Source organism: Equus przewalskii, chromosome 19, assembly GCF_037783145.1.
Source record: "Equus przewalskii isolate Varuska chromosome 19, EquPr2, whole genome shotgun sequence".
NCBI classification, from domain to species: Eukaryota; Metazoa; Chordata; class Mammalia; order Perissodactyla; family Equidae; genus Equus; species Equus przewalskii.
In genome coordinates, this window is record NC_091849.1 from 10,875,367 (window position 1) to 10,945,502 (window position 70,136).

General features: G+C 40.7%; 4 protein-coding genes across 31 annotated transcripts in view; 2 read left to right on the forward strand and 2 right to left on the reverse strand.

Moving 5' to 3' along the window:
- Window positions 1-3,099: 3,099 nt before the first annotated feature.
- C19H6orf52 (chromosome 19 C6orf52 homolog) lies at window positions 3,100-23,905 on the reverse strand. Of its 14 annotated transcripts, XR_011529588.1 has the most exons (9): window positions 23,802-23,905; window positions 22,839-23,084; window positions 21,882-22,028; window positions 20,171-20,270; window positions 19,335-19,541; window positions 16,720-16,816; window positions 14,806-14,855; window positions 6,430-6,475; window positions 3,312-3,408 (listed from the first exon to the last, which is right to left on the reverse strand). XR_011529588.1 is itself a non-coding variant. In XM_008533272.2 (4 exons), the coding sequence occupies exons 1-4, from the start codon at window positions 10,941-10,943 to the stop codon at window positions 3,251-3,253; spliced, it is 474 nt and encodes a 157-aa protein (XP_008531494.2). In that variant the 5' UTR covers window positions 10,944-11,080; the 3' UTR covers window positions 3,100-3,250. The 14 variants fall into 14 exon arrangements, 1 of the variants encoding a protein (XP_008531494.2); XR_011529580.1 differs by lacking the exons at window positions 3,312-3,408; window positions 6,430-6,475 and adding an exon at window positions 10,501-10,640; XR_011529581.1 differs by lacking the exons at window positions 3,312-3,408; window positions 6,430-6,475 and adding an exon at window positions 10,501-10,640 and having other exon boundaries at window positions 23,818-23,899.
- A 12-nt stretch (window positions 23,906-23,917) lies between these two features.
- PAK1IP1 (PAK1 interacting protein 1) lies at window positions 23,918-35,432 on the forward strand. Of its 5 annotated transcripts, none has more exons than XM_070584042.1 (11): window positions 23,943-24,324; window positions 25,049-25,178; window positions 26,467-26,629; window positions 30,094-30,214; window positions 30,290-30,364; window positions 30,881-30,933; window positions 31,337-31,482; window positions 31,577-31,674; window positions 33,573-33,672; window positions 34,675-34,798; window positions 34,933-35,432. In XM_070584042.1, the coding sequence occupies exons 3-11, from the start codon at window positions 26,587-26,589 to the stop codon at window positions 35,139-35,141; spliced, it is 969 nt and encodes a 322-aa protein (XP_070440143.1). In that variant the 5' UTR covers window positions 23,943-24,324; window positions 25,049-25,178; window positions 26,467-26,586; the 3' UTR covers window positions 35,142-35,432. The 5 variants fall into 5 exon arrangements, with proteins under 5 accessions (XP_008531497.1, XP_070440143.1, XP_008531495.1 ...); XM_070584044.1 differs by having other exon boundaries at window positions 24,200-24,324; window positions 26,464-26,629; XM_008533275.2 differs by lacking the exon at window positions 25,049-25,178 and having other exon boundaries at window positions 23,918-24,324.
- Window positions 35,433-48,040: 12,608 nt separating this feature from the next.
- Window positions 48,041-56,271, forward strand: TMEM14C (transmembrane protein 14C). Of its 4 annotated transcripts, none has more exons than XM_008533263.2 (6): window positions 48,041-48,342; window positions 49,362-49,431; window positions 49,746-49,822; window positions 50,607-50,708; window positions 53,685-53,772; window positions 54,701-56,271. In XM_008533263.2, the coding sequence occupies exons 2-6, from the start codon at window positions 49,409-49,411 to the stop codon at window positions 54,756-54,758; spliced, it is 348 nt and encodes a 115-aa protein (XP_008531485.1). In that variant the 5' UTR covers window positions 48,041-48,342; window positions 49,362-49,408; the 3' UTR covers window positions 54,759-56,271. The 4 variants fall into 4 exon arrangements, with proteins under 4 accessions (XP_008531485.1, XP_008531484.1, XP_008531486.1 ...); XM_008533262.2 differs by having other exon boundaries at window positions 48,082-48,332; XM_008533264.2 differs by having other exon boundaries at window positions 48,209-48,326.
- Window positions 56,272-63,263: 6,992 nt separating this feature from the next.
- The window catches only part of MAK (male germ cell associated kinase), a 64,613-nt gene continuing 57,740 nt past the window's right edge, over window positions 63,264-70,136 (reverse strand). For 3 of the 8 annotated variants that reach the window (XM_070584047.1, XM_070584049.1, XM_070584048.1), the window contains exons 13-15: window positions 68,728-68,847; window positions 64,651-64,801; window positions 63,264-64,482 (exon numbers count right to left, since the gene is read on the reverse strand). In XM_070584047.1, coding sequence (XP_070440148.1) covers window positions 64,380-64,482; window positions 64,651-64,801; window positions 68,728-68,847 — 374 coding nt within the window. In that variant the 3' untranslated portion in view covers window positions 63,264-64,379. Of the gene's footprint in view, window positions 64,483-64,505; window positions 64,802-68,727; window positions 68,848-70,136 lie in introns of those variants that run through there. The other 5 variants (XR_011529593.1, XR_011529594.1, XM_070584050.1 and 2 more) reach the window with 3 other exon arrangements.

Sequence of the window (70,136 nt, forward strand, 5' to 3'; positions counted from 1 at the left end):
CCGGTCACTGCCATGAGAGGAAGCCTCTCTGCTCACACTAGACTGTTTATCCCCATCATTGCTAATCTGTAAATTCTGAAAGAATCATCATTCTGTAACAGAGATATCAGGCCATTCTTGCTTTCTCTGCTCCACAATCCAGCATTTGCTACCTTTCAAGCTACCCTCATCCCACTTGGTAACGGAGAATGTAAAGACAATCTTCATGCTTAAGCTGAATGTTTATCATTTCATAAAACTAACAGTGATAAGCAGAATATCAGAAGGTACGGGCTATTCCAGAAACAGAGCAGGAGGCTTTGAAACATATGAATTTATGCTAATGCTTTCATTTTATCCTCAATGAGTTCTTATTTTATCTTACTCTAAATCCAGACCTTAATTAGATTTCATCAAGGTCTGTATGTCATGTCACATATTGTCCCACCAAACTGAGTTTCAATTATAATGCCACCCAAAACTTTAAAGCATGATCACTCACTTGCTAACTTCTGGCTATTCATTCCCATCAAGCCAGATTACGTGATATCATATTCCTTACACATTTATATACACCTGTACACTGTAGTTTATTGAATTGAAAATATCATTGATTATAAGACCCATAATTTTTTGTATCACTAAGAAATACAAACGTTGTTAATTAAACTATGACAGTGCTTTCTTATTGCTCAAAATTTTTACTTAGAACTTTTTAAAGGGGTTCTTCTAGAATAAGGTTGGCAAACTATAGCCCAAGGGCGACATCTGGTCTGCCACCTGTTCTTGTAGACAAAGTTTGATTGGAACACAGCCAGGCTCATTTGGTTACCTATAGGCTATGGCTGCTTTGCACTACAATGGCAGAGTTGACCAGCTGGGACAAAGACAGTGTGGCCGGCAAAGCCAAAAATATTTATTATCTGACAGACCTCTGTTCTAGCTTTATTTGGATATGTATTTTTAAATCATATTTTCCTTTTTATTTACACAAGATTGATGTAATGAAATAAATTATTTCTTTACAACAAATATGCAAGAAAACATGGATTTGTGGTCATTTCTCTAACAACAAATATTTACTTCGATAAATTCAAATTTTTGTCCTGCTGATTTGTATCTGTGCCCTTTTCATTTCACTGCCAAATAATAGTGTAATGTTTTTGAACGTATGTCAAATAGGATCAACACAATGAGCTGGGTTCCACGGGGTGGCTCCTCTGCTGTTCTCACCTGAGATCACTTGAAATGTGACCAGCACAATAGAGGAAATGAATTTTTAATTTTTATTAATTAAAATTTCAATTTCAATAGCCACATGTGGCAGGGGGCTACTGTATTAGATTGCACAGCTTTAGACACACTGACTGGTCTCTTTTTGATTCAAGGACACAAAGCTCTTTGCACATGCTAGTTGCTTCTGTTATGATGCTTTTGCTACAAATAATAAAAATTCAGGATGGATTAAAGAATAAGAAAATACACTATCATGCATTACAGTCCAGATGTCGAGAGACTCCAGGGTTGGCTAATTCAACAGCCCAATGCCATTAGCATGGTTCTTTCCATCTTCTTTCACTGTCATTCCCAGTAGATCAGCACTGCCTTCAGGCTGTTGCCCTAATGGTCACAATACGGCAGCAACAGTGCCAGGCAACATCTCTAAATTTAATGGTGAGAGAAAGGGAAGGAAGCTTTCTCTGTTTCTCCTTTTAAAAGTGAGGAAAACTTCTCCTCTCATCTTGTTAATTTGAATTTTATCATATGTCTTTATCTAAACCATTCACTAGCAAGGGGAATGGGACCACTACATGCGGCTCAGATCACACAAGAGCCATTCCCTGGAGCCAGACATGGTGCTGGTCCCCAAAACAAAGAGCTGTAGGAGGAGGGTGGATACCTGAACAGGTCAGGGCTCTGCAGGAAAGTTAGCACTTGCATACTTTGTGTTGGGGTGGGGAACATGAAAGGAGAACCTCACCCTCTGTTTTAGGTACCAATTGGGAATTTCCTGATGCCAGGGGTTCTCAGAGTGTGGTATCTGCACCACCAGCATCTGCCTTACCTAGGAACTTTCAGAATTAAAAATCTTCAGGTCCCAGACCTACTGATTCTGTGTTTTAACAAGCCTTCCAGGCAATTCTGATGCACCCTGAAGTTTGACAGCCATTGCCCTATTCCAGTGGTTCTCAATCGGAGGCAATTTTACCCCCATAGGACATCTGGCACTTTCTGGAGATATTTTGGTTGTTGCTACTGGCATGCAGTGGTAGAGGTCAGAACAATGCACAGACAGTTCCCACAACACAGAAGTGTCTGGCCCAAAGTGTCCACAGTGCCAAGGTAGAGACGCCCTGTCCTACGCTAGAGGCAGAGCAAGCTCCTTCACAGAGACTGCAGTCCACCTGGCTCTCCATGTTGGATTCAGCTCTTTCAGCCTAGTTGGGACAAGGATTAGCATCTCTTAAGTACCCTCAGAGCAGAAGAGTGTCTAATCAACTCTAAGCAACAAGTCTTCAGGCCTCAAATCACTCAGCTCAGGCCCACGGGTCTCATTTAAGTATCCTCCAGGCAAAGCAATAAACACGACAGTTGTTCATCTTTAGGACAGAAAGAAAAAAAAAAGGACATCTTTTATAAGGGCACAGTCAATAGAATGCATTGAAGTTTCTGAACTGGTTTCTATGGGGACCCAATTTCTCCATCTTAGAAGGCTGATACGCTGTTGTGACCAAGCAAACTTTTTCTTAGTAATGCTTAGTAATCTTTCTGTTCAGTTGAGACGAGTGAGTCTCCACTGTATTCTATGTCTAGCTCTCTCACAAGATTCGCTGATGGTCAAGAAATGGAGATCAAACAACTAGTTCTAATCTACATTTTCTATACAAGATGCAGACAAGAAACCTTGCATTATCTGTGGATAGGATTTCTCTCCATGAGAGTTTAACATTAGCAAATCCTATCAGAGTAGCTAAGGCCACATCACTTCAGGTCGGGCCCATCTGACATTAAACTTATTTTCAAATGTCTTACAGTGCACCTTGTTCTGCCATGATGGTTATGTGACCCCTTCTGACACTTAGTTAATATAACACACTTCCAGAAATGGATGTGCTGGCAAAGTTTATTTACATTACCTTCTATCACATCAATCACATTTAAGTCCTAGAAATTTGTATTTACATACAGAATCCAGTATATTCCTGGGAGAATTTTTTTTTTGCAAAAACAGAAACAAAACAGGATACAATTAATATGATAGTTGGGTAGCTTAACCAACATCTTGCTTCTTTGAGGACTCATCTGGGATTTTAGAGTGAACTGTATCTGAAGGCTGCCAGTGGCAATTCATGAGAGAGTCGTAGAGTTCTTCACTTTTCATCATAAACTCTTTGTTTAATTCCTCAATATTCAAATGAAGATTTGGATCTGTAGAAGCCAATAATGCATATAAAAAAATAGTTTTACAAGACACAGTTTAGAAATGGCTTACAATTAGAGTTTTTAAAAAAATATTAGCAGGAAATATTGCAGACATTTAATGTTAAAATTTTTAAATTGTGTGTTTCCTTTCAATAAAACTTGAAAATAGAGCGGCCGGCCCGGTGGCATAGTGGTTAAGTTCATGCCCTCTACTTTGGCAGTCCAGGGTTTGCTGGTTCAGATCCTGGGTGTGGACCTACGCACCGTTCATCAAGCCATGCTGTGGCAGATGTCACACAAAAAATAGAGGAAGATGAGCACAGATGTTAGCTCAGGGCCAATCTTCCTCAACAAAAGGGGGAAGATTGGCGGTAGATGTTAGCTCAGGGCCAATCTTCCTCAAAAAAAAACCCAAACCTTGAAAATCGAAATTGAAGCTTAAAAAAGAAGTAGTGTTACCAGACTCGATGAGCGTTTAGATGGTGGAAGAGCTGGAGAAAATGGACGGAATCGAGAAACGTTTTGGAGATAAATGGACAGTATTTGGAGATGGATTCAATTGGAGGTAAAAGAGAAAGGGAGGGTCAAGGATGAGTCCTGAGTTTCTGGCATGAACACCTGGGTGGCTACGGTGCCAGACAGTGAGCCAGGACCCAGTCCCTGTGACAGGGCTTTGAAAAACTAAGCATGCTGCTTTATCTGCTTAGTCAGATTGATAAGTGAACCACTGTCTATAGCAACTAATTCAGAAACAGAGGGGTCCTGGCCTTCCTTCTCTGAAACCTGGAATCCTGTGATGAGGAGGTGGTGTTATGTTATCATGAAAGAATCAGACAGATTTTCATTCCAAGGTGCCAGGTTTCCAAGGTCATTGACTTTTTAAATGTAGTCCATTTTTTTCTCTCCTTGTACTGAGTATAACTACAGAAGCCCTTTCTGTTTTCCTTTGTAACTTCTGCAAGCCTTAGCTCACTCAGGACCACAATTTGCTTCCTGATATTCACATGGGTTCACGCTATTCATCTGTATTTGTGTGCCTGTAGTGGACTAAATGTTTGTGTCTTCTCAAAATTCATATGTTGAAAGTCTAACAACACCCAATGAGATGGTATTTGGAGATAGGGCCTTTGGGAGATAATTAGGATTAGAGGAGGTCATGAGAGTGGGACCCTAGTCCCATGGGATTAGTGTCCTTATTAAAAAGGACACTAGAGCTTGCATGCTCTCTATCCCCATCCTGTGAGGATATAATGAGAAGGCGGCCATCAGCAAATCAGGAAGAAAGCCCTCACGAGAAACCAAATCAGCTGGTAGCTTGATCTTGGACTTCCAGCCTCCAGAACTACAAGAAATAAATTTCTGTTGTTCAAGCCACTGAGTCAGTGGTATTTTGCTATGGCAGCCCAAGCTGACTGACACAATGTCTTTCTGTATTTATCATTTTAGAATCAAGATCATCAAATAGGCCTCACATATCATATAAGTCTCATAAGCTGCGTATCTTCTTCACCAGAGTCATTTGTGGCTATGTTGTCTGAATCCTGTTCTTTAGAGCTTCCCATCCCTTTTGAACCATCTTTCCTTTGAGAGCTTGTGATCAGAAAATTTAACGTTTCTATGTTTTTCCTGAAATTTTCGAAATTTGCTTTCGTAAAGTCATGCCCCATGGTTCTTTCCTTCACTGTTATGGGCAGTTGTTTGCAGAACGGCTCCTGACTCTGCGTGTTCCTGGTGGTGTCAGGACCACACACTTATGAGCACTCTCTCTCTCATAACTGTCTTGCCGGGGCAGGGGACCCCACCTTGGGCAGTAACAATTACACGTTGAAATAATATTTTGTTATTTTGTTATCATGTGCCAGATGCTATTAAAATATTTAAAAGCACTTTAGAGATACTGTCCTCATACTTCCTACAAGGTAGGTTTTAGCATCCCATTTTACAGATGCAGATGCCAATTCACTGAAGATTAATTTGTCTGAAATTACAGAGCGAGTGAGTGAGATATGAACCCTGGCAATCAGCATCCAGAAAGCACACTCTAAGTATACGTCTTCCTCTGTTATTTTTAGAGACTATCTGCAGAACTTAAGAAACCAGGGGAAATAGACTCACACTTTAACCAGAATGAAATCCCCCTGAGAGCTGGAACAAGCATCTTTTATTCATATTTCAATCAAAGTACTAAAGTCTAGAATGTCCCATAGCATTTAAATAAGATTGCTTTTAAACATCAATTTCATTTCATTTAAGCACTGAGCACCTGTTAACATGCAGACTTTGTATTAATCACCGAGACTACAAAGACAGATGCTCCTTTCTCTGATAAAATCACAGAGGCAGTGGGTGGGTTTGTCTGGTACGGGTGGGGATGGGGGTGGGGGAAGAGACCAGATGGACATGTGATAAGACAGACATGTGATAAGAAACAGGCAAAGGTGTTCTCTGCATTTCTCTTCTATTTCTCTTTCCTATAACTTAAACAAAAGAAGCCAAACATTTTCTTCCCTTTCTCAAATAAGACGTATTCAGAAACAGGGTTCTTCTCTGAGCAGATACACTTTGTTCCTTTCAAAACAGATCAAGAACTACAGGCAGCCCCACCTGACACTACAGAGGAGGCCTGTTAGGTCCCCCAGGAACCAATAACCCTGAGGGAAGCTAGGAAGCCAAGGCCACAGCGATCGCCTCATGCTTTTCCCCTTAAAAATAAAAATTAAAGCATAATTAATCCCCAAGTCTAAATTTATGGAGGAAATGGATCTTAAAAACAACTTATCATCTTCTTATTGCGTGGAAATGTCCCCATTTCCCAGTCCATAAAAACCCAGAGAGTCGGCTGAGCTCAAGCTGTTCCCACAGAAGCAATTTCCAAAAACTGGACTAACTGCTGAAGAGAATGGCTTAGGCAACCTACATTGGAATTTTCCAGTAGGCTCTCTCAGTGTTTAACCAGTTGAGTGAATGAGGAACCTATAAATGGGGTTAGTTTTGTTTTCAGCCACTGCAACACCAGGTTTAAGTTACCTGCTATTGGGTCTTCATCTCGGTTTTCAGCCAGAGATGTGGTTTCCTACAATGAAAACCAGTATGTTAAGAAAAAATAATTTCATTTAAAGGTTTACTAACAACATGCTTTCTTGGAAAAATCTAGCTCTCAAAAATAATTTCTAAAACACTAAACTCCCCTTAGATCAAATTTGTTTTTAATTTTGATCAGAAGAATCTTTAAATGATATAATACTACAATTATGAAAGGGGTGAACTTAGTCAACAGAGGAAGGGTCATGAAGGAGGAGCAAGCCCTACAAAGGCCGCTGGCCCCTCTGAAGTTTCTGGGAACTAACTGGCATCTTAGGGCCTGGGCTAGGAACCCGACACCTGGGACCCTAGCATCCAGACTCTATAGTCCCTGTACTAGATGCCCAACTCTCTACCTGGAGCTCTACCCTTCCTTCCGGATGACACTCTGCAGTCTCCATGAGCACATCCCCCTCTTGGCCGTCTAATCACATCTCCAACCCCATGACTCAGCTAAGACCAGGATAGCAGGAGCTTACGGAAATGTAGAGGCTACAGAAAAGCAAACTAATCAATCCTCTTCTTACATAATGAAAGAAGTAAATTCCAAAAGCAGTCCCAAAATAAATCTCGGTATTGTTAATCCAGACTCTGTTGACTTTACTGGGGCAGCATAAGTTTTTATGACTTCTCTCAATAGGTACCTGCTGGGAACCTATCTTTCGTAAGGATGTACAGCTGTTCCAAGGAACACCCCACCCAGAAAGGGCCAAGGTAGCTCCTAGCACTAATGAACTCAAGTAAGCCTCCCTTGCTAAAAAGAACGAGATTATATTGAAAGCCAAAGATCCACTACCTATTCTGCCCAATCTATCTGAAAGTATGCCTCCCTTTCACACTGAAATAGGTCTTGGTTTGGAAAATAAACTAAATGGTTACCATAAATTTAATTACACCATTGGCAGATTTTTTTCTATTTACAAATGACTAAGACAGCCAGAATCTGTGCTTAAATGAGGCCTTTTTTATAATACAGAGTCCAAGTAACCTCACACGTCCTCCTTTCCAATGTGTGCTCTGGTAAACATAGATCCTAAATTTACCAGGGTGCGAGGAGCAGAAGCTATCTAGAGACAGAGCATTCGCGCCGGTCTGAGATTCTGCACAGGGTATGCTGCCAGCTGTCCTTAAAGAAGGGCACATCTATAGACAATCTTCCTCTGCTAGAGTTAGTTTGTGAAAGTTGTGGTGATGGGCCCCAAAGACCTCAGAATCCTTTTTAAGACCTCCCCTTCCTCTCACCTTAAGCAAGACACAATGTCAAAATGGAGAGGGCTCTCAGGGGGCTAAGTCCCTTGATGGGGAGTTAAGGGCTGTGGCCACGGGTATACCACACTGGGGGAAGCAGCCAATAAAACTATGACATTTCATGGAGGACCCACTTTATTAGGGAAGACTAAAGGGAGGAAGTATAAGGGAAAGAGACCCACTGCAGATCCTTACCATCTCCAATATTGCTGCTCAGCTTTGTGGGGACCTGGAATTGGCCACCCCAAGATATGTCTCTTTGACATGAGGATTATTTGAGGCTGATTGCTTTTGATAAACTGGGACAGGGAAGGAGGCTCTGAGGAATGGAACTCGCCCTTTGTTAGGACACATTTACATTTGTAAGGTAAATCTCTATCTGTAAAAGGTGCCTTCCTCTCTGTACCAGGAAGAAGAAAGGAGATGACCTTCTCTCTCTAAAAACTCTTAATCAATACCAAAGGCAAGGACACAAAATCTGCATTTTATTGTGCTTCTCTGGTAACCTCCTGTAACTGACTTCCCTCCCCCTCCCAACGTTGGCATCTCCTTAAAGATTAAGCATCTTTCTTTAGGCTGGGAACCGACTGCGATTGCGGTGCTCATCTGTGAGCCCCCCCAGCCCGAGGCAACACACCTGTCACCCTGCGGCGCTCACTGGGACAGCAGACCTATCTGTTGTTTCCATCCAGTTCTGTGCTGACAGAGCAGCCTCGTGACTATTGTAAAAGGGACATTTCAATCACATGTGAAACACCCTGTTTGGGGGTATATAACCACTATGTGCACCCCACTTCTTCGGTGCCCTTTCTTCCTTCGAGAAGAAAGGCCCCGGGCCATGGTTCCTCATAAAGCTTTGTTTAATTTTCTCTTGCTATTCTGTCTCATGTGAATTTAATTCGTTCTCCGGCCAGACGAACCCACATTTGGGAAGAGGAAATATCTTCCTCCCCTACAGCTTCATAACCGGGAAGGCCCACCACTGCAGCAGGCAGGTGGCACCAGTGTGGCAACCACAGCAGCAAAGAGAATATATTTATAGTTCTTGAATGAAAAACTGCATGTTATAGTAATAATTTGACTAGACAGTGGGATAAAAAAAAACCAGAATATGCCAACAAAAATGAGAAGAAAGGGGGGAAGGGGTGGCAGGCAGGGAAAAAAGGCTGTTAATTTCTTAGTTTTCTCATGAGTGGAGAGAAAAGATACTTTTATTTCCGAAGTTGACAATATACTCAAACCAATACTTCTCTATTTAAAGATACAGAAGTGACTACTAGAAAATAGACTATCTTCCAGAAAAGCAAAAAAAGGAAAGGGTGAAAGAAAAACATATGCTACAATGTCAGGTAATATAGCAAAAGATTTTTTTTAAGTGATGCAGTATCAAAGATCTAAGAGAGGAAAACCCAGACTGGGTTTAAAAAGAAAAAGAAGAGCCAAGAAATCGGACAAGATATTTTATGTAAGAGGCTCACCTAACATAGACTTGAAAAATTGAAAAAGTTTGGGCAAAAAACTAGCAAGCAAATACAAGTTTTCAAAATTGAGGGTTTAGATATCAAATCCAATGCTGATATTAAGGCCATCACACAGAGTGTCACTGTGCACATCAGGAAACAAACCAGGGAGAAAAATCTGTAACGTTTTGACTGCAAAGTGCTAATTTCCCTAATATGTAAACATCTTACACAGTCAAATAAAAGGGATACAACACAACAGGAAAAAGGTAGACAAAGGACAAAGTCACACAACAGATACCAATAAATATTTGAAAAGGTATTTGCCCTCAGTAATAGATAAATGCCTTTCTCACCTGTCAGATTGGCTAATCACACCAAAAAAATGTAGAGAAGCAAGCCATAACATCAATAGAAAGCGTAAACTCAAGAAGACTTTTTGGTGACTAATTTGCTGTTTAAAATTGTAAATGTTATATCCTTTAATCCAGAACTTCCACTTCCAGAAAATTTTACTCAAATACTCGAGGATAGGTAACAGCAAGTTTGTTAAAGCAACGAACATTTAAAATGTCAGTTGATGAGGGATGAGCTAAAATCACAGCACATCCAAATGGGCAACTTCTAAAGAAAGCTCTCCTGATTCAACCTGCAAGCAGAAGCAAGCCCGGAGCAAACCAGCACGGACTACATGGGCCCTCCTTGCCCAAGGCGCTCCCAACTCCTCAAACAGACGAAGCCCAACCACACTGGTTTAGGGAGAGGACGAGGGAAACCTCTAGAGGACAGAGATCCACCTGAACGGGCTTTCGTCTAAGTGGGGAGGCAACGGGGAAAGGGAGGGGGTGAGCGAGGCTTTCCCTTACTCCAATACACCTTGTGTGGTTTCAGAAATGGGTTACTTTAACAATCAAAATATTAAAACTTCTTTTCAAAGTGAGGTAAAGCTCACTGCTATAGCAAAACAAAAAACTACCTCTTGTCATATTTTAAGTCTTTAAGAATAGAATCTATCGAATGATGATCATCTAAAATTTAGTAGCAAGAATTTAGGCACAGACTTCACCAGCCTATTTTGGAAGACAGTGAGGACTTAAACCATTTGCAAGTCAAACTCTTAGGTCATCCGCTTTTACTCTCTGGTAATAAAATAGCGAAAGCCACGGCTGTGGGGATTTGAATGAGAGGATCTGCAGGTGTGAAAATAGGAGAAAGATGTTTCCATTTGGGCACACGAACCACACAGTAGTCATTTCAGCGAAGAATACCTCTTGGGTGACCAGAGTTTCAGCTGGGTGTCCAGAGGTCGCACACACAGAGAGGCAGCTGTGTCCACTTCCAACCACTGCACAGCCACTGCTGTAGTCAGGAAGGGAGCAACAGCTGTGCTGGTGCTCAGACCAGTGGCCAAAAGGGTAACCTTGGGAGGGCTGGAACTCGGGCTTCACCCTAACAGCAGAGGAGAGACGACGGGAATGACAAAATCACCGACAAGGCAGAATTATTCAAAACCCCAGGACTCTTTCTTCTTTCCCAGAAGTTACAAGTAAGGATGATTTCTGCTTTAACAGTTTAAGAACAGTTATTTTCAAAGCAATCACTTGTAAATTGCCAAAAAAACCGTAACAAATGGAACACAAAGGGCCTTCATTTTCATTCAGAGTAGGAAAAAACAGCTCACCTTTGCCAGTACCAGTAGTAATTATTTTGTTGAGCTATGCCAAAATGTGCAAAACTCTCCTGTCCCGCCATTTATCCAGAGACTTGATAAAATGAGACCCAGAATCCAGTTTTTATTCCTGCATCAAAAGTTCCAGCTTGTGGGCTGAAACCTCTCAACCTGATAAATAACACTCACAACTGAGTCAGAGAGAGTGATTGCATTTAGTGGCAATTCCTGCTAGGCAATTAATTGCTTGACTTCCACGACAATGGGGTTAAGCGGTTGGTGGGGGCAAAGAGTACATTGGGATCACCTGAGGGAACGCCTGCAAACTATTCTGCCAGTTTTGAGCTGCCAGTCTTTCACCCATCAGGTCTGGGGAAGCCAGCTAGAACCCAGGGTGGACAGGGAGAGTATATATTGGGCCACTGTGAAGGACACAGAAGTCTCCACCCCACCCCCTACAATACCATGTAAGAGTTACTTTTAGTAATTAAAACCTTAAGACAAATACCACAATTTGACGTTTCCCTCCTCAGTTCAGTTGTCTGCAAAGAATAACTATTGGAAGCATCACCTAGTAGACTTTGTTTTTTAATATTCCCTGCAGGCTGAAATCATTATCCCAACCAACTGGTGGGAAGAAGTGGTATCTCTCTCACACACACACACACACACACACACACACACTTAATGCGAGTACTGGAAAACAAGAAGTGGTATCACACACACACACCTTAATGCGAGTACTGGAAAACAAGAAGTGGTATCTCTCTCTCTCACACACACACACACACACACACACACGCCCCTTAATGCGAGTACTGGAAAACAATTTACAGAAGTATTTCTTTAGTTCTGTAGTTTCTTGTAGTATTTTTTTAAAAAGCACGATGAAGCAGTGCTTCCCAAACTCCAGTGCACATTGGAATTAGGCAGGCCTGTTGTTTAAAATGTAGGTTCTGATTCAATAGATTTGGACTGGAGCCTGCATTCTGCCTTTCTAGCCAGCTCTCATGTACACAGAGGGAGCAAAGTGAGCAAGGCTACAGGAAGTGTCAAAATTTAGGACAACTTCGGAGTCTAAATAGGAACACTTAGGGTTTGGCCATTTCCCTGCAGCTTGTTAATAACTAACTATTCCACTATTCATTAACTATTCCACAATTCAAGTGCATCATGTATTCTCCATTTACCTGTCAGGTGAGAAATAATCATGATGAATTTATCATCACAAAGTCATATCAATTCCATTGTTCACCCACCATTTACTGAGGTCCTACCACCTACAGGCAGGGTGACGGTGTTGGGGATACGGTGGAGCTTCTACTCCAGTGGATCCCCCCACATCTTCAAGGGAGATGCTATTGATTAGCAGCTGTGGCACACATTGCTGGATGCCACCCCATATCCAGTTCCCTTTTCTTCCTTAATAACAGAATGCTGATTTTATTTAGGGGCAGCAATAGGCCTCACTAAGAGACATTTCCCAGCTCCCCCCTTGTAGGGAGATGTGGCCAGGTGGCCAAAGTCTGGCTAAAAGATGTATATAGAACTATTATAAGGGGATTGAGGAAAGCTGTGTGGGCAAAGAGAGTTTGCTTAGCTAGAGGGAGGTATTTTTGTCCTCTAGCCTTTCCCCAGGCCTAGTGCTGACATTACAGATAGACGGCTAGAGCCAAAATGACTCTGCACCTGTGCTGACCTATGAGGTGACAGCAAGGAGGAAGTCACGCACACAAATACAGGATCTGAAAGAGAGAACAGGTCTAGGTCCCCGAGGACTGTAGACTCCTCACACCAGCACTAGATTGGCCAACCTCTGGAATTCTCTCACTTAAGAAATAAATGTCTTGTTTAAGTCACTGTTGTTTTAAGTTATATGAAGTTAAACACAATTTTTAACTACTACAGCAGCTTAGACATCAAATAAAACCTATCAGTTAAGGACTCTCTTTTTGTAAAAACTTTAATATGGGGATTTTTTTCTTCTCTTTTTTTGTAAAAAGAAAATCAGAATTTTGGCTATGAATGGGTGAGAGATGAAGTTGTAAGTGGGAAGAAATGTAGGAGTTTAACATTGATAATAAGGTGGTGTGGGGGAGGAAGAAATTTTCCTCTGGCCTAGGTTCTTCTGGCTGGCCTAAGAATTAAATTGAGACAAATTAATGGGACAAAGTCAAGTTTAATTGCATATGCATGGGAACCCCACATACATGAGAGGTTGAGACAAAAAGGTAAAATGAGGCATATATGCCATCTTGACCTAAGGAATGGGATAGGGGCCTGAGGCTTCTGAGGAGAGAAGGGTAATTCACAGGAGGATAAGAGCAGATGTTCAGTAATTAGAGGTTTGCCCTGCCATACAAATAGGTCATAAAAAGTTATTTCTGGTAATAACTCTTAATTTGGGCAAAGCCCCAATTTAAATTCTTGAAAGGAGAGGTAAAAGTTTCTTGAGCCTGCAGGGTCTTGATTGCCATTAGGTCAAAATATTTTACATGCCAAAGTGGCACATCCTGGGAAAGCCTGTTCTGAACCTCTTCAGTCCTGCCTTTGAAACTTCATGAGAAGCTTCCCATTCCAGAAGTTGGATTGGTAGATTGCTCCATCGCATTGAACCAGACTCTCAGTTTAGACAACAGGTCAGTCCAACTAAACAATAGTGTCCAATTTCAGGAGGTATTGAGGCAGGTGGGCTCCCAACATTAGGCCTATGGTACAAGCAATCAGGTCTTTAATAAGAGGCATTTCTATGGAAAGAAAAGGAAAACAATGGTTAATGACTGGAGCAGACTATAATCCCAGTTTCTGAGTTCTGAAGGCAGTCAGTCAAAGATATTTCTAGATGTCTGCCTCAAGGCATTTTCAGATAGAGTGAGGGCCAGCAGGGGCAATCCAACAGATTTTCCTAGTTTTCAGTTTGAATGTCTGATGATCTGTCTGAATGGCCCATACAGCAACAGGTATAAAGATTCTCCATAGATAAGCCATTGTGATGATTTCTCTGAAATTTATATCAAGTTGTTCAGCTTCAGTTTGCAGGGCTTCAGGAAAAAGGGTAGTTTTAGCTCTGTGATTCCAAGCCAAAAGGTGGGAGAAAACTGGATATGTTAATTTGGAGGGTTGTAGCCAGGTACTGGAGGAAACTAGAAGAATTCAGGATCCAGTCCAGTTTACAGGTAGTAAATAAAACCTTAAAAGACAATGAACAGCACTAGAATCTAATATCCACAAAGGTGTATTATAGTTTCTATTGAAACATAATTTTTCTCTCTAAAATCACCCCCATTTTTATCAAAGACAATCACAGTGAAACTAATTTGTTTGTAAAATTAAGTCTAGTTTCAAGAAATCTGGCTTGCTATTTTCATAAGTGCAGCAAGAATAGCAATTGATCATATAGGCTCTTTTAAATCTGCTTTGCTGAAACCTTGCACAAGGAATCTCCAGACTGAACTTTCAAGATCTCTCAAGGCCAGGAAACCAAGCCAAGAACTTGGCATTAGACTTGCCTCCCAATACCTACAGATTTGTGTGAATTCCTCTCTTCTTGAGGTCCCCAAGATACCCTGAGATTCCTACACCTGCAAGGAAGTGACCTTTCTTACTCATCTTGTAAGGCTGCTGGGAACCACCTAAGAAGGTACCAGGCTGATATTTTCAAGGCACTTTATTGGCTTCATAAAGTCCATCTTGGTTCCTTAAAGCTATCTGGTCATATCTGAGTCCAAGCACATTCTCTCTCAAATATGACATTCCAGTCAAAGTCTTGATAATATAACTAGTTTCCAGTTGTGTCCTGCTATAAGGAGAACAGATTCTTATCAAACTTGTGCAGATAACTTTTCCATGAAAATAAGAATACTCACTAAATTTATGAATTCTGGAGGGACCAGATAAGGAGAAAAAGAAAAGTGTTTCAATTCTGCTTACAAAGGTATAACTTACCAACTGCTGTAGTCATACTTGTCTTAGGAGGAAAAATAATTCCCTTATATCTGGAAAACAAAGGATTAAAAAAAACAGTAATATTTTAGAGAAAAAGTCATAAAAATTATAATCATATTTATCAGTTCATTCAGTCCTGTGAAATTAATTCTTGTTCAGCTAGAATCCAGCTCTTCCACTAGTCCTCTCAACTTTGTCTGATGATGGAGGGTGATAGAACAGTGATAATTCCAAGAAGTTACAAGGTTTTCACTAAGGCTCATAGATTTACCCAGTGAAGTGGATGCCTTGATTACTGGAGATTGTGAAGTGTATCCCAAGTGGGAAACACATTTTCTAACAGTTTTCTTTGCCAGTGTGAGGGCATCAGCCTTGCAGCAAGCGGGAGGGGGCTGGGGGGAAGGGCGGGTTTAACCCTTTGGAAAACACACATACAATAACAAGAACATACTGATAACTTATACTAAGTGGTAGTTGAATGAAGTCCAGCTGCAGGTGCTCAAAGGACCCAGAGGGAGGAGTTCTGAAGCCTCTGGGGACAAAAATAGTTTTTGCTATAACAGGTGAAGGAATGCAAAACCTGAAAAGTGAGGTTTGCCAGGGAGTCAGGAAGAACTAACCAGCCATCTTGGGTTTCCCATAGCCCTATTTGTTTAATTTACAGCTATTGTTTACCTATCTTAATTTTTCTGATTCAGGAGCAGACTGTTGCCATGTTACAAGAACATTAGGATAGCAAAAGTCTGGCGATGAGGGTCATTTTTTTTTTTTTTTTTTTTTGCAGAAGCAGAATAGACTTCATCCATATATGTCATAACCTTTATGAATTCTACTGTTGCTGCCTTTGCTTGAAAGTCAGCTAAGGTGCTTTCCTGCTATTTAATGTGAGCCTCGATTTTGATGACAGACAGCATTTTATACCAGGATATATTAGGATTTTGGGAAGTTCGCCAAAAATATCAAAGAGGTTTTAAAACACTCACCTAAATGGGATCACAGATTATCAAACTTAATATTTAATTATCTGTTTAACCAAAGTGACAAAAAGATTTCAAAGACAAATATAAAAGGTTACATAGTTGCAAAACTTTAGCTCTTTTAATAAAAAAGATTCAGCTTTTAACATAAAGCACAGAAAACAGTTCTGATAAAACACAAAAAGGTAAGGAAAAACCTTTCATAATCTCTTATCAGGAGCAGACCAATATTCCAAGAATACTTTGTTCTTTTAAGAGATGAAAAGAAAATTAAGTTCCAGTTTTATATAAATACACTATTGATATTATTTTTAAAATTCTTAAAATAAAAATTTAATTTTAGCTAACTTGATCACACAGGGTAAACTTTTTTCTTTTTTTTTAACTAAAAACACACATTTTTATACTAAGATCTTTCTCTTATTATTTTAGTAGTTTTAATTATATATTAATTAGAAATTTTTAACCCTCAGAAACTTTAATTTCCAATAAAAACTAAGAAGTTAGCAACTGTGAACTATTTGCCATACCAGTATTCTTTAGGTCAGCAAATTTATGATTTCATAATTTCTAAAAGCATATGCTTCCTCATAGTATAATCTCCCAGTAAAGCACAAGACATGTTTACTAACAGATCCAAATTTACCTTTTAGTTTCTCTGTAATAACAGATCAAAAGTCAGTAAACTTAGACTTGTTTAGCAATTAACATTTCAGTATTTTATCTTATTTGGAAATGATCTAGACATTCAGTGAATTCTCAAGATTTAACTTAGAAAAACTCTAAAGTTTCAAGTTACTAAAAAGATCTTGGAAGCTATTTTTAAGTGCATATACCATAACACAATTATTTTTAAAAAGTTCACTTAAAACTCTTTTTATTTTACTTACATCTATTTGGTTTAATTGTTCCAAATAATTAGGTTTACGTTACCTACCAGAACTTCATGAGACATTAGACAAAGTCAGCCATCAATTTTTTGCTGCCAAATTTTATAAGAGAGATCGCACGAATTTGTTTCACTTTTAGTAAATCTAGGTAGAACAAAAGTTTTATATTTAATGCTGATAATTCTAAAGATATACCTACTTTAAGTAAACTAATAGACTTAAATTAGCTTTAATACCAAATATTTTCCTAGGTCACATGATCTTGAAATTCATTTGGGTTAATTTCTAATATTCTTGAGAGTATACTCAATTTATATAGCACTTGTTTTTTTTTTAAGCCAAGTGAATAGAGCTCTCATAAATTAAATTTGATAATGCCATTTAGAGGTAGAAAAAATCACATATTTACAACATGCATATATATAGATACACATACATAGAGACCCTATAGCTATCGTTCTAAAATTACTGCCATGAATCAGCTACAATAATACAAAGCTCACTAGTTATGGAAGAATACTTATATTCAAATTGTGTTTCTGGCATATGGAATAAATTAAGTTTATCTGTTGACATGGCTAACGCTTTTTTCTACTAACATTTGTGGAGAAGACATTTCAAATGCTAGATTTGAGGCAAGGGTGTTTCTATAGCTGTTTGCCTCTTTTTTCTTTTTCTTTTTTTCCTTCAGTATTAGGAATTGGGGATGGTCCAGCCCAGAGAGGTAACAAGCCTTCTGAAATAAATAGGGGAGGTTTGGGGGATTGATGAAAGGAAACGGGGGGGGGGGGAATCTGAAGTGCCTCTACAGCTGCATTTCCAGTTTTGCAAGGATTTGTAAGATAAGGACAGCTGCTCTCAATTCCTTAGAAATTGGGTTGTAACTCAAACAACATCATAGGTTGATCTACCCACCCAATTACATCAGCACTAATTTGCTTCTTTCCTTCTGGGTACATAGTTTTATTTTAACTTTGGGAAGAAGGCCTTTAAAAAAAAATCCTATCAGGCTCTGAATATCAGCTTTCAATTTGGCCGTTTTTCACGATAGGGCTACTAACAATAAAAAATCCCTCTAAATATCTTGCCAGTTTTCAGCTGGGGGACATAGTAAGTATTTATCACAGTACTAAACAACTCTATGGACTCAAGAGGCATCCTCAAAGGTTACTACCTTCCCAAGATCCAGAATCACTCCCAAAGACAGCCAAAAGACAGAACCAAAAGCCTGCACATCACAGGCAGACAGAAAGCCCAGCCAAGCCCTTAGGACACAAAACAAGACAAGCATGAAGGCAACAGCTATCCCTGGGAGAGAAAGGGTCAATAACCAGCGGGTCTGGATTTGGAAAGGAAGGGGCAATGTGAAAACTGCATTTTTGTCTCTTGATTAGGAACTATAGAGTGGCCATTGATCTTTCTAATTCTTTTCTACATTTGGTAGGATCTTCTAAAGTGGAGGTAAAAAAAAGCTTTATTATTCAAAAGATCTGTTGTTGTCTCAGATTCCTTGGGTGGACATCTAGGACGTCTGCAAAAGACCTTGCATAGGAAGGGCTGAAGGTGGCAGAGCCTGAGTACAGAGTCCAGCATAGTGAGCACTACTGCCTGTCCCAGGTGCTTCTGCTAAATTCATTTTCTGGCTTTCTGCATTTATATGAATAATCTGCATACTCCTTGAGACTAGACTGGAGTGCTCTCTGTAAATCTTAGAGGAAAAGGGAAACAGACAGATGGGGCCAGATTTTAAGAAGGGGGTTTTACACTGGATTTTGTTTTAGGTCTAAATTTTTATTTTTTCATCTTGTTAGGTAGACCCTAAGTCTAGCTGTTATATATACAGTTTTTTTCTTTTTCTTCTTAAGTGCTAAACAATTGTACTTCAATGTCCTGATTTTTATAATATCTGTAAATGTCTGAAGGCAAATAAGAAGAGGTCTGAGTGGACTTTGTTCTAATTTCTGTTTTTTCATCTTATTAAGGGAGTCTTAATGGCTAGCCGTTATACCAACATGTGAGCTCTCTAAAAATTTTTTCCAGTTTAGAAGTTTTTCCAATGCAAAGGATCCATCAGCTGGCCATTGACAAGTAAGTTCTTAATAGCAACTCAACCCAATAAGCCTTTTTATGGCTTAACTATGGATGCAAGAGGTGTCCCCAAAGGAGACTGGGAAGGATGAAGCCCTCCCAAGATCCAAGAAGTTTACTCCCAAAGATAGTCTTAAGACAGAAGGACCTCTTATGACAAACTCCCTTGAGAGCTGGCACACTTGGACAAAGAGACTCAGAACCCCAATCTATTTGATTGGCTACCAGTGCACCCTGGTAAATGCACCTTCTGGATTGGCAGAGACCAGAGAGAATTTTCTCACTGGTCAAAAAGCCAACCTCTCAGGACATATAACGAGGAAAGAAAACCTCATACTGTGAGCCGGTTCAAACAGGGAAACCCTTCCAGACAGCAAAAGCCGTGAGCTGACTTTGCCTATGGAATTTCCTTCTAAGGACAAATGACACAATAGAAAAGCAGTGACCATCTCTGGGAGGAAATGGATCAAGAATACTCTACCAAATTTACCAGAGTTGCTTAAGTTCAAGAAACCACTTTTACAAATATTTTCTCCTAATGTAAATTTAGGAAAGAGAAAAAAAAGACTATTACCACTGTTACTTCCAAAAGACCCTGCAGCAGGCAGAGATCCAGGAGCCTGCCAGCGCTTGCCAGATGTCCCAAGATCTCTCAGCTACAGCAGCCTCAGAGGCAGCAGAGTCCATCCAGAGAACTTTATCCTGCTGACCACTCCAACTGTGTGGAAGGAAGGAATTTTCCTTTACCTCCTAGGTTCTTCTGGCTGGTCTAAGAATTAAACTGAGACAAATTAATAGGAGAAAATCAAATTTAACTGCATACATACAGGAAGCCCACATACACAAAAGGGTGAGAGACCCCCACATACATGAGAGGTTGAGACAAAAAGGTAAAATGAGGCATATATGCCATCTTGACCTAAGGAATGGGATAGGGGCCTGAGGCTTCTGAGGCGAGAAGGGTAATTCACAGGATGATAAGAAGAGCAGATGTTTAATAATTAGAGGTTTGCCCTGCCATACAAATAGGTCATAAAAATTTACTTCTGGTAATAACTCTTAATTTGGGCAAAGCCCCAATTTAAATTCTTGAAAGGAGAGGTAAAAGTTTCTTGAGCCTGCAGGGTCTTGATTGCCATTAGCTCAAAATATTTTATGTGCCAAAGTATCACATCCTGGGGAAGCCTGTTCTGAAGGCCTTCAGTGCTAAGGAGGCTGAGGGAGGCAGAGGCCAACGAAGCATGTTGAAACCACCCAGGAAAAAGGCAGGAACTGGGCACAGAAGACCAGGGGCAAGGCTCCAGAGATAAAGGGGGACATTCAGGTGCTTTATAGATGACAGTGACAAAGAAGCTTTCCCCAATATCGCTTTGCTCTGTAAAAACATCAAATGCTAACTTCTCATTTCACCTGGATTATTCCCATGAAGCAGGTGAAGCCAATTTCTATCAGGGCGGAATCTTGGCCAGTGTCCAGGGGAAGGAGCCTGCCCTCTCTGCCTCCCTTAGCCCTACGTGCAAAGGAGACCAAATCCGCTGGAAATACAAGCACAGGCAACTTCCGTAGTCCTAAAATTTAATGGACTTGCTACCGGTCACACTGAGAAAGGAGGGAAATTGAGCAGGAATAGTAGACTCACACGACATTTCTAACAGGGCTGCTTTCTCTCCACTGTATCCTGCTCTTAGCCCAGTATATCCACCTTACCACCACCCTCCCCCCCACACACACAAAAAAAAGCCTAGCTGTTTTTTCTTTAGCAAACCAAACAAAGCCAGGCACTCAATAAATATTTGTTGAATGAATGAATAAATCAATGCATGGCTCACGCATGAAAAGCTTCTCAATAATTCAAAAGCAAAACTAAAAATCCTGTTGTGCTGTTGTGTTAATGAACTCTGAACAGTTGGTTGTTTCTTGGCAACTGCAGTTTTCACAAGAATGAGATTAAATGGCTTTTTACATCCTGTGTTTGGAAACAGAACAGGAGGTTTTGCAGGAAGTAGGCTCAGTTTGAATCCAGTTGAACAGGTATATGACTTTGTATTGTGTGTTTTTCTTTAGACAAGGAGAAACCACTTTTCTTCTTTGTTAAAGAGAATGTTTGAGCCCAAGGAAACACAAAAAGCAGTAGCAGCACTGGGTCTGTTACTTAGCTGTATGGTTTTGAAAGAGTTCCTTTTCTGGATCTATTTCAGCATTTATAACCTCAGACTGGATTAGTGTATTTTAAATTCAATGAGGCACTAATTTTTTTGAAAATGTAATGAAATTTTATCAATGCTCTCCTCCAAAAACGTACATACCCAATTTTGCATATAATTTCAGGGTATTCAAAGTCCCCCAGACATCCATGAACTCCCCCAGATTAGGAACATCTGGACCAGATGCTCTCTAAACTCTTCTGGGCTCTAAGATTGGTTCCACAAATTTCTAACAGTAAAAAAAAAAAACCCCAAAAAACAAAAAAAAAGTAAACCACTTACACTATGGTTTTCATTCTAAAATCAACTATATTGTAAAAGATTCCTGATTGGAGCAAGAGACTTTTCAAGCCACAGGTTCTTCTTTAAAATGTGGCAGATACGTAAGCAGATAAAAGTGTGACAATCTGGTAGTATGTACTGAATATAGTAATTATCCTTTTATAGTGTTAAGTTAAAATTCACTTCAAAACACAATTACAAGAGTACTGATTCTTCTCAAACAGCAGGTGAGCCTTCCTTGAGATAAAGACTCAGGGCACCAGGGACATTCTGGAAGCAAAAGAATGCATAAAGCATGTGATTTTGGAAAGCAGTTTTATTCAAAGTTTTTTTTTCTCTTTGGATGAGAGAATATTACCTTCACATTAAAATACACAGATACGTCATGGAGTAAACTTCAAAAAGTCCTATTTTTTTAAGATAAAATATGACAGTTCAAAAAAATGTCCTGCTTACTCATTCTTTGTCCCATGCCCAGGGGACACCCACTCCAGCAATTCTCACTCCTTTGACCTGAGTGGTTCTCTGGTGGAAATAGTTAAGAAGCAGTAAATAGGAAAATAATTTAAATAGTATAATAACTTGTGACTTTTCACACAATAAGGAAGATAACTACCACAAAGGGAAGGAATTACCATAAAACAGTGAAGAACTACATGGGTTTCCAGGAGACTGAGGATTAGTTTGACTTCAGCGTTTCACTGCCCCAGGAGTGCTTACACGTGCGGTCGCCAAAGTAAGGTACACACGAGACAAGGCCTTCCTTGTGCTGCAGTGACAACCTGAGCATCCAAAATATAATCATTTCTACAAGACCCAAACCAACATCAATTAAAACAAACCTGAATTAAACAGGTACTGACAATTCAGAACATCAGAGAACAAACGTTCCCAGAAATAAATCGGTCTTTAAGTGCTACAGGATTCTATTACAGCTCAAATGGGGGTTGAAGGACGCACATCAACGTACGCATTAACCTCCTGCTTGTCAAACTGACCTACTATGGCATTTATGAGACTAATTACATGCTTCAGGATTTACTCTGTTGGAAGGTTGTGCAAAGCTGTCACTTCTAACACATCTCCGAATCTCCATATCTTACAAAAATTTGTATTTCATGACTTCAAATCCACTTGTTGATAAGGACAAATAAAAGTTGTTCTTAGAAGCAAAGTTGTTTTTGACACGAGTGATGTAAGCTGTATCAGCATATCATCTCATCTGTTGTCACTGATAATACCCAGTAGCTGAGCTGATGACAAACACTGGGGGTGGGGGTGGGGGGCGCCGAATATCAATAAGAACATGTGGAGAAGGAATTACGGCAAACGGACGTTTAGACTATAAATAAATGTTTGTGAGGACTACTCAGTTTGCGTCGGGGCAAGGTGACTCCTTGCTGACCTAAATAGTCGTGTGCCACGTATTGAGGTGTTGATCAACCCACGGACCACAAATACAACGGTGGCCACATAAAATTAGTCCCATATAGCCTAGGTGTGTAGTAGGCTGTACCATATAAGTTTGTGTAAGTGCACTCTATACTGTTTGCACAACAAAATCACCTAACAACCCATTTCTCAGGACTTACCCCTGTTGGTAAGCGGAAGCAATGTGTGACTGCCAGCTCTCCGAAACCCCTGGGGCATGAGCTCCTGCCATGGTAAAGGCCACTCTAAGCAGCAGTGGCAAAAGCCCTCGAGAAAATCTTGTGCTGCCAACATCCGAGCGGTAGTCCCCTAGCAAGCGGCTCCAGCAACAGAGGCCTTTTCACTTTCCTTTTGAGGCGGCAGCAGGACGCCAGCTCTCAGTTAGCCAAGCCATCTCTCTTGAGCGCCTACCGTATAAAAAGGTACACCTCAGCCGCACTTATTTCTGTCATCTCCCCTTGCCTGGAACAATAACATGATTCATCTATCACTGGAGTACGTTATGTTATGCTATTATTTTTACTGGCTTATTAAGCGACATCTTAATCTGCATGCTACTGGTTTGTGAAACGACTATAAATCCCACAGCGAACTTGTGTTAAAAACTGGCAAATACAATCTCAGTCTCTGAGCATAATTTCGCGCCCCCCCCCAAACAAAACAAAACCTCAATAACAAATTAAGGCTATCTTTACTTTTATTAACGTTTGACTTCGCACTTAAGCTGGCAAGGTGGTGAAACGAAAAAAAAAAGTGAGTTTTCCTTCCGGAACGCTCCCCAAGGATGAGCGTTTCTTCCTCAGATACTGTCTTTACATCCCTCAAGCCAGAGTCCTCCTCCCCCGCCTGGGTGTGCCATAACGCTGCCTAACTTGACCCCACAGTTAGACAACCGAACCAAGCTGGAAGGAAAGGGGTGCAGGGCGGGATTCTCCGGCCCCGGGCGGGCAGTCACTCGGGAAGCGGACTTCCAGGGACCCAACTTCGCCACCGTCCCGGTAACCGGGACCCCAAGTGCCACTCCTCCTTGCCCTGTTAGGAGAGAGGGTGAGAGAGAAAGCCTCATTCCACTGCTTCCTGCACAAAAAGGAAACCTAACTCGTGTCCCCAGCATCAGAGCTCACAACAGATGGGCGGTACCACTTTCTCCCTGCACAGCAACGCCACGGTCAGCCTCACCGACTCCCGCCCAGGCCGGAACCAGGCCCGCCCCTTCTTTGGACGTCACGGAAACGGGGTCTTCCGCAGAGGATGTCCCGCCCCTCAGAAGCTCCGAGCTCACAGCTTCCTAGAATATGCCTGCGAGACCCCCATTCTTTTCTTCCTTGCAATGAGAACCTTCTCATGTGGGGTTCTTCCTTATTCTCTTCATGGAAGTTCCGCGTGATCTGCGAGCGCTGACACCCTTTCCACAGATGCAGGCGCCTAAGAGGCAGCCCTGCGGTCTTGACGTAAATTTGAGCGCCGGCGTAGGAAGGCCCCCCCCCAACCTTCCTCTTGCATCCGCTTTCGTCATTTTTCTGCGTTTGGCCGGGCTCGCGGAAGAGGCACGTGCGCTGCTGAATGGAGCTGGTAGCCGGTTGCTACGAGCAGGTCCTTTTTGGGTTCGCTGTACACCCAGAACCCAAGGCGAGTGAAGACCACGAGGTAAGAGCCGGCGCGCGGAGGGACTACCTAAGGGAAGCAGCAGAAGGTCAGGTCTGGTTCCCACCCGGCCCAGGTAAACATATCACCAGAGGTGAACACACTGTCTGGGATCTTAGGGATTAATTGATGAATTAAAACTCAGGAGACTGAAGTATAAGTTTGCCTTTTAAAACATGGAGTAGGCATTTCATAAGACGAGATGATGTCTGTCTGTTATAGTACACATTTTGACCACGGTGCACGAAGGAAGCTGGTATTTCGGCAAGAGAGTCATAGTTTATGGATTGAAGGGTATCTCCCAGAAGTTGACTGCCGATTTAGATGTTCAAGATTTAATGAAAGGACAGTTTGATCTTTCACTGAGTTTCTGTCCTGGTATTTTACAAAATACTAGAGCTGGATCAGGAGAAACCCCTCATCGATAAAGTGACACCTATCCATTATTATTGGGCTCTTATCGTGGGGCCATTACTGGCAATGAAAGTGTAAAGAAGCCAAAGGTATGGATCCTGCACTAGAGATCTTCCCCGATGTAACGGGGAGAGGACGGAGGAGACAATACATGGAGAAAAATTACAACAAAATATAATAAGTGTCTTAGTAGGTGTGTGAATAAAAAGGTAAAGTAAATTGCCAGTAGTCAAACAAGTAGTTAAGGCATACCCAGGACTAGGAATAAGGTCTCCTAGCTTATAGCCCAGTACTGTTTTTCTCTTAATCCTAGATATCGCCTAGAAACCTGTTTCATTGAGTACTTCTTTAGGAAGAAGTCAAGATGTCAGTCTTGAATTAGCCGGAAAATTGGAAGTATATGACTTGACTAACTGCTTTTGTTTATTTTGTTTTCTGCTCTGGTTAGTATTTTCCACTCTGGTTATTAATCTGCCTTTGGCTGAAAGGTAACATGTTTTGAATACTTGAAGATGATGCTACTGATTGTGTTCTTTTTGTAATAATGTTTCTTATTATGTTTGAGACACATAGTAGTCCTCACAGCGACCCTCTGAGGCAGATACAGTTATCCCCGTTTTACAGATGGGGAACCTGAAGTTGAGATAGGTCAAGGCCACACAGCTAATAACTGGTGGACCTGGGACTCAAATCCCCAGGTGTCTCTAACACGAAGCTCTTAACCATTGTCCAGTCCAATACTGCTTCTAACCCTGGACAGACAGTAGCCCAGATAGCCAGCATTCCTTCTGCAATGTGCACAAGCAGAGGTTATTCCTTGATTTATGGCCATAGTAGCCCCTCAGAAATGTCATGCCTTTCCTCAGAAGAGGATCCCTCCATCCTTATTGACAGAAGGACAGCCTGTTACTGTAGTTATTTGGGAATTAATTTGCAAAAACACATCTTAAGTGTGTTCAAAGAAGTTTGGTGGGGTTTTTCCTCCTTGGTTGGTTTGTTTTTCTAATACTTCTTGATGCGTCTCGTTCAATTTGAGTTATGTGTATGTCTGTATATGTATTCAGTTGTCATCCTTTGTACTTAACCTGTCACAGTTATCGAATCCAAATGTTCCATGTCAGGAAGCATAGTGTTCTTGACACCTCATCACTGGTCATTCTCTAGGGCTTGTATTGGTATTAATGGAAACATTCTCTTACCTTATTTTTCTCTGTAGCGCTTGTCGTTATGCTATGTGACATCATATTAATTTGTTTATTGTCTGTCTCCCACAGGAATGGCAGCTCCGTTAGAATAAAGACTCTTGTTTCTTTTGTTCACTGCTATATATTAACTGTCTAAAATGGTGCCAAACACATAGTAGTCATTCAGTAGTTGAGTGAATAAATTCAAATCAGAATTTCAACATTTGAATGAATGAATGGTATGGAAGTCTCACATATAAGTAAATATATAAAGGAGTTAAAGATTGGGGTGGGACCTTTAAATCCCTGTAGTCCAGTTCTCATAATTGTTTTGGAGTCACGGTCCTCAGTGTTGCCTTCGGGTTTCCTTGCTTTACCTTCCTTATTCAATTCTCAGGTTCTTCGTTTGAATCTAGATATCATTGCATAGTTTTTTCTCCACTTGTAGGGCCCATTGGTAGTTTTCATGCATCATGAGAGCATTTGTCTGTTTCTAGAGAAGTATGATGTGATTGTGGTATTGATCGTATATTTTATTCTTCAGCAGAAATGGACACCTGTGGCTGACTTCACTCACCACGCCCACACTGCCTCCTTGTCAGCGGTGGCTGTAAATAGTCGTTTTGTAGTCACTGGGAGCAAAGATGAAACAATTCACATTTATGACATGAAAAAGAAGATAGACCATGGGGCTCTAGTACATCACAATGGTAAGAAAATGGTGTCCTTTAAGATGATAATGTTCAAGTGTTATTACTTTACTGTTGGACTTCAGTTGAACAATTCATTAAGTTTCTGTTATGTAACAGAGTCTGTACATCGAAATATAGAAATGTGGTTCTTTGGTCCTTAAGACGTTCACAGTCTGTATTGGGAGACAGGAGGGAGACACGTAAGTCAGTCTAAGGGGAGGAGGGAGGAAGCGAGTTTTCACTGAAAACTTCCTTAAAATGACATCTGAATGATCTTAAAAGAGAAGTGTCAGTTTTTAGCCTGGTGAACTTTGCAAGGAGGCAGAAAGGGCATTCCCAGCAGAGCAGACAGCATGAGGAGCACGAGTAGCAGCATCAGATAGTTAACTTTATTGACGGAGTATCGTGTACCCAGCATTGTGCCAAGAAGGTACACTGCATCTTTAGTTCATGGAAGAGAAAACCTAGGTAAAAGATGTTATACGTGACTTGCCCAATGTCACAAAACAGTGGACCTAGCACTTGAGCCTGGGTCCAGAGCCTGTGTTTTTAACCACTGGTGTGCATGGGGAACTGTAAACAGGTTAATATTGTGAGAACATTAAAATGGAGGTTGGGTGGCTGGAGAAGTAGGTGGGGCCAGATCCTGGTGTTCCTTGGGAGGATGAGGCAAGGGATTGAATGGGAGGGAGCAGTGCCGGCTTGAGGAAAGTGCTGGCAGTTTGGGTGTGGGAGAGGTGCTGACTGAGAACAAGCAGAAGGACTGATGAGAGCCTGCCTGATTGAAGTTGGAGGCTATGGATTGCATAACGTCAGTTATAGAGGAAGGAAAATTACTTGGTGTGTGCAATAGAAGGATTGATTTGCAAGGGAACTGAGGATTTGGGTGAAAGGGTAGTTTAAGTTGTCAGCCTAGAGAAAATGGGATGTCAAGGGTCCACGGATCTGAGATAAAAAAGCAGGTGGGTGTGAGTGATCAAAGGGCTGGAAAGATGGGAGGTTGCTGTCAGAGAATAGATTCTTAGAGGTTGAGAGTTCTATTGTGGAGCAGCTCTGGGTGTAACAGTATCCAGGCTGTAGGTGTGAGGGGCTGAAATAAAGAAGAGGCAAAGATCACTAGAGTTGAGGTCAAGGAGTCATGGCTGTGTTTCCCATAATGATGGTGACCTTGCCCAGGATAGTGGCAGGATCAAGGGATAGACTGAACATCTCATTTTTTTCCTCAGTATTGAACATTTTCTGCTGTTTTCATTGCATTCTCCCAGGGGACAGAGAAGGGGTTTAATGTGTGTTGGAGAAGAAGGAAAAGGGAAAAAAAGAACCTAAAATAGTAGCATCAGTTAGATTAGTACTTAGTTTGGGAAGTTGGTTTCCTGCAATGAAAGGCAGATAGGACAGGTGCCCTTTTTCCTACCCTATCTTCATCTATTTCAGAAGTTCCACACCAAGCATTGGTTTCTAGCAGTAAATAGGGAGTAGTCAATGGCCTTCTTCTGTTAAATGGTTCTTAGTTACTTTGACAAGTGTCTTACTTTTCCACAGAAGCTGGGCTTTGAGTGATTTCAACATACATTCGTTTCCCTCACTGTCTCCTAATCCTAGTTCACACGGAGAAGGCTTCTCTCTCCCTTAGGCGTGGAGGAAATAAGGTAAACAAATCTGGTCTGTCCGTATCCCTCGGTACAGGTGTTCCACAAGAAGAGGACTTCCTTAGCAGGAGTTTGCATGGGGAGTGAATGAAGCAGGCTTCCTGATTTCCTTCATTCCTTGTATAAATCCTGTTTTTCCAGCAGTCAGTTTAGATAAGCTCTTTTCCAGGGAGCAGATGGAGTTATGGGCAGAAGGAGTAGGAAGATGTGGAGAAGCAAAATTTCCAAAGTTAGAAATAGAATAATAGGGAAAGAGGGAAACGTGGGCAAAAATGACTAAAGTCTCCCACTTTGAGAAGAAGGTGGTACATAAGCCCACATATTATTAGTGCTTTTTTAGGGGGTGCAGAAGTATTCATCAGAGATCTTTGGCTCTTTCACTATAAAGGGCAGAGTAAAGGACTGACCAGGAAGCGTGCAGGGCGACAATAATGACCCAGAGGTTCACAATCTTACTCTGTAAGGGACAAAATAGTAAATATCATGGCTTTGTGGCCATACGGTCTCTGTTACGATTAGTCAGCTCTGCTGTTGCAGCGCAAGAGCAGTCATAGACATTTTGTAACTGAATGAGCGAGGCTGTGTTCCTGTAAAACTGCATTTACAAAAAGAGGCCACCAGCCTGATTTAACCTGCAGACGGTAGTTTGTCAACCCCTGAGCCATGGGCTAGTTAAGCTGGGTGACACAAGCTTCAGAGGACAGGGAATTTTATTGAGGGTACATGTGTAATGGCATGGACTGCTTTTGGGAGCTCGAAGAATGCTGGGTTCTTCCTTCACCTCACCTCACTCCAGCCTTTTTTTTTTTTTTCTGCTTTATCTCCCCAAACCCCACCTGTACATAGTTGTGTATCTTAGTTGCAGGTTCTTCTAGTTGTTCACTCCAGCCTTTTAATGTTTGAGGACAATGTGTCTCCCAGTCTCAGGAGCTGTAGGGGAAATTCATGGGAGATCCAGGCTTCACTTTGGGCAGAGGGGAGTGGAGTGTTTTGTGAACTTTGTGAAAAGATGTAGGGAAATTATTAACCATGAGGAGGAGATTACAGAGAGCATAGTTGAAGAGTGTAACATTTTATAAAATTGTTCTAATAAATTCTTATGACAGTGAGTGAGAACCAGTGAGTGAGAACTGTGTAGACTTTGGGAAAAAGACAGCTCTGGAGTGATAATGATTGGATCATGGATGATCGGGTAGCTGACTCAGTGTTTAGAAAGTAGAAGTCATGTGTCTGTACATGTCGGTTTGTTCCCCAGGTTAGTTGGTTAACCAGTTAGTTTGTTTGACTTTTGCTCAAACAGTCCTAGCCAGCCATCTCCTAAATATGTGATTATGGAAACACAGAGCACGAAAGTGAACTGATCAGTTTGTCTTTTTTTTCTTTTTTTTTAAGATTTTATTTTTTCCTTTTTCTCCCCAAAGCCCCCCAGTACATAGTTGTATATTCTTCATTGTGGGTCCTTCTAGTTGTAGCATGTGGGATGCTGCCTCAGCGTGGTTTGATGAGCAGTGCCACGTCCGTGCCCAGGATTCGAACCAACGAAACACTGGGCCGCCTGCAGCGGAGCGCACGGACTTAACCACTCGGCCACGGGGCCAGCCCCTCAGTTTGTCTTTATCTGCAGCTAGAGAAACTCTCTGCTGAAAATATTTGCATAGGCTTGAAACTATGTTTTACTATGGAAAAAAGTAATTCTTCACTTAAGACTTTCAGGTACATTTCAGTTATACTAAGACATTGGATGTTTTACTTACCACATCATAGCGTTCAGACCAGAAATGGACTTTGCATTCAAGATGAATATCAGTTTTGCCTGTCTTCGTTAATCCACAGGCACAATCACTTGCCTGAAATTCTATGGCAACAGGCACTTAATCAGCGGGGCAGAGGATGGACTCATTTGTGTCTGGGATGCAAAGAAGTGGGAATGCCTGAAGTCGATTAAAGCTCACAAGTGAGTCCTGCGCTTTCCCATCCGTGGTCTCTGTGTGCCAGTCAAGTTGGGGGCTAACTGTTGGTTTCCTTTTAGAGGACAGGTGACCTTCCTTTCTATTCACCCATCTGGCAAGTTGGCCCTGTCTGTGGGTACAGATAAGACGTTAAGGTAAGTCATTAATGCCCAAAGAGCATCTTCACTAAGTTGTGGTCTTTGTTCAAGAACCCACCACTAGACTATCTTTTACTACAATAATTAGATGCTGTTTCTGTATTGTTTCACGCTGTCAGCCACTTAAAGATATTGTGATACAGGGAAACGTTGAAAGCTAGTAAACCTTTTCATAATGGTAGGAAAAAAATGACAAGCTCTGTATTCAAGCATGCACATCACATTCCAGTCATTGTAAGCTGTGAAGAGGAGAGTGGTCCTAAAAAGAAATATTTTAGGAGGTGAAGCCTTTTGAAAATGTATTAAATACATTAAATATAGTAAAGGGTGGTGGGAATGGAACCAGGTAATCTTGCTTGATAATAAATATTTCAGATATTGCTATAAGAAAGATGCCACTTCTAAATAGCAATGTATTTAGTAAGTTATCATTTGAGTAAGTCTTCATTATGCTCACCTTGACACCTAGTAAAAGTTAGTGATCGTGCCATAAGTGAGCTTCCTGTCTTACAGAACGTGGAATCTTGTGGAAGGAAGATCAGCATTCATAAAAAATATAAAACAAAGTGAGTATTTTTGTTTGGAATGTATTTTATAACTTGATGGAATGTGAATATATATACACACACACACACTCTTATGTGCATTCATGTACACATTTATTTCCCTGCGTGATGGTGGTTACCTCTGAGAGCAAATTCTTTAGGTTACTTTCTTTTCCCATTTTAGATCAGGATTCTTGTTGTGGCTCTGTGACCTACCAGCTGCATGACCTTTAATGATTCTTTGAACTCACTTTATTGCCTAAAATTTAACTCACAAAATATGTATCGTAAGTTTGTTCTGAAGATTAAATAGGGTAGTGGAGGTGAAAGATGGGTAATGTAAATATTTGCTATTTTTATGACTACTATGATCATTATATTTTTCATTTATGAAATAAAAAAGCTTTGTTTTTTTAACTTACAGATGCTCACATAGTGGAGTGGTCCCCAAGAGGAGAGAAATATGTAGTTGTCATACTGAATAAAATAGATGTCTATCACCTTGACACTGCATCTGTTAGTGGCACCATCACAAATGAAAAGAGAATATCTTCTGTTACATTTCTTTCAGTAAGTAGTCCTTCAGTGATGGAAGCCCAGTGAATATGGTGATGGTCAGAATTGTTGATGACGTTCTGGATGGTATTCTTTTCCTCTCTCCTAGGAGTCTGTGCTTGCAGTGGCTGGAGATGAAGAAGTTGTAAGGTTTTTTGACTGTGATTCACTAACGTGCCTCTGTCAATTTAAAGCTCATGAAAACAGGTATTTTTTGGCCAATCTCTGTGTATGTGTGTAGAGTCTCAATAAATGTTAGGTAGGCAATGCTTTAATAAAGCAGGGTATGTTTTTTATGAGCAACTCCAGAGATAGACGTTTCTACATATGTATGATTTCTGGAGTCTAAAAGAATGGTGGAAATGTTGTCTTCTTGGCCTTAGTAATGCAAAAGTTGTGAAGTTGTCATCAGAACTAGTGATTTGCACAACATATTTTTCCAATAATTTTGTTAGACTTGGGGCCTGAAATCAACCATGTTTGAATGGGAAAAAAATATTAAAACAGTCTTAGCTTTGCCCTGGACCACTGTTGCCCTTTTACTTTATTCCCATTGTCCACTTCTTCCCCTTTTCTACCCTGTTTGTCTTTCCTGCAGGAGAAATAAATGGCATTATTGACTTCTCTTTTATTCCAGTCTCTGTTACCTTTTACTGCTCACTGTATTTCTAGGGTGGACACTGAGTCTCAAGAGTAAGTGGTTAAGTGACTTGGCCAAGATGACGCCACTGTTAGGTGATGGAGCTGGGATCCAAACCCAGATTGTTAGGTCTGGCTCTGCCCCTGGTTTTTCCACTTTATAATTTTGAAAAAGCTGATAGTGTACTTTAATGTGTTTCACTTGCATTTCTTCTACATGTTAAATAAGTCTTAGTTTTTATTTTCTAAATAACAGTCAGCTTAAGAAATCTCTTTTTATAAATACTCAGAATACTGAAATCGGTATACAGGCCCTAGTTTTCCCTGCACTGGGAAGTGAACACGTTCTTCAAGGCCGGTATTTGGCCGTTCCTTCCTAAGTATTCCTTGAGCATCCATTAGAAGTACCTCACTAGGTATTTGAGATGAACAAAAAAGACAAGAGCTTGCATTCTGGGGCCTCTTATATTGTAGGGGGCAACAGACAGATGCCAAACAAGGAAGCAGGAAGGACATAGAAGAGTATTATGATGTAAGAATAACAAGGGCAAGTTATTTAGATGGCATGATCAGGGGAGAGGGTGTGGGACCTTAGGGATAGAAAAAGAGGAGAGACCCTCAGGCACAGTGGCCCTGGGGGGAGAAAGCTGGTCATATCTGAGGAACAGATAGAAGACCCATGTGACTAGATCAGAGTGAGCCAAACAGTGCATGGCCTTGGGGGCCATGATGAAGAGTCTGGATTTATGCTAAATACCCTTGTAGATTTTCGTTTATTTATTTCTTATTATGGAAAAATGTAAAGCTGACAGACCAGTTTAAGCACACAACCCCTACAGACCCAGCTTCAGCAGTTGTCAGTTTTTGGGCATTCTTGCTTCATCTATATCCCTAGCCACTTCTCTCTTGTGTTACGTTAAAGCAGATCTTAGCTTTTTGTAGGATTCTAAGCCTGCGAGTAACATGATTTCAGTTACATTTTTAAAAGTTGTTAGGGGGCAAAAGGAAGCTGAGAGGCCAATTAGGCTACTCCATAATCCAGAAGAAAAATTGCAATAGCTTAGACTAGGGGTGGTGGCACTAGAGACCAGGGAAATGGATGCATAGGAGGAGGCCGTGATTCTTCTCTCTTGTCTTTTCTCTCTGTACTGCACTCATAGTTTCTGGAGGTGAGGGACTTAAGTGTCTTTATTTCCTTTGTGATACCCTAATTATTTATAGTTATCATCTTTTCAACTTTTTCTTAAGGTATGGTTAATAGTGAATTTTGTCTTGAAATTTAGACCCTGAAAATGACTCACTAACTCACAGGATTGTGAAGTATAGTTATATTTTAGTACCGTTCATGGAGCAGTTTGGCACTTGAAACGTTGAAAAATCAGGAGACCATGTGCATAGAAGCTTTATAACAGTATCGTACTGTTCGGAAGAAAGGATCTTTTATGGTGTTAATGTTTCTCTCCTAGGGTAAAAGACATGTTCAGTTTTGAAATTCCAGAACATCATGTTATTGTTACAGCATCGAGTGATGGCTTCATCAAAATGTGGAAGCTCCAACAGGATAAGGTCGGTGACTTAGCACAGTATAAATACACTCTAATGCAAGTCTTATTATCAGTATTGCTCTGAGATAAGATAGGTGGAATTTTTTTAAGGATCAGAAGGCAGAGATCTTTAAATAAACTTTTTACTTTTTAATTCTCTTTCAGGGATTCATCAATTTATAGTTGTAAAGTTAGGGTTCCACGGAGCTGTCTAAGGGGTTGGGTTGGATTGGTGAGGCTGAGCTGTCAGGATTCCAAAACTCCTGCTTTTCCAATCAGAAGTGCTTTCTTTTCTTTTATATTGATGTTCTCTGTAAGATTTTGTTAGATCAAGTGGTTAAGTTCACGTGCTCTGCTTCAGTGGCCCAGGGTTTCGCTGGTACGGATCCTGGGCGCAGACATGGCACCTCTCATCAGGCCACGCTGAGGCAGCGTCCCACATGCCACAACCAGAAGGACCACAACTAGAGTATACAGTTATATAATGGGGGGCTTTGGGGAGAAGAATGAAACAAAAAAAAGAAGATTGGCAACACTTGTTAGCTCCGGTGCCAATCTTTAAGAAAAAAAAAATACTGCCGTTACTAAAAAAAATTTGGAAATTCCTGGTTGATTGTGAAACAAGCAATAGTTCTGAACCAGATAATTGTAAAATTCCCTTCGGTAGTCTCCCTCTCACAGACGCTTGGTTTGTTATTCTTAGTTCTCTCATAAGCACATTCTGTGAATATGGTTTGTCGAGTATCTACTTTGTGCAAGGTTCTTTGTTAAAACCTCGAAATGAGAAAGACATAGTCCCTTTCCTTAGTGAGTTTACGATTTCTTATTACTCAGAAATTGGCTCTGTAGAGGACATAGTCAAATCAATCATGAATCAAGGTAATAGATTTCTTCTGAACAGCATATTTTATCCTCAAGAAAATATACTAAGTTTTAAATTAACGTATGTTATGGAAAAAGAAAAGTAATTATGTAAAATTCCCTTATGTTAAATTGTTACGAATTTTTCTTTCTTCTGTTTTAGAAAGTTCCCCCGTCTTTACTCTGTGAAGTAAACACGAACTCCAGGCTGACGTGTCTTGGTGTCTGGCTAGACAGAGCGACAGATGTAAAGGAAAGCCTGCCTCTGGCTGCACAGCCTTCTCATGGTAAATGAAAGTGATCATTTAAAAAAATCGAATAATGTGTCATCTCTTGAATTGTTGAAGTGGAGGAGACCCAGATAACTTCACTTCATTGTGGGGGAAAAAAGTCTTTAAATACACTGTCTGTTGTGTTTTAGTAAGTAAAGAAGAACAGCCCAAAATCAACAGAAAGGAATCTGGCGATGGAGTGCAGGAAGAAGAAAGGCAGTCAGAACCTAACACGAAGAAACGGGGTTCAAGTGGTGACGGTGAGAAGCCAGCAGGAGGAGATAGCCTGGTGTCAGCCAAGAAGAGGAAAATGGCAGGAATGCTGGAAAAAAAGAAGAGAAAGAAGAAGAAAATATGAATGATGCAGTGATTCCCAGATTTCTCTTGAGAAAAAATTTTTAGATGGAATCATTCTTTGCAAATGTATCTGAATTTTTTTTCTTTTTCTAAGTGAAAGCTAGGAATTTCTTCTTTTGGAGAAAATGTACAGCTTAAAAAAATCACTTTTAGGGATGTGTGTGTATGTGTTTTTTAACAGTAAAACTGTTTTGGTAGGCAACATTTTATATATCATGGTGATATATAGTGTGTTAATGTGTAATATATAATTTTTACTGTTGTATAAAGCAAATAAAGACCTTTCTCAAAATATTGTAGTTGAATAGAAAATCTTGAACACGTTCTTTTTTTTTTTTTTTTTTTGAGGAGGATTAGCCCTGAGCTAACTGTTGCCAGTCCTCCTCTTTTTGCTGAGGAAGCCTGGCCCTGAGCTAACATGGTGCCCATCTTCCTCTACTTTATATTTGGGACGCCTACCACAGCATGGTGTGCCAAGCAGTGCCCTGTCTGCACCCAGGATCCGAACCGACGAACCCCGGGCTGCCAAGAAGCAGAACGTGCGAACTTAACTGCTGCGCCACCAGGCCGGCCCTTAAACACATTCTTTACTAGAGGTAGATAAAAGTGTTGTTTTAAAGATTTTTCTCCTAAACAAAGGATGAAAACTGCCTGCCTTTGGCTTCTTCAAATGGTTCTAGTAATTTTAATGCATATTGTGTTCATTTTGGTAACAAAAGGTATAAAAAGATTTTCATACCAGGAAGTTATGTTAGGACAAACTTAAAAATTGTAGATATATAAAATATGTATAAAGCATATGCTTAAGTTTAGGGCTGTGTGCATAAGAAGGTTATTAGAGAGATTGCCAAACTTCATTAAACTATTCTGCTTCCAAGCTGTGGATGACAAGATAATTTAAGGGCAGGAAAATGACATTTCCAACTTTTCTTCATACATTCAGGCCATCAAAAAAATTCACTTAGCGTACCATCCCTGATGGCCTAGTGGTTAAAGTTCAGCGCTCTCACCGCATTGGTGGCTGGGGTTCGTTTCCCGGTCGCAGAACCACACCACCCATCTTGTCAGTTGCCATGCTGTGGCAGCAGCTCACATAGAAGTAGAACGACTTAGAACTGGGAAATACAACCATGCCCTGGGGCTTTGGGGGGTGGTAAAGAAAAGGAAGATTGGCAACCGATGGTAGCTCAGGGCAAATCTTGGTCTGCAAAAAAATTAATAAAATTCACTTTGCTAATGTAACAAAGGTAGTCTTAAATTCAGCCTTGTTGATTATAATCTTGTCATCTCTTCTTTCTTCAATAGATTACTTGGTGTTTTTAAAAGACACATTAATAGGGGATTCATAGGCTGGGCAGATGTCAAATACCTGAGGCCACCAGGGGAATCCCTCTTGATTAGGCAAAATAAAGACATCTCACACTTGGACGTGAGTTGCCTCTCATTTCATAGGAGGAAGTTATCTAGGAAATGAACCAAGTTGTGTGTCTGACATTTCAGTCTACCTCTTTGTTAACTTTAGGCCTATAAACAAAGATAAATACAGGTTTGGTTTTTTTTGTTGTAAGATTTTTTTTTTAGAGCAGTTTTAGGTTTATATCAAAATTGAGAGGAAGATACAGAGATTTATCATATACCCCCTGCCTCCACACCTGCAAAGCGCCACAGTTATTGACGTCGCTCACAAGAACGGTACATTTTTTACCAAGGATGAACCTACACTGACACATCATAATCACTCTAAGTTCCTAGTTTACCTTAGGGATCACTTTTTGTGGTGTACGTTCTGTGGGTTTGGACAAATGTACAATGACATACACAGGCACACCTCGTCCTACCGTGTTTTGCTTTATTGAGCTTCGCGGATATATTCTTTGTGACTCACTGAAGGCTCAGATGATTGGTCAGCATTTTTTATCAGTAAAATATTTTTTAATTAAGGTGTGTAGCTTGATTTTTTAGACAATGCTATTGCACACAATAGATACAATATAGTGTAAATATAACTTTTATCAAAAATTTCACGTGACTCGCTTCATTGTGATGGTCTGGAACCAAACTTGCGATGTCTCTGAGGTATGTCTCTACAGGTTTCCCTCACTGTCTGAAAGTTTGCTATACGCGTCTTCACTTTTACAAGACCTACGTTAGTACTTGGTTTTCCTAACTGAAAGAAAGCTGAAGCAACACAATTGTAATATACAGAGTATTTTCACTGCCCTAAAACAATTCTGTGTTCTGCCTATTCATCTCTCCCCAACCCCCACCATCACTGATCTTTTTATTGTCTCCATAGTTTTGCCTTCTCCAGAATAGCGTATAGTTATAATCATACAGTATTTTAACCTTTTCAGACTGGCTTCTTTCATGTAGTAATGCATTTAGTTCCTCCATGTCTTTTCATGGCTTAATAGCTCACTTCTTTTAGGGCTGAATAATTGCATTGTCTGTCTGTACACAGTTACTATTCACCTGCTGGAGGACATCTTGCTTGCCTCCGAGTTTCAGCAATTGTGAATAAAGTTGCTGTAAACATTTATGTGCAGGTTTTTCGGCTGATGTAAGTTTTCAGCTCCTTTGGGTTGAAGCACAATTGTTGGATTGTATGGTAAGAGTATGTTTAGTATTGGCAGAAACTGTCAAACTGTTCCAAAGTGCCTGTACCGTTTTTCATTCCTGCCAGCAGCGCATCAGTGCCTGTTGCTCCACATCCTCACCAGCGTGAGGTGGTGTCAATGTTCCGGATTTTAGCCAGTCTGATAGGTGTGTAGTGGTATTTCATTGTTTTAATTTGCATTTCCCTGATGACATGTAGAGTATTTTTTCATATTCTTGTTTGCCATCTATGTATCTTTGGTGAGGTGTCTCTTAAGGCATTTGTCCCATTTTTTATTTTGATTGCTTTCTTATCATTGAGTTTTAAGAGTTCTTTGTATATTTTGGATAACAGTCCTTTATCAGAGATGTCTTTTGCAAGTATTTTCTCCCCATCTGTGGCATGTCTTCTCATTCTCTTGATATGATGTTTTGCAGAGCAGAAGTTTTTAATTTTAATGAAATCCAGTTTATCAATTATTTCTTTCACAGATCATGTCTTTGGTGTATCTAAAAAGCCTTCGCCATACCCAAGGTCTTCTGGGTTTTCTCTTATGTTTTATAGTTTTATGCTTTACGTTTAGATCTGTGATTCATTTTGAGTTAACTTTTGTGAAAGGTGTAAGCTCTGTGTTTAGATACATTTTTTTTTTTGCAGGTGGATGTCCAGTTGTTCCAGCACCATTTGTCAACCTGCTTCATTGAATTGCCTTTGCTCCTTTGTCAAAGATCAGTTGATTATATTTATGGTAGTCTATTTCTATTCTGTTCCATTAGTCTATTTGTCTTTTTTTTTTTTTTTTTTTTTTTGCCAATACCACACTGTCTTGATTACTGTAGCATAGTAAGTCTTGAAGTCAGATAGCATCAGTCCTCCAACTTTGTTCTCCTTTGATATTATGTTAGTTATTCTGGGTCTTTTGCCTCTCCATATAAACTTTATATCCACAAAATAACTTGCCAGGATTTTAATTGCAATTGTATTGACTCTATCGATCAAGTTGGGAAGAACTGACATCTTGATAATATTGAGTGTACCTATTAATGAACACGGAATATCTCCATTTATTTAGTTCTTTGATTTCGTTTATCAGAGTTTCGTACTTTTCCTCTATAGATCTTGACATATTTTGTTAGATTTATACCTAAGTATTTCATTTTGGGGGGTGCCAACAAATGTTCTTGTGGTTTTACTTTCAAATTCCACCTATTCATTGCTGGCATATAGGAAAACAACTGACTTTTGCATATTAATCTTGTATCCTGCAAACTTGCTGTAATCACTTCTTAATTCTAGGAGGGCTTTTTGTCAATTCTTTCATATTTTATACGTAGACAATCATGTTAAATACAAACAAAGATGGTTTTATGTCTTCCTTCCCAATCTGTATATCTTATTTCCTTTCCTTGCCTTTTTGCATTAGCAAGGACTCCTTGAAAAGGAGTAGTGGATTTTTTGTTATTTTTTTTAATTCAACTTTTTATTTTGAGATAATTGTAGATTCACATGCATTTATAAGAAATAATACATAGAAATGTCATGTGTGCTTTACCAAGTTTCCCCCAATGGTAACATCTTGGAAAATAACAGTAAAATATCATACCGAGGATATAGAAAGTGATAGAATCCAAGACACTGGACATCTCTATCATCACAGGGACCCCTCACGTTGCCCTGCTATAGCTACACCCCACCCTCTCCTTAACACTTGGCAACCACTAATCTCTTCTTCATCTCTATAATTTTGACAAAATTATAATAAATTGGGTTATCCATTTTGGGGGGATGGCTTTTTTCACTCAGCATAACTTTCTGTGAATTGATCCAGGTTGTTGCGTACTCTAAGTTTTTATCACTGAGTGATATATTCCGGTATGGATGTACCACAGTTTAATCATCTATCGAAGGACATCTGGTTTCTGGTTTTTAGATATTATGAATAAAACCACTATAAATATTCTTGTACAGGTTTGGGAGAGCTCACTTCTGCAAGGCGGGGGTGGGAGCTCTGGCTCACTGTGTGGTCATCACTGACATTGTGGTGGAGAGGGGACTTGTTATCAGCCAATAGCGATGAAAGAACCGGCTCCCTACCTGGTCTTTTCTGACACTACCCAGCAGGAGTGTTGGGCGCCTCATTACAGCCTCATGAGGGTGGAGGTCAGGGCTTCCACTAAGCCTTTCTTGCATAGATTGGAGTGGGGCCACAATTTTTTTCTGTGGAATTTGGCTGGAGAAGAGTGGTTATTGTCTAAAAATTTTCTATCTTGCAAGGCTGCCCCTTTCTTGGTCCTTTGGCTAGAAAGAGCTGGATTTTGTTGGGGCTTTTTTAAATCTGCACCATTAGCATTTCTGACCTACCAGCTTTTTCAGCTCTGAATTTGGAATATATGGATGGTGGGGGGGAAACTTAGGGAACTCACTACCATGTTGTCCCTCTGGTCCTGAAGTCCCTAGTTAGTTTGTCTTCTCTCTACCTTTCAGAATCGTATGTGTGACCTATATATAAGTTCCATGGTTTCTGGGTGTACTCAGAAAAGATAGGGGAAATTATGCCTATTCCATCTTCTCAGAAATGGACATCCCTGAATATAGTTTTTAGATTGAGCAAAAATGGATACAAATAATTCCCCTTCTGCCATTATCCCCAGAATCAATGATGTGGGATCAGCTAATTACAAAGAAGTTACTTGAAGCTTCCATGTATTTAATTCCACTGTCTAGGAAATGTATATAACAATAGGGTTGAGTATAATGCATATGACAACATTCCCATCATCTGTTATAAATTCTTGGTGGGAGCATTTAACTGAAAGGATGAAACTGGACCTTTTAGCCTCTTCAACTCGTTCTCATTAAGTTTAGGGTAAGACCTGAAACACTTAGGTTGTATATTGTATGTTTGAGTTCTTAAAAATTGTGATATCTTGAAGCCTTTTCAAAGTATCCTACTGTTTTCTTTGCTTTTGCATAACATCACTGGACATGGGATCCTTGTGAGTAATTCTAGTTACCTTACTTAGCTCATCTCATCCAAAGTGAAGATGTTTGATTAGAGGATATAACTAGAAGGGTGACTGTGTTGAGCATCCCCAAGGAGAGTTTTTAATAATCCTAGGAGGGGGCATTGGGAGACCTGTTTTAGTCTTGACTCTTTCACCAAACTCCCTCCATAACCCTGAGCCTTTTCTCCTTTCTGACCTTGGGACTTGACATTCATTCTGTGAAATTTTGTCTTGTCGGTTGCCAGCTATCCCAACATATTCGCATGTTTCCATTTGTACTTCCCAGCACCATGCATAAATTCGAGTCATTCAACTTAGCAAGTTGTTAACAAAACTAAGAGATGCCAGTGTCAGTGCAGCAGCATCTCACTTTAGGTTGATGTTCATCCGTGAAACTTATTAAAATATCTATTCCCATGGAGTGAGGGACTTTCATACATTCTAGTTAAACAGCCTATGTTAACTTGCTTCTTGATTTATATGGTAAAGTCCATTTAAACTTTGAAGTTTCACTTATTTATTTTGCCAATCCCTGACCTTTAAGAAATCTGACAGTTTCAAAATAGGTTAGAGATTTCAGGATATTATAGATTTGGTTTTTTTAATTTGTTTTCTTTCATTTAGAAAACACTTCCTTTGAGAATTGGGGAGCTGCTGGCTTTGGAATTCCTATCCTCATGCCTAATTTCCAATACAGGATGCAGGATATAAGAAGAGTTGCCTAGTGATTAAGAGCAGGGGCCCTGGAGCTAGTAGCCTGGGTTCACACCTTGGATCTTCTACTTGCTACTGTGTGCCTCAGTTTCCCCATCTGTATGAATATAACAGTCTTTCCATGCCTCACAGGATTGTTGTGAGGACCAAATATGTCAACATATTTAAAGTCTTTAAAACAATGCTTGGCATACTATCAGTGTTCAGTAAATGCCAGCTATTACTACCGTTATCATCTTAGTAGTAAGAGCTTATTTTGTCATTTAGACAGCATATGTTAACAGATGTCACTTACTTTGATGTCTGAGACATTGAAGGGAGGGGAGCTTCAAAGGGGTGGGGGCGTATAAGTAGAAATCCAAAGGAGATAAAATCTATGATAGAGTTTGGTATTGTTATAAAAGGTGAGCCTGACTTGGAGAGGGGTTATATATAAACTTGAGGATTTTTAGGTATGTTAACATACAATGTAAATCGGAATCTCTGTGGTGCAAAAATTTTTGTAGCAATTCAGGATGGTAACTTTTACGTGGTTTCACGGCAGCTTGGAGCCTTGACCTCTTCCTGGTGCACTGAAGCGAGTTACACCTTCCATCTGATGCCAGTTTATTTAGGGGATCCTTTGGTTCCAGGTTTCCACAATCTTGGTGGTGTCAGCCTCCATCGCATCCATGGTGGCAAAGAGGGGTGGTCTACCTAGAAATGAGGTGCTGGTGAGAAAAGTATATGAGATTGGTCTAAAAATAGTAGTTCAAGGCTCAGTGAAGGATGCTGAAGTCTAAGGAACAAGTGTCCTCTCCACTTTCTATCCCAGTGGCATTGATTTGAGTGTTGGAGAAAGGAAAGTTGGGGGGAGAGTAAGCAGGGGAGGGAGGAGTCATGAGGGGGAGAGAAATAATCCTTTTTAATACTTCACTTATTTCCTGCCCATTCCTCACATAGCTTTGACTTGTAGCTTTTGTTTTTTGAGAGACCTCAGCACCTCTGCATAGCTTTAAAGATCAGAATCATAGGCTGCCAGAGTTGGCAGGGGCATTAAAATTCACCCAGTCTAGCCCTGTCCTTTTTTTCTTCTTAACTTTTTATTTTGGAGTAATTTTAGATTTACAGACAAGTTGCAAAGATGGCACAGAAAGTCCCCATAGACCCTTCACCAAGCCTCCTCTAATGTTAACATCTTACATAACCATGGTATATTTGTCAAAACTAAGACATTAACATTGCTATAATACTGTTAACTAAACTTTCCCATTTTACAGTTGTTCCATTAATGCGCTTTTTCTGTTCCAGGATCCAATCCAGGATGCTACATTGCATTCCGTTGTCATTTTTGTTTAGTCTCCTTCCATCTCCTTCCATTTTTTCAGTCTTTCCTTGTTTTACACGACCTTGACAATTTTTCTCTTTCTTTTATTGTGGTTAATTATACATAATGTAAAATCTGCCATTTAAACAATTTTTAAGTATACAGTTCAGTGGCATTAATTATCAGTGTTGTGTGACCATCACCCATATTTTGAAAATTTATTCAACACCCCAGATAGAAATTCTGTACCTATTAAGCAGTAACTCCCAATTCTCCTTTCCCTTCAGTCTCTGATAACTTCTACTTTCTGTTTCTGTGGATTTGCCTATTGTGAACATTTCATATAAATGGAACCATACAATATTGTTATTTTGTACTAGCTTATTTCATTTAGCATAATGTCTTCAAAGTTCATCCATATTGTAGCATGTATTAGAACTTCATCCTTTCTTATGGCTGAGGAATATTCCATTGTATGTATATAGCATATTTTGTTTATCCTTTCATCTCTTGATGGACGCATGCATTGTTTTCACCGTTTGGCTACGGTGAATAATGCTGCAATGAACATTGGCATAGAAGTCTCTGAGTTCCTGCTTTCATTTCTTCTAGGCCTATACCTAGGAGTGGAATTGCTGGGTCATATGGTAATTCTATAGTTAGCTTTTTGAGGAACCAACAAACTGTTTTCCACAGTAGCTGCAGTATTTTATATTCCCATCAGCAAGGCATAAGGATTCCAATTTCTCCACACCCTCAGCAATTTCTTTTCTTTTTTTTTAGTTAGGAATATTGTCCCTGAGCTAATGTCTGTGCCAATCTTCCTTTGTTTTGTGTGTGGGATGCTGCCACAGCATGGCTTGATGAGTGGTGTGTAGGTCCATGTCCGGGATCCAAACCCACGAACCCCAGGCTGCTGAAGTGGAGTGCGTGAACTTAACCACCACGCCACCAGGCTGCCCTGCTAACTTCTTTTGTTTTTTCATTATTATTCTAGCAATCCTAGCAGATGTGAAGTAGTATCTCACTGTGCTTTTGATTTGCATTTCCCTAATGACTAATGATATTATCTTTTCATGTGCTTATTGGTCATATGTATATCATCTTCGGAGAAATGTCTATTTAATCCTTTGACCATATTTTAACTGTGCTGTTTGTCTTTTTTTTATTGAGTGTAGGAGTTCTTTATATATTCTGGATATTAACCTTTTATCAGATATATCATTTGCAAATATTTTTCCCCTATCACGTTTTTAAAGCAACTTATTTATAAACTGTTTTGGTTCTTTTTGACACTCCCCTCCAAAGATAGCCCATTTTCACTGCCTTCCCCTCTCTCACCTTCCAGCTGTGTGGCACATTGTTAGTCTAATGAAACCTGTCCCTCCTTTTACAGTAGCAGCATTAGGGGCAGGACCAGGTTGCCCTCCCCGGCATCACACCTAACAATGACAGCACCTGACCTTCTGCCGCAAGCCACAAGAATGTGCAAAGCTCAGTCACTGAGTGTATTTGTTTCTCTCTTCTCATTTAAATGCCTTTGCTAGGAATTCTGTTTTGCTGCTGAATAAGAGTGTTTGATGGTCTCATTAAGTGGCTCAGATTGTACCGTCCAACTTGGGCTTCAACAAACCTAGCAGGGTTTTTTATGGCATTGAAAAACAAAACAGTTGGAAGGGAATATTCAATTCTACTAAAGAAGATTAATACATTTGTAAAACAGGGGAAAGCTTTTAGGATGAAAGGATAAGTAGTTAGTAAACAAAGAGTTTGTTAAACATAGGCGGAATTCATCAGATGGGTTAAGATAAGTAGTTAGTAAATAGAGCCTGTGTTAACATAGATAGAAAGGAATAGAAGGTCTGGATATCCAATATTCCCAGGCACTATATATACATATGACATCTGAGCACTAAATATACAAGAGGCACTAAATAGTCACAATAACGAAATACACATGAGTATGCAATGTTCATAAGACTTAATTATGCCACTCATTCTGTCCCCATGTGTCCTTGGCCCAAGAAACACAATAAAACCCATGGCTGTTCTGCAGGCCACCAGGCAAAGTACGGCTACTGGCCAGGCTTACCTGTGCCCGCATCTCTTTGCTGGAACAGGTGCGTCTCATGGCTTATGGCGCCTTACCTCTGCAGCTCTCCTTGCTCAAACCTCTGGTCTTCAAACCACCCTCAGCAGGAAGGCTAGCCTTGCAGAGAGGGGTGGGGCACGTGAACATTGTGTGATGTAGGATTATTCAGTAAATAATTTATTGCATGCAACAGTCAGGGGTGGTCAGGGGCAGCTTGACCGATGACCAGTAAAAGATGAGATTGAGTTTTTGGACAAGGATAAAAAGGCATTTCTGGCAGAGGGAACAGGATGCTATCTCAGTTAAGACAGACTGACTGCAAGAAACAAGCAACTTGGCTGAATAGTAGGGGTGGATTTATGACAAGGACACAGGTGTGTCAGAAGGCGGGGCAGGAAGAGAACCAGAACTAGAAGGGGCAGGGCACAGCCAGGGCAGCCTCTTCCTCATGTCTCCGACTCACTGCATGCTGTCTTGTTCTTCTCTCTGCAGACCAGCCTGTCACTTCTCACTCCACCTCCACTCATCCATTTAGCACGCTTATGGAGCAGCCATTATGTGCCAGGCACTGTTCTAAGTGCTGCATAAAAATTCTCACTCTCAAGGAACTTATATGTGAGAGCGGGAAGGTGACTATACAATTAGTGAGTTATATAGCATGTTAAGAGGTAAACGGCATGGAGAAAAATAAGCTGTGGAGGGAAATGCAGATGAGTTGCAGTTTTAAATAAGATGATCCAGGAAGGCCTGGCTGAGGTGACATTTGAATAAAGACTTAAAGGAGGTGAGGGAGTGAGCCAGGAGGTTATCTGGGGAGAGAGTTCCTGCCAGATGAGGCAGCACCTGCAAGTGCTCAGAGGTGGAGCAAGGAGGCTGGGGCAGCATGAGCAAAGGGGAGAGAGGCAAAGGAGCCGAGGTCCAGGAAGCAGGTGTGCAGGGCTTTGCAGGCCGTTGCAGGAGATAAGGGGGCCACTGGGGGGTTGTGAGCTGAGGAATGACACAATCAGACTTGTCACAGGAGCGTTCTGGTCATTCCTGTATTGCGAACAGGAGTTAGGGCAGCTTTGCCATTTACTGTGTCATCTTATACGTTAGATAACCTTTCTCCCTGAATGTCCTCCATGTGTAAAAGCAGGAGATAATAATAGTCTTTCCTGCATAGGGTTGGTATGAGGATTAAATGAGTCACTTATGTAAAGCACTTCAGTGTCTGGCATATAATAAGCACTCTGTATGTTTTTGCTAATATTAGCAAGGCTCTAACATGAAGTCCTAGAAACATGTGGCAGATAGGGTAGGTTGAGAAAATAGGCAACTTTTTCCCATAATTTCACAAACTAATTTCTTGGAGAAAGGCTTATTGAATGGATTATGTCACTCTTCAAACAAAGCTATAAAATACTCCTAAAGACCTAGAAATTGGTACTGTGGATACTCAGTAGACATTAATTGACTTGAAACACTGCAACCTGGCATTTGTTTTTGATGTTTTTGTTTGAGGGTCTGTTAAAGTGCAAAATCACCACATACAAGGCTCCAAAAATGATAAAACAAATGGAAGCACCCTTCCTTCTTCACAAGGTCTTCTGTTGTGGCAGACAGGCTTTACTGCTCTGGTTATGTGTGTGTACATCTGTGCCTAGCAGACACAGTCCTGACTGAAGACCTCTGTGAAAAAAGCAAAAAACAAAAATAAACTGTTGATAGGTCCCAGTAACTACAGACTCAAAAACATTTCCTTCCACAATCTTGGTCACACCCATTGACAGGTTTGTGATTCAGTACTGTTCAGTGAGTTCCTCATTAAAATCTATCTCCTAAAATATGTTAATACCAACTGGAAACATTACTAAACACAAATCATTGTGTGGAGCTAATTGAAACAGAGCAGAAACCAGTTTCATCCATTTATTTTATGATTATTTTACGATGGATCACACATACAGAAGAGCTGTGTGTTTTGGTTGAGGAATGATACATAAGGTAGAGGGATGGGTGTAGGACACACCTATTTCAAATAACAGCTCTACCAAGGACTAGGACTGCAGGTAACTTACTTAATTCTCTGTGGTTAATTTCTTTAAGTCTGAAGGGCAGGGGGAGGATTAAGGGGCATGCAACTAAGGTTTGAAGCTTGCACCTGCCTAGGGAGGAATGAATCCCTAAATCCATTCCCAGCTGGTTAAGACAAGGCCCAGCTTTGGTTGTTCAGGGGAATCTTGCATTAAGTTGGTGGGAGTCTGGCATACTGGAATTGCTCAAAGTCCGAAGTCATTATCAGCTTTGTCTGGTTAGACTCAGCTATGGTAAACACGGGCTTCAGTTTTGATATCTCGAAGGTAGGAGCTGCTGCAAGTGGAAGGTTTTTCTTTTAGAGTGTGTATGTACTCCAGTTTCCTTTTCACTCAGGATCGTAGATCTATCCATGTTCATACTTGTAGGGGATGAAGAAGAGACGTCAAGGATGACACCCAAATTTTGGTGTACAGCAATTGAGTGAATGGTGGCGCAGGAAAGGCAGTGATGGGAGTGCAGATAATGTCCTGTGGGGACAGGGGCATCACAGAGATAGCTGGAGATTATACTTAACTTACCCTCTGTCCCCTTTCAAGATGCTTCTCGAGTAGCCTCACTCCCTAAAACAAACACCAAAATGAGCTACATCCGTCTAGCCTGTGGCCACCACGTTCTTTACCAGCAGAAAGTAGTGACTTCCCTTTGTGGGCAAACAACGTGATCGGGCTAGAGTCGAGTCCTCCAGGATGGCCTGCATGTGGTTTACACCTGGTAACCTATCCCTCCATTAATAGTCCTTCAGAATCCAGCTTCAGACGCCCTCCTCCCGCTTCGGTGACCTTCAACTTCGCCTCTTGCAAGACCCAACTCAGACTCTAGGTTTTCGGCTTTTGGCCAAACGGGCTTAGAGCTGGGAATGGAGCTGGTCGCACCAGTCCATACCCCGCCATGGGGCCTCAGGGCGCACGCCACTACGGCCGGCCCCTCATGCCGCCCCCAGGGCGCAGAGCGCGCTGCGACTCTCCGCAAGCCCCGCCCCATACCCCGCCCCTCTCCCAGAACCCAGAGCGCCCACCGCGACGCTCCCCCACAAGCTCCGCCCCATACCCCTCCCCGCCCCCAGGACGCAGAGCGTGCGCCGCGACTCTCCGCAAGCCCCGCCCCATACCCCGCCCCTCTCCCAGAACCCAGAGCGCCCACCGCGACGCTCCCCCACGAGCCCCGCCCCATACCCCGCCCCTCTCCCAGAACCCAGAGCGCCCACCGCGACGCTCCCCCACAAGCCCCGCCCCATACCCCGCCCCTCCTCCATGACGCGGAGCGCGCGCCGCGCCTCTTCGCCGTAAGCCCCGCCCCTGGAGCGCAGGGCGTGTGCTGCGACATTTCCGGCGGGACAGCGACTCGGTGACCCGCGGCTGGCGCGCCCTGGTCGACTTGCGGAGGCCTTCGGGAAAGCGGTTCGGGTATTTGGAAGTTATTGTCATTTTATACCGGTTTTGACTTTTTGGAATTGTATAAGAGGCTTTGCAGCCGCCTGCTCTCCGTCCCCCGGATCGGGGCGGGCGCTGTAGGCTGCGTCGGAGTTGCTTTGCTAGTCGTGCACTTTCTGTTTTCCTTAAAATACGATCTGAATCCTGCGGGCACCTTGAGCGCTTGGGGCAAATGCTTACCCAGGTAGTATAGTGTTGTTTAGTTTTCTGGAGGTGGTGTTGCTCTATTTCCTTCAAAATCTCGGTAATTCAAAGCTACTTCGAATTAATGACTTTGGCACGATTCCAACACCCCGACTTTTTGTGGACACAATAATTTAAAACAAAAGAGGTATGCATTGCCTCCACGCTTAGCCTCACTGGATACTAAATGCATTTCTTTAAGAAAGCAGGGGTTGCACTTTGCTAAGGGTGTGGTGTCCCACGTAATTATGACTCGGACTTTCCTATATTTTATCCGCCGCCCCCAATCTAACAAGAAGTGTGAGTTGGATGCAAAAATAAATGGCGTCTACAAGTTTTATAAACGTTCGGTGTTGAAATCATTCGATTCTTTGGGCCGGGGTGGAAAGGAGCACTCCTCCCCCGCAAAAGACGCAGTTAAGATAGTTGAAAGGGCACGGGAGATAACTTTCCGATGTGGTAATAACTTGACTCGCTGGTAATAAAGGTTAACTCATTACCTGTACAGAGCTGGTCAGTGAATTTTGCTCAGTTTCCTGTGGGCCTAGGTTAGTAGAATTGAGCTTATTACCAAAATGGTTGGTGTCTGTTCAGCGTTTACTTTGTGCCAAGCACTTTTACATGTTACTCCATTTATTGCCCACAGCAACCCTAGGAAATTTGCACCGGTGTTATCCTCGTGGTACAGTGAGGGAGACCGAGGCTTGGGGAGGTTGGGTCACTTGCCCATTGCTTTGGAGCTGAAACTTGGACGTGCTTCTCTCTGACTGCTGGAGAGCGGTGCTGTCAACCACCTCTGATCCAACCCCTCGCCCGCAGGTGCAGGCCTGGTGTAGTCTTCTGTCTGCCCAGAGTGAGAGAGAACAATGCAGAAGGACTCCGGCCCGCTGTGAGTGCACAGTGAATGAGAGTGGAATAGCCAGGAACTGCTTAAAACCAGAGTTTCTTTTCTCATCTGAAATGGGCTCTGAGAGTAGACTGTGGGCTGCATGGGGTGTAGGATGCACATGGAGGCCAGGGACCTGGGTTTGAGTCCCCCCTCTGCCACTGACTCTAAGCGAGTCATCTAACCTCTGGCATTTATTTTCATTTGTACAGTGATAGGATTGTTCTGGAGTGGTCATCCTTTAGTCCCATCCTATGATTGTGTGTGTGTTTTTTTGTAACATCATTGGCACTGATTTCTTACTCTCTTGTTTTTAGAGTGCCTTTGCACTGGATTGGCTTTGGCTATGCAGCCCTGATTGCTTCTGGTGGGATCATTGGCTATGCAAAAGCAGGTATGGTTGTGGTTACTTAACCTCTTAAGAGCTCCGTGCTGTTCTTGGTGAAGAGTGGGTCTCCAGGGCCCCAAGTGCAATCTTGTTTTGAGTCAAGTTTGCTTTAGGCCCTCTAGCTTGAGTGCAGGCTGATTGTCAGTCCCAGCTTCTCCTGCACCTGCCTTTTGGTTATCTGGCTGAGCTGAGCCAGGCTTTTTATCAAATTGCTTGTTTTGCCTCTTTATCTAAAGACTCTGGGCAGGGGCGGTAGTAGATTGTTGTTATCATTGACTGCCGTACATCAGCCTCCACCCTAGAGTGCCATCCATGTCTGTGCTCGTCAAAAAGGAGGACACTTCTAGTCTTGCATAGTCATGTTTTGAAGTCTCCTCATTGAACTAGGCATGGGTGTGTTAGTGGACATGCTCATTTCTACCCCCTTCCTTGCCTGCATCCCCACCCCAAAACACACACCAGAATTCTTATTCTCTGCATCTTTTTTTTACTCCCTGACCATTTCCCTCTCCTTTTGGGATTTGCCCAAGGTCCTGCCCATGGACAGTTCTGCCCCTTGGCGGGTTAATCAGGCCTGGTTAGGAGAGGGGAATGTGGTGTGACCCTGACTTCTCTGGTCACATAGCAAACGCCTCAAAACATTTTCCCGCTTGAGAACTCCTTGGTTCTGAACTGTGCTGAGAGAAGTTCTCTTTGCTGTTTTCCTCTGTAGATAAGGGAAGTCTGGTGGATTCTGCTAATGAGATGACTGTCTGACATTACTGTACTGGATGTGTTTGCTTCCCTCTAGGTAGTGTCCCGTCCCTGGCCGCTGGGCTCCTCTTCGGTGGGTTAGCAGGCCTGGGTGCTTATCAGCTGTCTCAGGATCCGAGGAACATTTGGGTTTTCCTGGGTATGTCAACTTCACTGTCTCCCTAGTGCAATTATGTATCCAGAATACTCTACCAAAAGTCTCTGGTTTGGTGGGAGGTGGCGGGTTCTTCACATTTTGTGGGTTCTTCACATTAAGACAGTTTCACTGCTTCTGCCAAATCCTAGGGAAGTTTTAAAATAGGGGGCATTTGTGCTGGTTCCTGTTTATCTTTTATGTACAGGATATGGAAAGGTTTTCATACCTCATGAATTTAGATTTACCTGGTGAAATTAGTATTAAACTTGACCAAGGCAGGTACATGGCTGTTAGCCATTGTGGCTGCCCTCTGAGGACTGTGTGCTTGAGCATCACTGAAACATCACCTGTCTTGGTCAGGTTTGCGTCAGTGTTGCATTTTTCCCATTTGAAAATCATTTGTTAGCTCTTTAGCATTTATAAGCTAAATGTAGAAGATGTAAGTCTTGCCTTCACGGAGACTTCACTGTAATTGGGAACATAAAAAGTGGCTCTCTGGGACTGTGGAGAAGTACCCTGTGAGGAGCTCGGGGAAAGGAAGATTACTTCTTATCAGGGTGGCTTTGGGTGCGTTTTTATTGAGCTCCACCCTTGCGTCAGACATCTGCTAGGAGTGTGGGCCTCTCACTGTCTCTACAGAACCAGAGTAGGAGAAAACATGCAGTTCTGACCCTTCCAAGTGTGATGGGGAGAACAGGCATGTTAACGGAGTGGTTTGTACAAGTCAGCTTGGGCTGGGGAGGGGTGGCTGATTTGGGGTTTGCTGAGCAAGGAGGGCCCAACTCTCCGCCCTGCCTAACAGCTCCCTCCCTCCAGCTCCGGAATGACTTTCAGACCTCTTCTTTCCCGTTTCTGATCCCACTCCTCCACTCTAATAAATGACCTTACTGCCTACTTAAAGGAAAAACAGCAGCCATCCCATGGGACTCCCTTCATGCTGGCAACCTCCAGCCCTTCCCTTCTCCTGTTTCTCGCCTCTCCAAGCCCAGTCCCTCCACCCAGGCTTTGGGTCTCGTCTCCCCTACCTTCTCAGCTTTACAGTGTCAGTGAGCCCGTCTCTTACTTGTATGCCATCTTTTAGATGGAGGCATATTCGAGTGTGCTCATCTCTCACCCATTTAAAAAAAAAGGACCTCAGGATCCCACTTCCTTCTCCAGTTGCTGCCCTTCTTCCCCTTCAGAAACTTCTCGAAAAAAGTCTGTTATACTCCATCTTCATTTCCTCATCTGTCGGCCCACTTCAGTCTCCATTTCTTTTCTCTTTGTCCATGGAAATAGCTCTTCCTGAGGCTGCCAGTGACCTGTATTTTTCAAAATCCACTGTACATTTTTTAGTCCTCATTTTATTTGGTGTGTTAGCTGTTCTCAGCACAGTACACCGATCCATTTTCCACTCTCCTTGTTTTCTTTTTTATTCTCTCATTCTCTTTTTTCAACCAGTCTTCCCTTTTAGCCATTAAATGCAGTCAGGCGCCGCATGACGATGTCTCAGTCAATGAGAGACTGCATATAGGACAGCCTTCCCATAAGATTGGGACCATACAGTCTGGGTGTGTAGTGGCTGTACCACCTAGGTTTGTGTGAGTACACTCTGTGATGTTCACACAACGAAATCACCTAACGATGCATTTCTCAGAACGCATCCCTGTCGTTAAGTGATGTGTGACTGTACTGAGGTTCTTAAGGCCTGATTCTTGATCTTTTTTATACTCTCTTGTTGACAGTGTCATTGAAGCCCAGGCCTTAAATTGCCACTGATACACAAATGACACAAATTTACTTCGCCTCCAAGCTTTGGTCTTATATGTGCAGATGTCTACTTGAAATCTTTTAGGTGTCTCAAGGCATCTGCCCAAACCTGACTTCATGTCATCATACCCATTCATTTTTGTGGTATTCTCCATCCATTTGTGTCTCCATTGCTCTCTTCCCCTCCATCTTTCTGTTTAATTCATTTAAGTCCCATCAGCACTGCCTGCAGCACATGTCCTAAATTATCCCCTTCTCTTTCTGCACAGCCACCATCCTCATCCCAGTCAGCACTCTCTCTTGCCTGCATTCCTGAGGAAGTTTCTTAATTGGTATCCGTACATGCCCTCTGGTTTCCTTGCAGTTCTCCATGGTACCGGTAGAATTAGATTTTCAGAATGCAACTCTGTTTACGTATCCCTCTGCTTAATATCCTTTAGTGGCTTCTCATGGCTCTTAGGATGAAGGCCACAATCCCTAATCTGGCCTGCAAGGCTCTGGAGGGTCTGGCCCTTCTTCCTTAGTAGCCTTGTCTTGGTTTCCGTGCCATGCTGGCCTTTCATCACAGGGCCCTGCAGATATTCTTCCTTCTGCTTGGAATGTGCTTTCCTCCCCCTCAGCTGGTTAACTGCTGCTCTTCAGATGTCGCTTCAGTCTCCCCTTCCTCGGCGAATCCTTTCGTGATCTCTCTCAGTAGGCTGGATCCCCTATTTATTATGTTATTGGTATTGCATTAATTGTACCTGTAACACAAATTATACTTTTCTGTTTTCATGTGATTCTTTCAAGTCTGTCTGTCCCATCAGACTTGAAACAGTGTTCGGGCAGAGACCTTTGTTGATGACAGTTATGTTCTCCAGCTTCTAGTGCAGCGTATGGCATATAGTAGGTATTTTAACAGATCTTGAGTGGGAAGAGCAGACAGGGTAAATAGAGTTGGCAAGGAATAGAAAAAAAAAAACCTACAGCAATTTTGGAGAAAATTAAGAAATTGATGTCTGAAGAGTGGTAGGAGGTGAGGCTGGAAAGGCAGGCTGGGCCCTGTCTATGAGGACCTTATATTCCAGTATTTGTACTGAATCCCATAGGATGTGGGTGGCAGTGAAGCTCCTCCCACTTGGGAAAGGTGGCCTCTGGCCCTGGAAAGATGGGTAGGACTGTGGTCACTTCTTTTAGTTCTCCTGAGTGTAAGATATAATGATCTTTGACTCTTTTCATCTTTCCCATCAGCTACATCTGGAACCTTGGCTGGCATTATGGGAATGAGATTCTACCACTCTGGGAAATTTATGCCTGCAGGCTTAATTGCGGGTGCCAGGTACCTTCCATTTGGTTGCTGTTCTTCTCCAGTATGGAGTTAGTTTAATGCCCTGAATACTTTGTACATGCAGATATTTACTTGTTTTAGTATACCTGATGTTGGCCATCAACTGAAATGATTTAATATATATACAAATAGAGAAGGCTGTAAAAGCAGTAGCAGAGTTCATGTCGTAATGACATAGTGTATTCATCTACTGAGGAAGCTGTGTGCTCTCACATTTGCACGCCAGTCCATCCTGGCTCCTTCCTGCCGTGCAGGAAGCTTTGGTGCAGAGGCGCGACAGCAGTCTGTGTGACCGTCAGTGTGGGCACCATATTGTTTAGTTGCGTGGGTGTCCTTTATTATTGAAAATTTTGCTAGAAAGGAATTATGATTGAATCCTGTTTTCTAATTAACTTGGATTATAAAACGCAAACTAGATTGTTGTAAAAAATGTAGTCCCTAAGTATAATAAAGAGACTCTGAAGATAGGGGAATTTTAAAAAATCTGTTTTGGAAGAAGATTACTTACCCAACTTTGACCATAGTTATGATGCTATCAAGCATAATGTTTTATATTCATGTCGACCAAGGTCAAGAGCAGTAAACCGGGAGGCTGCTGACCTACCGTTCAGTAGCTCTGTGACCGTGAGGAGGCCTTGGTCTCTCCAGCCTTCATTTTTCTCATCTCTGGATTATTGCCAGTTAGAGTAGGAGCTCCAGCTCACGTGTACTGTTTTAAGGCCTCAATGCAAGACTGCCCCTTGGTGTGATTTTTGTTTGGTGCCTCTGGGGATGGAAGTTCTATCTCTGCCTGCCCTGCCTTGGCACCTCCTCCCCATGCAGTGAGGGACCTGCAGAGTCCTAGTCCCTTACAACAATAGTCAAGTGCCTGTTCTGTACTTTACCTGACGCTTTTTGTTTATGTGTTTTTTTTGAACAGTTTGCTGATGGTCGCCAAACTTGGAATTAGTGTGTTCAGTAGACCCCATCAATCATAGTCATGTCCCAGCTTGGACTTGAAGAATTTTAAAACGTCCAGTATTCCTAGTGTATTAAGAGAAATAAGTGCAGCATTTTCATTTATTATGACATCTTACTTAAAAAAAAAAGAAGGCCCTGAACTTTGCAGGGAAAAATAATTAATCACTATCATTACAGTCTTAAAGAGGTGGGTAGTATATAACACAAGAGCTTATTATTCTAATACCCTCATACGTTTTGATTCTTGTTTGTTGATATTATCTCTTCTTTCTGTGTCTGAAGATAAAATCTCAAGGGGTAAAACATTAGGTATCAATGTTGGGGGTCCTGAAACCCCAGACCCTACTCAGAGGAACAGTGTGAAAAAAATCTGATGAGATTTAGCATATCTGTTCTTTTGCTCATCTTAGAGCACAGCCCTACTCTGAGATAATGTTAAATGAAATATCAATGAGAATAAAGTTTACTATAAATAATATTTTCCACGGTGTCTTCGTTGCCAGAGCTGTCTAGAACGTAGAATGAGATGTGAAATAGCAGAAAGATATAGGAACACAAAAGTGTTCTGTTAATATTTTATGTAGTAATTACCCATTTCAAATAAGGACCAAGGAAAATTATTATTTGATTATACATTCCGTTGAAGCTTGTTTTAAATAATGATCTGTAGTGAGGATTTCTAAGATTAGGACTGTGTAGCCAAAAGAAAAAATGAAATTTTGGCTAACTAGTTAATCTGTAAATGTGAAACTAAAAGATCTGCCTGGAACTTGAATTACCCTGGGTGGTGTCTACATTGGACACATTAACAGGATACTGACACATTTTCACTTCGTTTTGTTGCTTTTCTAAGCATTGAGAATTGACTCATTCTGGTACTCCTTTAATTTTCCCCTCTTTGAAAAGGAAGGGGTATTTGCTCCTTACCCCCACTCTAACTGATATTGGTTAAATTTAGAGTATAATTTAGGTACTTAACTAGTTGATTTTATGTGTTTGCTTAAGCTCCTTGAAAGGAGTCCTAGTTTTCTCATCCTTGTTTTATATGACACAGTTTTGACATGTCTGACGGGGCCGTTCTTAAAGCATAATGCTCAGAGCCCTACACAAGGGGTATGACCAGGGTACTATATTCTAGACCATGCATTTCTTTTAATTCTGCAACCAGGGTCAAAATAAAGACTTTTGAACAGCCCCATCACAGCAATGACTCATTAAGCTTTTGGTCTACTAGGACCTCAGGTCTTTTTTCCTCACATACTGCTACTAATAGTAACTACTTATAGATAGTATAGGGTTGGTACTTGATATCACATACTTGCAAATACTTCAACGAAAAAATTGTTCCATGCCACGACTAGAAGGACCTGCAACTAGGGTATACAACTGTGTACTGGGGGAATTTGGGGAGATAAAGCAGAAAAAAAAAATTTGTTCCATAATTCCTGGTGTGGTCAATGATTACCTTTTATCATAGCAGTTATCCCAAATTCATGATTTAAATAATAAAGACAAATATATTTACAAACAGCTCATTTGTACATAGTATCATTTCATGCCCTGGAGAATTGGATTATCATGATCTTCTAAACAGAAGTCTTGTACAGTCTAAAGGAAAATGGACAAAATCAAGTAGGCAGAACATTTCATTATCTTTTTGATATTTAAAAAATTTATTTTTATGGGAATGTGGGAAAAAGAAACATTAGTTGTAGTTAGAGAGTTTACAAAGGTTCAGACACGCACAGGTGGCCTGGATGTTCTCTTGCATGTTGAAGAGCTGTCTGTGTATTATATACGTTTACAGAGCTAACCTTCAGCTTTATGCTTGTTTCCCAAACCCTGCTACTATGTGAGGGCCAAGTAGAAGTGAGCATCAGTTATGACTTGTTCCCCAAATGTTTGAATCATGAATTATAAGGGCAGAGGCACAGAAAAAGATTGTTCTAAACAAAAAAGCATTACTAACCCTATATTAAAACAAACACGGGGCTGGCCTGGTGGCACAGCAGTTAAGTTCGCATGTTCTGCTTCTTGGCGGCCCAGGGTTCGCTGGTTTGGATCCCTGGTGCGGACATGGCACCGCTTGGCAAGAGCCATGCTGTGGTAGGTGTCCCACATATAAAGTAGAGGAAGATGGGCATGGATGTTAGCTCAGGGCCAGGCTTCCTCAGCAAAAAGAGGAGGATTGGCAGTAGTTAGCTCAGGGCTAATCTTCCTAAAAAAAAAAAAAAAAAAAAAATATCAGACTCATTTTTGGTTCTAAGCTAGTTGTTTGGTGATTGTCATGATAATCCTTTGTCACATAATCCTGTCCTCATTGCTTTGAAATGCCATCTTTACCATGTACTGAATTTCCATATTTGGGACTGATTTTGGGTTTTCTAGTCCCTTCCTTAGATCTACTTCTATCCCAGTGCCAAATTGTATTAATTACCATAGATTTGTACTATATTATGATATTTGGTAGGGCAAGTCTGTCATTGTTCAAATTTTTCTTGACATTTACTTTCCCAGATAAATCTAGAATTAGCCTTTCAATTTTAAAATTTATTTGGGATTTTGATTATGATTGCATGAATTGTAGATAAATTTGGGAGGAATTGAAAGTTTTAAAATACCTACTCTTCAATCCAGGAACATTGTATGTCCCTTTGTTTAATTCAGTTTTTTAAAATGTCTTAAAACGATATTTTAAAGCTTTATTTAGTTCTTTGCATTTCTATTAAGATTATTGCAGGATATTCTATATTTATGTTATGAATGGGAACTTTTCATATACATTTTCTGCTTAGGTATCAGTCTGATCAAAATTAATTTCTGACATTAATGTAAATGCTTCTGTCTGCTCACTCAAGCATATTACTTGCCTTAGGTTTTTGTCAGCTACCTTTATCTAGACCCATGGCTTTATGTTAAAGGTAGAAATAATAGGATATTTGCTATCACTGACAAGATTCAACATTGTTCTAGAGACACTAAACAAAGCAGTAAAAAAGAGAAATAAATCAAGTGTAAATTAATAGTGAACAAGAAATTAAACATTTTGTATAGATAACTGTCTAGAAAATCCAAGACAAGCAACTGAAAACCTATTAACACTAATGAGAAAGTTCTATAAACCAGCAAGAAACCAGATCAATACCAAAAACCAATAGCTTCCTATCAGTTCTCTTCCATACCATTGCTAATATTACCCAAGTCCAAGCCTTACCATCTTTTAAGCTTCTAATAGGACTCCTTGTTTCATGCTTTGGCCCAACAGTTCATTCTCTACCTAACAGGCAGAGACATATTTCAAGTAGAGACTCCTGCACTTAAGACCCTCAGTCGTCTCTCACTATATTTACATCTCCGTTAGTCTCTGTAACATCCTGGTTTTTTGGGGTTTTTTTGTGAGGAAGATTGGCTCTGAGGTAACATCTGTTGCCAGTCCTCTTTTTGCTGAGGAAGACTGGCCGTGAGCTAACATCTGTGCCTTTCTTCCTCTATTTTGCACGTGGGACGCCACACAGCATGGTTTGATGAACGGTGCCTTGGTCCATGCCAGGATTCGAACCCATGAACCTTGGGCCACCAAAGTGGAGCACATGAACTTAACCACTACGCCACTGGGCCAGCCCCTGTAACATCGTGTTGTTAATAGCACCCATCATAATTTGCAAATATACAATTTTTTGTGTGTTTACATTTAAAGTCTGCCTCCAGAATGTATGTACTATGAGGTCAGGGAAAAATTAGTCTTTTGTTACTACCATATAAACTATACTTAGTACATAGTAGGCACTTAGTATTTGGGGAATACATAGATTGATCAAATCTACTTTTTAAAAATAGACTTTATTTTTTAGAACTGTTTTGAGAAGAGAGTATAGAGTTCCACATACCCCACACCCAGCATCCCTTATTAGTAATGTCCTGCATTAGCATGAAACATTTGTTACAACTAGTGAACCAATACTGATACATTATCATTAGCTAAAGTCCATACTTTATTCAGATTTCCTTAGTTTTTAACTAATAGCCTTTTGCTGCTCCAGGATCTCATCTAGGACACCACATTACATTTACTTATGTCTCCTTAGGCTCCTCTTGGCTGTGACTGTTTCTTAGACTTTCCTTGCTATTGATGACTGACAGTTTTGAGGAGTACTGATCTGGTATTTTGTATAATGTACTTCTATTGGAATTTGTCTAGGTTTTTTCTCACGATTAGACTAGGGTTACAGGTTTTGGGGAGGAAAACTACAGAGGTGAAGTGCCATTTTCATCACATCATTCTAGTTACATATATGAACCTGATATCACTGTTGATGTTGACCTTGATCATCTAGATGAGGTAGTGTTCGTCAGGCTTCTCCACTGTGAAGTTACTCCTTTTTCCCCCTTCCCATACTGTGCTCTCTGGAAGGAAGTCACTGTGCACATTTCACACTGCAGGAATGGGGAGTTGTCCTCTACCTCCTTGAGGGCAGAGTATCTACATAAATTAATTTGGAGTTCTGCTGCATGAGAGGTTTCTCTCTTCTTCCTCATTCATTCATTTATTCATATCACTGTGGACTCGTGTATTTTCTACTTTGGGTTATAATCCAGTATTTCTGTATTAATTTTCATGCTCAAATTGTTGCCGTTTTGGCCAGTGGGAGTTCTTTCAGTTGGTTCCTGTGACCCTTTGGCATAGCTCATGCAGGCTTTTTTGCTTCCTAGTTTTTTGGGTTTTTTTTTTTAGAACTTCCTTACTTTCTGGCACTGTAAGATGCTCCACGCTCATCTTGTATATTTCATGTCCCAATACTGGAATCAGCCATTTCTCCAAGGAGCCCTGGTTCCTTTTATTGGACGGTGGTATTAGAAGCCAAGATGTGGGTACTAGGTAATGCTTGTTGCTAGTGGGGTGAAATCTTTTATTTCATTATTTTCATATTTTATTTCACTGTATTGATATTCTTTTAATTCCTTTTTACTTTTTAAGTTGTTAGTCTTTTTTTTAGTTTCTTAAGCTAAATGCTCAAATTCAGCATATTTTCAGTGCTTGTTTTTTTTTTTGTTTTTTTTTTAAAGATTTTATTTTTTCCTTTTTCTCCCCAAAGCCCCCCGGTACATAGTTGTGTATTCTTCGTTGTGGGTTCCTCTAGTTGTGGCATGTGGGATGCTGCCTCAGCGTGGTCTGACGAGCAGTGCCATGTCCGCGCCCAGGATTCGAACCGACGAAACACTGGGCCGCCTGCAGCAGAGCGCCCGAACTTAACCACTCGGCCACGGGGCCAGCCCCTCAGTGCTTGTTTTTTTCATAAATACTTTGGGTATAATTTTTTCTCTGAGATCTGTTTTTTCTGAGTTTTACAGGTTTTAATACAGCAGTCTATCATTCTCCATTTCTAAAAGTGTATATTTCTTTTTTTTTTTTTATTTTTCCTTTTTGACTTAAGTGTTTAGAACAATATTTTAAATTTTTTAAGTGGATAGGTTTTGCAGGCATACTTTTTTATTGTTATATTCTACTTTTATTACACTGCAAAGAAGTTGCTTACATATTTCTACATTTGAAAATTTGAGGTTTTCTTTCTGGCCTAATATAAGGTCAATTTTTGTGCATGTTACATGTATTTGAGAAGAATGTGTATTTTTCCTTACTGGTCAAAGTTCTATATGGTATATACATTAGATAAACTTTGTTTACTGTGGTATTCGTATACTCAGTTACTTATTTTTCGCCCCTAGATCTGTTTTCTGAGAAAAACCTTGCATTCTGTGGTCATATCAGTTTCTTCTTGTATTTATGTCTTTGCTTCATATATTTATGTTGTTTTAACATTTTATTTTAAAAATTTTCAAATCTACAGAAAAGGTTCAGTAATACTTAGTTTCACCAATTGTTAACATTACACACTCTCCCTACCCCCCCATATTCACACACACACACACACACGTGAACATAGATGTAAAAATCCTCCACAAGATATTATCAAATCAAATCTAACAATACATGAAAAGAATTATACCTCGACCAAGTGGAATTTATTCCAGGTATACAAAGCTAGTTCAGCATTTGAAAATCAATGTAACCCATTACATCAATAGGCTAAAGAACAAAAATCATATGATCAATGATTATAACAATAGATACAGAAAAAGCATGTGACAAAATCTAACATTCATAATAAAAACTTTCAGCAAATTAGGAATAGAAAGGAACTTCCTCAGCTTGATAAAGAACATCTACAGATAACCTACAGCTAACATGATAAATAATGGGGAGAAACTAGATGTTTTCCTGCTAAGATCAGGAACGAAACAAGGATGTTCATTCTCACCACTTCTATTGAACATTGTACTGAAAGTCCTAGCTAGTGCAATAATTCAAGAAAAGGAAAAAAGGTATACTGATTAGGAAGGAAGAAATAAAACTGTTTTTGTATGCAGGTGACATGATTGTTTATGTAGAATATTTCAAAGAATCAACAAACTCCTGTATTTAATAAGTCATAACAGGTATTAGGCTACAAAGTAAGTCATTTGCTTTCTTATATATGAGCAATGAACAATTGAAATTTGAAATTAAAAATACCATTTACTTTAGCACTAAGAAAGGAGAAATAGGTATAAATCTAACAAAAAATGCCTGAGATCTATATGGAGAAAACTACAAAACAATGATAAAATAAGTTAAAGATGATGTAATTAAATGGAGAGAGTCCATGTTCCTGGATAGGAAGAGTCAGTATTGTCAAGAATCAGTTCTTCCAAACTTGATCTAGATTCAACATAATCCCAATCAAAATCCCAGTAAGTTACTTTGTGAATATTTGCAAATTTATTCTGGAGTTTATATGGAGAGGTAAAAGACCCAAAATAGCAAACAGTATTAAAAGAGAGAAACAAAGTTGGACGACTGGCATTACCTGACTTCAAAACTTTTATAAAGCTATAGTAATCAAGACATTGTGGTATTCGTGAAAAAACAGACACACAGATCAATGGAACAGAATAGAGAGTCCAGAAATAGACCCACACAAATATAGTCAACTGATCTTTGACAGAGTAGCAAAGGAAATTCAATGGTGAAAGCAGAGTCTTTTCAACAGATGATGCTGGAACAACATAAACATGAAAAAATAAAAAAAGAATCTAGATACAAACCGTACAACTTTCACAAAAATTAACTCAAAATGGATCATAGATCTAAATGTAAAATGCAAAACCATAAAACAACTAGAAGATAACAGGAGAAAATCATAAGTGACCTTGGGTTTGGTGATGACTTTTTAGATACAATACCAAGAATATGATCTGTGAGAGAAGAATTGATAAGTTGGACTTCATTAAAATTAAAAACTTTTGCTCTGTGAAAGACACTGTTAAGAGAATGAAAAGACAAGTCACAGACTGGGAGGAAATACTTGGAAAAGACATATCTGAGAAAAATCTGTTATCCAGAATATACAAAGAACTTAAAACAACAATAAGAAAATGAACAATCTAATTTAAAAATGGGCAAAAGATCTGAACAGTTCTCCAAAAGATACATACAAATGGAAAATAAGCATATGAAAAGATGCTCCACATCATATGTCATTAGGGAACTGTAAATTAAAACAAGATACCACTACACACACTAGAATGGCCAAAATCCAAAACACTGACAACACCGAATGCTGGCCTGGATGTGGAGCAACGGGAACTCTAATTCATTGCTGGTGGGAATGCAACTGTCTTTTAGAAGACAGTTTGGCACTTTCTTACAAAATGAAACACTCCTACCATATGATCCAGTGATTATGCTCCTTGGAATTTACCCAAATGAGGTGAAAACTGATGTCCACACAAAAACACGCACATGAATGTTTATAGCAGCTTTATTCAGAATTGCCCAAACTTGGAAACAATGAAGATGTTCTTCAATGAGTGAATGGATAAATAACTGTGGTACATGTAGACAGTGGAATATTATTCAGTGATAAACAGAAATGAGATATCAAGCCAAGAAAAGACATGGAGGAACGTTAAATGCTAAGTGAAAGAAGCCAATCTGAAAAGGCTACATACTGCATGATTCCAACTCTATGACATTCTGGAAAAGGAGAAACTATGGAGACAATGAAAAGATCAGTGGTTGCCAGAGGTTTGGGGTGGGTGGGGAGGGTTAAAGAGGTAGAGCACAGGGGACTTTTAGGGCAGTGAAACTGTTCTGTATGATACTGTAATGGTGGATACATGTCATTAGACATTTTGTCAAAACCTATAATGTACAACAGAGAGTGAACCCTAATGTAAACTATGGACTTTAGCTAATAATAATGTATCAATATTGGCTCATCAGTTAGAACAAATGTCCCGCACTAATGCAAGATGTTAATAATAGGGAAATTCAGGTGGAGGAGATGAGGGAGTGTATGGAAACTCTGTACTTTCCAATCAATTTTCCCGTAAACTTAAGACCACAAAAAATGACTAATGAAAACAACAAACAGACCTCAGATTATAAGTATAAAGTTTAAAATGTAAAGAAAACACACTAGTTAACCAGATAAATTTTAATGTCTATTCAGAGTTGAAAAGTTTGCTGGCAACACAAAAGAATTTTTTAGCTTTGAGACATTAATTAAAACTGTACAAATACATATCACCATTACCAACATAAATTACTCTTTACATTTTAACATTTTTCAACACAGTGAGCTGAATTTCTGTACAAAAATACCATATTATTATTATTTTATAATGTGCCTTTGGATAATGTCCACAAGATGATACCAATTACATTAGCATTTGTTACAAAGTCATAAAACACATAAAAATATCTGCAGTTGATAACATTATTATTCTTTAATAAGAATATACAGTACTAATGTCTGGTCTATAAAATGGCAGGTTTAAATAGAATAGTCCTAAGTTCAAAATGTCTATTTTAAATACCAATTTAGAAATAAAAATAAGAAAAAAAAAGTAGTACGTGAAGTCATTGCTATAGCAACTAAGTACATTTACTCTTCTGAGTAAATGTGAAGGTCAGAGCTGAGTCAGTGGCCTGCAGCAGCAACAGTTTGCTTTGGGGAACCAGCTGGCATACCTCATCTTTATGTCTGGTAGGAATAAGGAACAGCGTATCTTGAAAGCCTGGTGAACACACATCACAGTTTCAAGAACTTCCTTAATGGTGTGAAGATGAGAGAACCCTGAGAGTCATCAAGCCATTGGGTTTGATAGTCACCATGAATTCTTAGCAGTTGTATTGGTCAAAATCAAACAACAGACTCTTTCTCCACTAAAATCAGATGGCATAATTTTGAAATCTCTACGTTACAGACAAATTTATTTCCAAGAAAGATATCCTGCTCAAGATTGGAATTACCATTGTTTTCATAATTACAAAGTAGAAAAATGATAAATTACCATCCTTCTGCCATTGCCAAAGTGGTAGAGTAGAGCCTTAGCCAAATAAGAACCGTAACTGACAGCCCACAGAGGTCTATCTAATTGCAATAAAAAACCAAAACAACCCTGAGGCCAATCAATGAAATATTAAATAGTTTAGGCAAATATACAACAAATGAAAACTAAAGCACTCTAAACACTTACTTTCTGGGGGCATTTCTTCAAAAGCTTATCATACTAAGTATTTATTAATTTGTAGATCAAATACTTGATACTTTGGCAAATAGTTTATTCAATACTTTATAAAGTCCTACCCATATATCAGCACTGTGGGCAACGATGCTAAGAGAATGCATTTCATTTCTAGGAGAGAAATAAAATAGGAGATGATTTTTGCTCTTCAAAGTACCCACTATCACATATTTCTTCCAGAACTCAGTAGAAATAGACATCTGTAGACATTTCCCAGGGTCAGGGGACTTGCAGGGGCTCTGTGGAGCAATGCTGTGGGGCTTCACACTGGACTCCTACCGGTGGCCTCCGTACTTGGCTACCCAGTCTGTCCTCCCATGCACTGAGTGAATGGGCTGTGCGCGGTTCACAATATTTAGATTCTTGGCTGTAGGATTGTAAGTAGGTCCTGAAAACTGCCCCCGACCAGCTTTTGTGTTCCATGTGTATTCTGAAAGAAATCAAAATCAGAAATTAGAATTTTAATAAGTTGATAAACAAATTCAAAATAAAGCGATCCATCCTCTCATTTTATGGGGAACTTTTGAATTTGTCTTTAAAAGATTAACTCAGTGGTCTCTAAGGGTTTTTTTTTTAATCTTAAAACCAAAAATTCTAGTGTATCATGTTGACACTAATTAGAATTTTCTAATTAGTAGCTTAAGAGCCAGCATTGCTGGTTTATAGTTCTGACACTGCTGCTGTTTCTTCTTTGGGTTCACTGAAATGCCTATCACATTTGGATAGGCAACAGCAACTAGGATGACCATGAATATTCTCAGTTCAAGTTCCATGGGGGCAAAACCCACAGTGTTAGTGACTGAAATCACACTGGTTACATCTAAACAGTATTCAGAGTATCGCTACAGACAATTTATTCAGAACTGTGAATCCTCTAAAGCTCTGGCTTCTTGGAGCTACACAGATGGGGTCCCGTTATAGATTCATTTTAAATGTGGAAATGTGGTTTTTAGAGTCAAGAAGCTCCACTTTTTATTGGGAAAATGATGGGTGATAACAGAATCTCTTTAAAAGGTGAGCCATTCCCAGGATCCCAAACCTTTCATCACAAGGGTTGTGTTTATTCATACATTTGGCTGGTTAAATATTTGTGAAAATTTTAATTTGTTAAACATTTGGTCTTATCTGAACAATTTATAAGCTAAAATTGCTTAAACATCTCAAATGACAAAGCGGTAAATCATTTTAGAGAGAACTTTATCTTCTTCAATCCTTCCTTCACCCTCTCCTCACTTCAGATTGACAGCTAAGTATTGCAGGTATTCTCTCTGAGGAGGGATGTTTGATCTTTGCATTTGGTGTTTAAATATCTTTTCACACTGAGTGGTAGCTGTCATTCTTGGATTAAACTATGTGTCAATTTTGAAATGAGTCTGACCATTTTGCACACTTAACACTAGCTAGACCATATTTACTTGCATGAGTTTTCTTGTTTTTTTCTTACACTTTCACTGTAAAACTGGGAGTGTAGGGGGAAATTACTGGGAGCATGTGGGTCCAGATGTGCTGCTAACTTCAGCGTAAAGGGAAACAAAGCATGAAGGGAGGAACCTGGTGACAGTCACCCCCACTGCTACGTAGTTTGGCTGCGGCAGGGAGGCCTAGAGCTCTCCCCCTTGGTGGTTTGACAGGTCATAAAATTCTCAAAGGTAAAGCCAATAAAAAGCTACCTAACAAAGGCAGGGATAAAGTGTCTCGAAGGGCCAGTTAACCCCTAACTGTTAAGGAACAGTTAAGGAAAAATGAGTTAAACAGTTAACCACCGTTCTCCAGGAATGGCCTTTAGTTATAACCTATTGGAATACAGACAGGCCTCAGTGTGTTAAATTAGCGAGCTCACACATGAGGTCCACAGGTCAAAATGGCATCATGGACAGAGGAGAGAGCATGTGAGGGGATGGGAGTGGAGGGAGCAGGGAGGACGAGGCAGTAGGCCCTGGTGATTCAGAGAAGGGCAGAGGAAACACAGTCTCAAAGCTAACAACAGGTGAGGCTTTTGGGGGAGAAGTGAGGAGTTTGGCGAGGAACAAACAGAGAAGCTTTTTTTCCAGGTCATGACACAGCCTAAGTCAAGTCCTAAAAGCATTTGAAGGAAACTGTGTCCAGGCTAATATTTGTCAAGCCTTCTTTGAAGAGGGAATCATTTTCCCAAGAAGGCAGTAGTGTTGACTTTTAGGATTCCTTTCTGAGAAATAACACAGTTTTAGGACTCAGGCACCCTTCGTGAAGAACTTAGTGGCTGACAAAGGAGCTGAGATCTCATGGCAGGGCAAGAAATGCTTTTGTTCCTTAGCCGGACCATGACCCCACCTCACCACTCGCGAGAGCAGAGCCATCAGCCCTGTAATGCTTGCTGTGCATTTATTTTAAAAACTGCATGTGTCCTGTCGAGGGCATTTAACTTCTTGTAGAAAGTGTTTGCTAAAGGAAAAGTGTTTGCCTGTAGTTAAGAATTTAATCACTGCCACCACTACATAATTTTTAGCAAGACATAAAACGTCTGTAAAATGGAGATCATAATAGTACCTTCCGTCATAGAGCCATTGGAAGGATTACATGAGTGAATGTATGCAGAGCTCCTAGACCAGGGCCCTGGATTTCTAAAGAGCAGCTGTGTGGGAAAGAAGTCACTCCGCAGAGTCCTTGTTACTGTCCAAGCAGGGGATGAGGAGGTACTGGGAAGTCTGGGGATGAGGGATTACATGGGGAGGAAAGTTAATCTGATTTTTCTTCTCAAAACTTGAGGATGAGGAAGAAGAGCAGAGAGGGAGACTATGAGAGAAGGGGAAAGAGTTGAGTAAATACGGTAATGACCTGGTTTTATTTTCTTGTGGGAAACTGTCACACAACTGGGAGGACTGGAGGACACATCTCTTACAGAACAGTGTTTTCCTAAGGATTGGCAGTGGCCACTTGAGAATGATTAATGTGTACTTCTTTTTTTTTTACCTTTTCTCCTAGCTCCACCTGTAGGAAAATCTGATAAGCAGAGTAAATGGAGAGACGAAAAGTTATGAAAAAGCATTTACTTAAGAAAATGAAAACAGGAATATGCATAATCTGACAGAATAATTACTATATAAAGGCCTTCAATAACTTACAAAAATATGTTTAAAAATACCCACTTTCACTTTCTAAGAGCAGGTACTCAGATAAAATAATTTGAAACATGATTTTCTGCTTTTATGTTAAAAATTGCTACTAAGCCATGGCTAATCAGTCATTGTAAGGGTGGCTTAAAATATTTGAGGCTTCATAAAAATGATTTCTGTATGTAAAATGTTTATTAACATATTTTGTTTCAGCAGAGAGATAAAGGAATTCTTTTCACAGATAGGTAGCTCAGTTTGAGTACTGAGTACTTAAATTGAGTACTGTTTAAGCAGTTTTACTGTGGTAAGAAATAAAAAATGACTGGAATCCAGTGCTTTTTACAATTTTAGCTCGAACAGTGTGAACTTCAAAGCCTGGCAACTCTAATCAGGAGTTTTAATATAAGATCCTGGTAGGATAGCCTGTGAGAATACTTTCGGAGTCAACTTTTAAATTAAACTAGAACTGGGTATCTTATCAAACTTCTGATTATCTGCCTTAATGTTTATTTTATGTGTTTTGACAAGGATATCAGATTAAAATAATTTAGAGAACATTCATATTCACAACTGGTCAGCTTGAGTAGAATCATCACCCTCCATTTCAAGACCATCAGTGTGGCTGTCTTATGCCATGTCACTGCAGAACAGGCGACCTAATTAGTCATAGCATTGGAGGGTGGAGGAATCAACCCTTTCCCCACCTGATACTATTGCAAAGCAAAAGCCAGTGAAACTTCTGCCATAGTTAGTTCTATCCTCTAAAATGGAAGCAGAGAGGAACCGCCTGTGAACTGATAGATAACGGTGTCTCAGCGTTGATTAAGGTTTCACTCTGTGCCAGGAACTGGGCGGGAAGCTCTGAAAAATGCATCTCTTCACAGCTCATTGTGTGGCACAGCTCACTGTGGCATTAGACCGCGTTTCTATCCCAGCTCCACTGTACTAGCCGTGTGACCTTCAGGAAATTACTTAATGTCAGTTCCCTCAGCTGTAGAAGAGAGATCGTTGTGAGGTTTAAACGGCCCAATGCGTGTGTGTGGCAAGAGTAACCTCTTAATTAGAGGGAGCTCTTCTTAGAATTATTAGACTCTCAAACCTCATCTTTCTAAGAAAGACAGGACATTTTTCCAAAAACAATTAGAATTGTTGTTAATAAGCTGAGACTAATTTAAAAGTCTTCACTTGGGAAAAGTGACTATAAACGTAAGACAGCTCCTTTCTGATCAGAATTCTCAGAAACTGTGTCTAAAGTTGTTCTTACCTGAAGCTGTTGCACCAAGAGGTGCTAAGTGTATCCTCTGGCCGGCTGACCCCACTTCTTTTTTGAGAAAGGAAGGAATATATCCTGACTGATTGTAAGTAGCATAACTTCCAAGATTCCCTGGTGACGTATCACAAAGTTTCATAGTCAGAAGGTGAATACTTTAAAGCACCAGAGAGTAACTTTGAATTCTAAAGTCTATTTTTTGAGCATCTACTATATGTCAGGCAGGGCACTCCAGTTCTGCAGATATACCTATTCAGTCCATATAACAACCCTCTTGCATGCATGTGATTATCCACACCTCGTGGCTCTTGGAACTTGCCCAAGTTCTCACAGTCAGTGACCAAGCTAGAATCTGAACCCGAGGCCAAGTTCACCCGGAACACACCAGGTTTTCTGTGACTCCAGTTCTTAATGTGAGAGTGTATTTCTTGCCAGGAAGCCCCCATCCCCGTGGGCTCTCTGTGCTCTTCTTCATTTTGTGAAATCTCTATAGTAAGTGTACCTCACAGGGTTGTTTTAGGGATTGAATGAGATATATGCAAAGAACTGAGCCTGGAGTCTGGTGTGCAGCAAAGTCAGCTGTCATCCTCCTCATCACTATTAGTGAATGATCAATCTGGGGCAGTACAGGGGTGGGTTGAAGGGGGGAATCCAAGGGCAGGAGACCCATCAGGAGGTCACTGCTATGGCTGAAATGGGAGATTATGAGGGTCTGAACTAAAGCATTCACAGAGGGGATGGAGAAAAAAGGAACTGAGTGGATGTGCGGGGGAGGGGTAGGGAAAGAGGAATATAACCCCCTGAGTTTGTAGCTTAGGTGACTAAGAACAGCAATAGAGGAGGAGAATTTGGTTTGGGGGAAAGACATGGTGCCCATGGGATGTTCGAGTTGTGGAGGTCGAGCAGGCCTGGAGATTGAGAATTATCAGGATGTGGCGGGTACGGAGCTATGGGCGTGGAGGAGCCAGCTCACAGGGATCGCGGGGATGTACAAAGACCCAGACTAGAACCCCAGGGAACACCAGCATGAGGGGAAAGGAAAGGAAAGGACTCTATGGAGGAGAGAGAATAGAGAGGTAGATGGTATGAAGAGCAGGGTCTGAAAATGCAAGAGAATACAGCATGCGAAGAAAGAAGGAACAACAAATGAGGCAGACAGGTCTGGTGGGATGAGCAATGCCCACTGGACTTGGCCACCAGGACAACGCCAGGACCTAGCAGGAGCTGTTTCAGTGGCCTGAGGCAAGCAGAGGACAACCTACAGTGAATTGAGAAACGAACTGGAAATAAGGAAAAATGAATACAACTTCTCTTTCAAGGATGCCAGAAAGGAGACAAGTCTGTCAGTGAGAAGGTGTAACAGGGCTCTGGTCAACCTGGTGGTTTCAAAGAACTGTTCATTT

Coding starts and splice junctions, on each gene's coding strand:
- C19H6orf52 (XM_008533272.2), bottom strand. CDS start 10,943: ATGGCGGGACAGGAGAGTTTTGCACATTTTGGCATAGCTCAACAAAAT. Junction 6,476..10,459: donor AAACTCTGGTCACCCAAGAG/GTATTCTTCGCT, acceptor TTTTCATTGTAG/GAAACCACATCTCTGGCTGA. Junction 3,409..6,429: donor AGATGAAGACCCAATAGCAG/GTAACTTAAACC, acceptor TGGCTTCTACAG/ATCCAAATCTTCATTTGAAT.
- PAK1IP1 (XM_008533273.2), top strand. CDS start 24,241: ATGGAGCTGGTAGCCGGTTGCTACGAGCAGGTCCTTTTTGGGTTCGCT. Junction 33,673..34,674: donor GGAAGCTCCAACAGGATAAG/GTCGGTGACTTA, acceptor CTTCTGTTTTAG/AAAGTTCCCCCGTCTTTACT. Junction 34,799..34,932: donor GGCTGCACAGCCTTCTCATG/GTAAATGAAAGT, acceptor GTTGTGTTTTAG/TAAGTAAAGAAGAACAGCCC.
- TMEM14C (XM_008533263.2), top strand. CDS start 49,409: ATGCAGAAGGACTCCGGCCCGCT. Junction 49,432..49,745: donor CAGAAGGACTCCGGCCCGCT/GTGAGTGCACAG, acceptor TCTTGTTTTTAG/AGTGCCTTTGCACTGGATTG. Junction 49,823..50,606: donor CATTGGCTATGCAAAAGCAG/GTATGGTTGTGG, acceptor GCTTCCCTCTAG/GTAGTGTCCCGTCCCTGGCC.